General features: G+C 43.5%; 2 protein-coding genes across 2 annotated transcripts; both read left to right on the top strand.

Moving 5' to 3' along the window:
• Window positions 1-36,270: 36,270 nt before the first annotated feature.
• Window positions 36,271-38,893, top strand: LOC123443205 (G-type lectin S-receptor-like serine/threonine-protein kinase At2g19130). The gene has a single exon (XM_045119507.1). The coding sequence runs from the start codon at window positions 36,366-36,368 to the stop codon at window positions 38,706-38,708; it is 2,343 nt and encodes a 780-aa protein (XP_044975442.1). The 5' UTR covers window positions 36,271-36,365; the 3' UTR covers window positions 38,709-38,893.
• Window positions 38,894-38,992: 99 nt separating this feature from the next.
• Window positions 38,993-43,887, top strand: LOC123443206 (G-type lectin S-receptor-like serine/threonine-protein kinase At2g19130). The gene is made up of 3 exons (XM_045119508.1): window positions 38,993-39,082; window positions 40,890-41,249; window positions 41,345-43,887. The coding sequence occupies exon 3, from the start codon at window positions 41,370-41,372 to the stop codon at window positions 43,647-43,649; it is 2,280 nt and encodes a 759-aa protein (XP_044975443.1). The 5' UTR covers window positions 38,993-39,082; window positions 40,890-41,249; window positions 41,345-41,369; the 3' UTR covers window positions 43,650-43,887.
• The last annotated feature ends 28,202 nt before the right edge of the window (window positions 43,888-72,089 follow it).

Genomic DNA, 72,089 nt, shown 5'->3' with positions numbered 1-72,089 from the left:
TTTTTTCCTTTTTGGTGTTTCTATAAGTGGCGCCATGGGCCTCTTGGGCTGACTCCACAAGCCCACTAGGGACTTGTTGTGCCACCCTATGCCCTTGGGCTCACTCTCGGGTGGGTGGGCCCCTCCCGGTGAACTCCGAGAACCCATTCGTCACTCCCGGTACACTGCCGGAATTGCCCAAAAACCTTTCGGTAACCGAATGAAACCATCCTATATATCAATCTTCGTTTCCGGACCATTCTGTAAACCCTCATGACATCCGTGATATCATCCGGGACTCCGAACAACATTCGGTAACCACACATATAACTCAACTATACTAAAACATCATCGAACCTTAAGTGTGCAGACCCCACGGGTTCGAGAACTATGTAGACATGCCCCGAGGTACTCCTTGGTCAATATCCAATAGAGGGACCTGGATGCCCATATTGGATCCTACATATTATCTGAAGATCTTATGGGTTGAACCTCGGTGTCAAGGATTCATATAATCCCGTATGTCATTCCCTTTGTCCTTCGGTATGTTACTTGCGCGAGATTTGATCGTCGGTATCCGCTTACCTATTTCAATCTCGTTACTGGCAAGTCTCTTTACTCGTTCCGTAATACAAGATCCCGTGACTTACACTTAGTCACATTGCTTGCAAGGCTTGTGTGTGATGTTGTATTACCGAGTGGGCCCCGAGATACCTCTCCGTCACACGGAGTGACAAATCCCAGTCTTGATCCATACTAACTCGACGAACACCTTCGGAGATACCTGTAGAGCACCTTTATAGTCACCCAGTTACGTTGCGACATTTGATCCACACAAGGTATTCCTCCGGTTCCAGTGAGTTATATGATCTCATGGTCATAGGAACAAATACTTGACACGCAGAAAACCATAGCAATAAAATGACACAATCAATATGCTATGTTCATAGTTTGGTTTAGTCCATCACATGATTCTCCTAATGATGTGATCCAGTTATGAAGTCACAACACTTGCACATAGTCAGAAAACCTTGACTATCATTGATCAACTGGCTAGCCAACTAGAGGCTTGCTAGGGACATTGTTTTGTCTATGTATCCACACATGTATTTATGTTTTCATTCAATACAATTATAGCATGGATAATAAACGATTATCACAAACAGATAAATATAATAATAACTAATTTATTATTGCCTCTAGGGCATATTTCCAACAACAATTCCACATTGTCTTAAGTGAGCACCAAACTCAAAACTTAGATATTCACCCCCAGGATCAGACCGTAGGAACTTGATCTTCTTGTTACGATGATTTTCAACTTCACTCTGAAACTGCTTGAACTTCTCAAATGTTTCAGACTTGTGCTTCATCAAGTAGACATAACCCTATCTACTCAAATCGTTAGTGAAGGTGAGGAAATAACGATATACTCCGCGTGCCTTGATACGTCTCCAATGTATGTATAATTTTTGATGGTTCCATGCTATTATCTTGTCAAACTTTGGATGTTTTGTATGCCTTTTATATCTTTTTTGGGACTAACTTATTAACTCAGTGCCAAGTGCCAGTTCCTGTTTTTTCCGTGTTTTTGACCCTTTTCAGAGGAAAATATTACACGGGGTCCAAACGGAATAAAACTTCTGAAAAGATTTTTTTCTGGAACAGAAGATATGCAGGGGGCGTGAGAACCAAGGCAGAGGCCACCAAGGGAGGCCACAAGCCCCCTAGGTGAAGCCAGGGGGCCCGCGCCTAGCAGGCTTGTGGGCCCCCTGTGGCTCGTCTGCCCTACTTCTTCCGCCTATAAATCCCCGAAAAATCCAAAACCACGGGAGAGATCCACGAAAATACTTTTCCGCCGCCGCAAGCTTCTGTCTCCACAAGATCCCATCTAGGGCACGTTTTGGTGCCCTGCCGGAGGGGGGGTTCGGATACGGAGGGCTTCTTCATCAACACCATTGCCTCTCCGATGATGCGTGAGTAGTTCACCATAGACCTTCGGGTCCATGGCTAGTAGCTAGATGGCTTCTTCTCTCTCTTGGATCTTCAATACAAAGTTATCCATGATCTTCATGGAGATCTACCCGATGTAATCTTCTTTTGCGGTGTGTTTGTCGAGATCCGATGAATTGTGGATTTATGATCAGATTATCTATGAATCTTATTTGAGTTTCTTCTGATCTCTTATATGCATGATTTCATATCCTTGTAATTCTCTTCGAGTTGTGGGTTTTGTTTGGCTAACTTGATCTATGATTCTTGCAATGGGAGAAGTGCTTGGTTTTGGTTTCATACCATGCGGTGACCTCACCCAGTGACAGAAGGGGTAGCAAGGCACGCATCATGTTGTTGCCATGAAGGGTACAAAGATGGGGTTTATGTTTATTGCATGAATTTATCCCTCTACATCATGTCATCTTGCTTAAGGCGTTACTCTGTTCGTCATGAACTCAATACACTAGATGCATGCTAGATAGTGGTTGATGTCTGGAGTAATAGTAGTAGATGTAGAAAGTATCGGTCTACTTGTCTCGGACGTGATGCCTATATGTATGATCATTGCCTTAGATATCGTCATGACTCTGCGCGGTTCTATCAATTGCTCGACAGTAATTCGTTCACCCACCGTAACATTTGCTATCTTGAGAGAAGCCTCTAGTGAACACTATGGCCCCCGGGTCTACTTCACGTCATACTTTCAGCCTTACACTTTTACTTTGTTGCACTTTCCGCCTTCAGATCTCACTTTGCAATCAATCTTGAAGGGATTGACAACCCCTTTATAGCGTTGGGTGCAAGCTCCTTTGTGTTTGCGCAGGTACTCTGGACACTTGGCTTGATTCTCCTACTGGATTGATACCTTGGTTCTCAAACTGAGGGAAATACTTACTGCTACTGTGCTGCATCACCCTTTCCTCTTCAAGGGAAAAACCAACGCAAGCTCAAGAGGTAGCAAGAAGAATTTCTGGCACCATTGTCGGGGAGGATCAAGTCAAGAAGTACTCCCGTCAACGTGCCAATTTCTGGCGCCGTTGCCGGGGAGGATCAAGTCAATAATAGTGTCCCGTCAATGTGTCAATCTCTGGCACCGGGGATTATTCTAAGTGAAGCTTATCCAAGTAAGTGTCACAAACTCATCTCTTGCATTTACCTTTTTGCCTCTCGTTTTCCTCTCCCCCACTTTTGAAAAACAAAAAATTACAAAAAAAATTGCCTTTTTTGTTCGCCCTTTTCTTTCGCTTGCTTTCTGTTCGCTTGTGTGCTTGTCTGCTTGATGATGTCACCATGACTGAAAACACCAAACTTTGTGACTTCTCGAGTACTAATAATAATGATTTTATTAGTACTCCGATTGCTCCTGCCACTAGTGCGGAATCATACAAAATCAATGCTGCTTTGCTGAATCTTGTTATGAAAGAGAAATTCTCCGACCTTCTTAGTGAAGATGTCGCATCCCATCTTAATACCTTCATTGAGCTTTTTGATATGCAAAAGAAGAAAGATGTGGATAATGATGTGACCAAATTGAAGCTATTTCCGTTCTCGTTGTGAGATCGAGCAAGAACTTGGTTTTCATCTTTGCCCAAAAATAGTATTGATTCTTGGAAGAAGTGCAAAGATGCCTATATATCCAAGTATTTTCCGCCAGCTAAGATTATCTCTCTCCGTATTGATATCATGAATTTTAAGCAACTTGATCATGAACATGTTGCACAATCTTGGGAGAGAATGAAATTGATGATTAGAAATTGTCCAGCTCATGGCTTGAGTCTCTGGATGATTATACAAATCTTCTACGCTGGTTTGAATTTCGCTTCTAGAAATATCTTGGGCTCCGCCTCTGGTGGAACGTTCATGGAAATCACATTAGGAGAAGCGACAAAACTCCTAGACAATATCATGACAAATTATTCTCAGTGGCACACTGAAAGGTCACCTACTAGTAAGAAGGTACACGCTATAGAAGAAATTAACTCGTTGAGTGCTAAGATGGATGAGTTAATGAGATTGGTTGCTAGTAAAGGTGCTTATTTAGATCCAAATTATTTGCCCTTGTCTTCCTTGATTGAGAGTAGCAATGAGAGCTTGGACGTTAATTTTTTTGGTAGGAATAATTTTGGCAACAACAATGCTTTTAGAGGAAACTATATTCCTAGGCCTTTTCCTAGTAATCCCTCTAATAACTTTGGCAACTCCTACAACAATGCTCATGGAAATTACAATAAATTACACTCTGATCTAGAGAGTAATATCAAAGAGTTTATCAACTCGCAAAACATTTTCAATGCGTCCATAGAGGAAAAACTACTCAAAATTGATGATTTGGCTAGGAGCGTTGATAGAATGTCTATTGATATTGATGCTTTGAAAGTTAGATGTGCTCCTCCCAAAATCAGCATGGATGAAACTTTGAAGTCTATGCGTGTTTCTATGAATGAGAGTAGAGAAAGAACCACCCAAATTCGTGCTAGACATGAACGGCTTAAAAAGGCGTGTTCTCGTGATGAGAATCACGAAGATCTTAAAGTGCTTGGTGTGACTCCCATTGAATCCTTGTTTTATAGTGTCAAACCTAATGATGATGGGGCTGGATATGAACCCACTTTGGTTGAAAAATGGCCCAATGATTCGGAGTCTATCTATCTTGATGCTAAAAGCATTGAAAGTGGAGTAGAGGATATCAAAACTTTGAGTAGTAATGAAACTACTACTTTGGATTTCAAGGAATTCAATTATGATAGTTTCTCCTTGATTGAATGCATTTCCGTGATGCAATCCATGCTAAACTCTCCACACGCTTATATCCAAAACAAGGCCTTTACCGATCATATCGTCGATGCTATGATGAAATATCTTGAAGAGAAACTTGAGTTGGAAGTTTCTATTCCTAGAAAACTTCATGATTTGTGGGAACCTACTATCAAAATCAAAATCAAAAACTATGAATGCAATGCTTTGTGTGATTTGGGTGCTAATGTTTCCGTGATTCCAAAGTCTTTATGTGACGTTCTAGGCTTTAATGAGATTGAGGAATGCTCTCTTAATTTGCATCTTGCAGATTCTACTCTCAAGAAACCCATGGGAAGGATCAATGATGTTCGTATTATTGCAAATAGGAACTATGTACCCGTGGATTTCATTGTGCTTTATATTGATTGCAATCCTACATGCCCTATCATTCTTGGTAGACCTTTCCTAAGGACTATTGGTGCTATCATTGATATGAAGGAAGGGAATATTAGATTTCAATTTCCTTTAAAGAAGGGCATCGAGCATTTTCCTAGAAAGAAAATAAGATTGCCTTATGAATCCATGATGAGGGCTACTTATGGTTTGCGCACCAAAGACGACGATACGTGATTCTATCACCTTATGCCTACTAGCTAAGGGCGTTAAACAATAGCGCTTGTTGGGAGGCAACCCAATGAATTTATCTTTGCTTTTTTCTTTCTGTTTTGTTGCGTCCACACCATCATAATTCTGTTATGATTGTGTTTTTTGTGTTTCTTTTTGTGATTGAGCCAAGTAAAACCTTTATGACTAGTTTGCTGATGGTTGTTTGATCCTGCTGGAAAAAGACAGAAACTTTTTGCTCACGAAATTATTTTTAGTTTTTATGCAGAAAGAGCTTTTGAGTTGATTATTTTTGGTGCTGGTTGATATGCCTTTGCCCAAACTATCGTAAGTTTTTAGATTTTTTTGAGATACCAGAAGTATACGAAGTATACAGATTGCTATAGACTGGTCTGTTTTTGACAAATTCTATTTTTGTTGTGTTGGTTGCTTGTTTTGATGAAACTATGGATAGTATCGGGGGGTAATAGTCATGGAAAAGTGAGAATACAGTAATCTAACAACAATATAAATAGAAATCACGTTTGCTACAGTACCTCAAGAGGTGGTAGTTTGTTTTCTTGTGCTAATGATATCACGAGTTTTTGTTTAAGTTTTGTGTTGTGAAGTTTTCAAGTTTTGGGTGATGTTCTCATGGACAAAGGGATACAGAGTGGAAAGAGCTCAAGCTTGGGGATTCCCAAGGCACCCCAAGCCAAATTCAAGGACACCAAAAAGCCTAAGCTTGGGGATGCCCCGGGAAGGCATCCCCTCTTTCATCTTCAATCCATTGGTAACATTACTTGGAGCTATATTTTTATTAACCACATGATATGTGTTTTGCTTGGAGCGTCTTGTATCGTGGTAGTCTTTTCTTTTTGTTGTGTCACAATCATACTTGCTGCACACCTTTTGAGAGAGACATGCACTCATCGTGAATTTGCTAGAATACTCTTTGAGCTTCGCTTATATCTTTTGAGTTAGGCAATTTAGCTCATATGTGCTTCACTTATATCTTCTGAGCTAGATAACTCTCCTCTATGTGCTTCACTTAGATCTTTTAGAGCACGGCGGTGAGTAACTTGGTAGTTGGCTTGTGCTATAAAAGTAGTCCCAAAGGTGATAGGCACCCAAAGAGGATACAATAAAAATTCCATCTTCATGTGCATGGATTAGAAAGAGAAGTTTGATTCCTCTCAATTAGTTTTGAGACGTGGATTTGGTAATATTAAGAGTTATGTTAGTAGGGTGTTGTGAATCTAGAAATACTTGTGTTCAAGTTAGTGATTCCCATAACATGCACATATGGTGAACCGCTATGTTTGGAAGTCGGAGCATAATTGATCTATTGGTTGTCATCCTTTGTGTTGCGGTCGGGGTCGCGCGATGGTTAACACCTACCAACCCTTCCCCTAGGAGTATGCGTTTAGCACTTTGTTTCGATTACTAATAAAAACTTTCGCAATAAGTATGTGAGTTCTTCATGACTAATGTGAGTCCATGGTATAGATTTACTTTCACCTTCCACCATTGCTAGCCTGTCTAGTGCCGCGCAATTTTTGCCGGTGCACAAACCCACCATATGCCTTCCTCAAAACAGCCACCATACCTACCTACTATGGCATTTTCATAGCCATTCCGAGATATATTGCCATGCAACTCCCACCATTCCGTCTCATGACTTGTGCCGTCACTCTCATATTTCCATTGCATGATCGTAAGATAGCTAGCGAGTCATACACCAAGCTAGATCGTTTCACATCCCGGTACACTGCCGGAGGCATTTCCTATAGAGTCATCATCGTTCTAAGCTTTGAGCTGTGAGTAAATAAAAGTGTGATGATCATCATTATTAGAGCATCGTCCCATGTGAGGAAATAAAAAAAGGGAAAGAGGCCAAAGTTGCCCACACACACAAAATATGGAAAGAGGCCAAAGAGCCCAAACAAAAAAAGAGAGAAAAAGAGAGAAGGGACAATGCTACTATCTTTTCCACACTTGTGCTTCATGATAGCACCATGTTCTTCATGATTGAGAGTCTCTTGTTTTGTCACCACCATATGCTAGTGGGAATCTTCATTATATAACTTGGCTTGTATATTCGAATGATGGGCTTCCTCAAAATTGCCCTAGGTCTTCGTGAGCAAGCAAGTTGGATGCACACCCACTAGTTCTCCTTTTGAGCTTTCATACACTTATAGCTCTAGTGCATCCGTTGTATGGCAATCCATACTCATTCACATTGATATCTATTAATGGGCATCTCCATAGCCCTTTGATACGCCGAGTCGATGTGACCATCTCCTCCTTTTTGTCTCACAACCTCCACCACACTCTATTCCACCTATAGTGATATATCCATGGCTCACGCTCATATATTGCGTGAGAGTTGAAAAAGGTTTGAGAAAAGTAAGAGTGCGAAAACAATTACTTGGCCAATACCGGGGTTGTGCATGATTTAAATTAGTTGTGTGGGGATTATGGAGCATAGCCAGACTATATGATTTTGTAGGGATAACTTTCTTTGGCCTTGTTATTTCGAAAGTTCATGATTACCTTGCTAGTTTGCTTGAAGTATTATTGTTTTCATGTCAATAGAAACTATTGTTTTGAATCTTACGGATCTGAACATTCATGTCACATGAAAGAAGTTACAAAGGACAACTATGCTAGGTAGCATTCGACATCAAAAATTCATTCTTTACCACTTCCCTACTCGAGGACGAGCAGGAGTTAAGCTTGGGGATGCTTGATACGTCTCCAACGTATCTATAATTTTTTATGGTTCCATGCTATTATCTTGTCAAACTTTGGATGTTTTGTATGCATTTTATATCTTTTTTGGGACTAACTTATTAACTCAGTGCCAAGTGTCAGTTCCTGTTTTTTTCGTGTTTTTGACCCTTTTCACAGGAGAATATTAAACGAAGTCCAAACGGAATAAAACTTCCGAAAAGATTTTTTTTCGGAACAGAAGATACATAGGGGGCGTGAGAACCAAGGCACGGGCCACCAGGGGAGGCCACAAGCCCCCTAGGCGCGGCCAGGGGGGCGCCTAGCCGGCTTGTGAGCCCCCTAGACACGGCCAGGGGGGGCCGCGCCTAGCAGGTTTGTGGTCCCCCTGTGGCTCGTTTGCCCTACTTATTCCGCCTATAAATCCCTGAAAAATCCAAAACCACGGGAGAGATCCACGAAAATACTTTTCCGCCATCGCAAGCTTCTGTCTCCGCAAGATCCCATCAAAAAGTATATCTCTCTAGTCATTTGAGTGGTACATGATCCAAATTCACTAACTCAAGTTCAATCATCACGTGAGTTGAGAATAGTTTCAGTGGTAAGCATCTCTATGCTAATCATATCAACTATACGATTCATGCTCGACCTTTAGGTCTGATGTGTTCCGAGGACATGTCTGCACATGCTAGGCTCGTCAAGCTTAACCTGAGTGTTCCGCGTGTGCAACTGTTTTGCACCCGTTGTATGTGAACGTTGAGTCTATCACACCCGATCATCACGAGGTGTCTCGAAACAACGAACTGTAGCAACGGTGCACAGTCGGGGAGAACACAATTTCGTCTTGAAATTTTAGTGAGAGATCGCCTTATAATGCTATCGTCGTTCTAAGAAAAATAAGGTGCATAAAAGGATTAACATCACATGCAATTCATAAGTGACATGATATGGCCATCATCATGTGCTTCTTGATCTCCATCAATCAAGCACCGGCATGATCTTCTTGTCACCGGCGCCACACCATGATCTCCATCAACGTGTCGTCATCGAGGTTGTCGTGCTATCTATGCTATTACTACTAAAGCTACGACCTAGCTATATAGTAAACGCATCTGCAAGCAGAAACGTTAGTTTAAAGACAACCCTATGGCTCCTGTCGGTTGCCGTAGCATCGACGTACAAGTCGATATAAACTATTACAACATGATCATCTCATACATCCAATATATCACATTACGTCATTGGCCATATCATATCACAAGCATACCCTGCAAAAACAAGTTAGACGTCCTCTAATTTGTTGTTGCATGTTTTACGTGGCTGCTATGGGTATCTAGTATGATCGCATCTTACTTACGCAAAAACCACAACGGAGATGTGCAAATTGCTATTTAACCTCTCCAAGGACCGCCTCGGTCAAAACCAATTCAACTAAAGTTGAATAAACAGGCACCCGCCATTCATCTTTATGCAACGAGGTTGCATGTTAATCGATGAAACCAGTCTCTCATAAGCGTACGAGTTATGTCGGTCCGGGCCGCTTCAATCCAACAATATCGCTGAATCGTGAAAATACTAAGGAGGGCAGCAAATCGAACATCACCATCCACAAAACCTTTTGTGTTCTACTCCGGATAACATCTATGCATGAACCTAGCTCATGATGCCACTTTTGGGGAACGTTGCATGGGAAACAAAAAATTTCCTACGCACATGAATACCTATCATGGTGATGCCCATCTACGAGTGGAGATTTGGATCTACGTACCCTTGTAGATCGCACAGCAGGAAGCGTTAAGAAACACGGTTGATGTAGTGGAACGTCTTCACGTCCCTCGAACCGTCACGTGATCAGTCCCACGATCCGTTCCGATCTAGCGCCGAACGGACGACACCTCCACGTTCAGCACACGTACAACTCAACGATGATATCGGCCTTCTTGATCCAGCAAGCAAGATGGAGAAGTAGATTAGTCCTCCGGCAGCGTGACGGCGCTCCGGTGGTGGTGATGATCTACTCCTATAGGGCTCCGCCCGAGCTCCTTAGAAATCCGATCTAGAGGTGAAACTCTGTGGTTTAGGCTAGAGTTGCACATGGCAAAGTTGTGTCTCAAAAAGCCTAAACCACCACTAAATATAGGAGGGAGAGGAAGGGGCTAGCCTTGAGGCACAAGGCCTCAAGGGTGCGCTGGCTGCCAGGGAGGAGGAGGACTCCTCCTCCAATTCGGTTTGGGAAGGAGGAGTCCTCCTCTTCCTTCCCACCTCCCTCTTTCCTTTTTCTTTTTCTTTTCTTTTGGTATTTTCTTTATGTGGCGCCATGGGCTCCTTGGGCTGACCCCCACCAGCCCACTAAGGACTTGTGGTGCCACCCTAGGGCCTTGGGCTCACTCCCGGGTAGGTGGGCCCCTCCCGGTGAACTCCCGGAACCCATTCGTCACTCCCGGTACACTGTCGGAATTGCCCGAAACTTTCCGGTAACAAAATGAAACCACCCTATATATCAATCTTTGTTTCCGGACCATTCTGTAAACCCTTGTGACATCAGTGATCTCATCCAGGACTCCGAACAACATTCGGTAACCGCACATATAACTCAAATATACTAAAACATCGCCAAACCTTAAGTGTGCAGACCCTGCGGGTTCGGGAACTATGTAGACATGACCCGAGGCACTCCTCGGTCAATATCCAATAGCGGGACCTGGATTCCCATATTGGATCCTACATATTCTCCGAAAATCTTACCGGTTGAATCTCAGTGTCAAGGATTCATATAATCCCGTATGTCATTCCCTTTGTCCTTCGATATGTTACTTGCCCGAGATTTGATCGTCGGTATCCGCATACCTATTTCAATCTTGTTACCGGCAATTCTCTTTACTCGTTCCGTAAGACAAGATCCCGTGACTTACACTTAGTCACATTGCTTACAAGGCTTGTGTGTGATGTTGTATTACCGAGTGGGCCACGAGATACCTCTCCGTCACACGGAGTGACAAATCCCAGTCTTGATCCATACTAACTCAACGGACACCTTCGGAGATACCTGTAGAACACCTTTATAGTCACCCAATTACATTGTGACGTTTGATGCACACAAGGTATTCCTCCGGTTCCAGTGAGTTATATGATCTCATGGTCATAGGAATAAATACTTGACACGCAGAAAACAATAGCAATAAAATGACATGATCAATATGCTACGTTCATAGTTTGGGTCTAGTGCATCACATGATTCTTCTAATGATGTGATCCAGTTATCAAGTGACAATACTTGCACATAGCCAGAAAATCTTCACTATCATTGATCAACTGTCTAGCCAACTAGAGGCTTGCTAGGGACATTGTTTTGTCTATGTATCCACACATGTATCTATGTTTTCATTCAATACAATTATAGCATGGATAATAAACGATTATCTTTAAATAGGAAATATAATAATAACTATTTATCATTGCCTATAGGGCATTGCTACTGCGACAACAGACCTTCCCTGGTACGGCGCCAGGAATCCTGCTGCTGCGGCTACGCCTTTAGGGACTTCCTAGGCAAATATGCAAAGGATTCCCCCATGGCCTTGGAGCCTTGCGTTGGTGTTCCCTTGAAGCGGAAAGGGTGTTGTAGCACAGCGGCGGTAAGTATTTCCCTCAGTTTTGAGAACCAAGGTATCTATCCAGTGAAGGAGTATCACAAGTGCCTGCACAAACGCAAAGAGCTTGCTCCCAACGCTATGAAGGGGTTGTCAATCCCTTATAGATTGTTTGCCAAGTGAGAACTGAAAGCAACAAAGTTACAAAGCAAAGTAAAAGCAAAAGTGTAAACGATAGGTGTGAATAGACCCGGGGGCCGTAGTGTTTACTAGTGGCTTCTCTCATGAAAGCAAGTAGACGGTGGGTGAACGAATTACTGTCGCGCAATCGATAGAACCGCGCAAAGTCGTGACGATATCTATGGCAATGATTATATCTATAGGCATCACATCCAAAACAAGTAGACCGATACTTTCTGCATCTACTACTATTACTCCACACGTCGATCGCTATCCAGCATGCATCTAGTGTATTAAGTCCAAAAGAACAGAGTAACGCCTTAAGCAAGATGACATGATGTAGATGGACAATCTCATATCTACGACAAAGCCCACCCTGTTACCCTTGATGGCAACTACACGATGTGTGCCTTGCTGCCCCTACTATCACTGGGAAAGGTCACCACACGGTAAGAACCCAAAACCAAGCACATCAAGATCTAGTTGGCCATTGCAAGAATCATAGATCTAGTTGGCCAAACAAAACCCAAGACTCAGAGAGACTTACAAGGATATCAAATCATGCATATAAGAAATCAGCAAAGACTCAAATATATATCATAGATAATCTGATCACAAATCCACAATTCATCGGATCTCGACAAACACACCGCCAAAGAAGATTACATCGGATATATCTCCATGCAGATCATGGAGAACTTTGTATTTAAGATCGAAGAGAGAGAAGAAGCCATCTAGCTACTAACTACGGACCCGTAGGTCTGAAGTGAACTACTCACGAGTCATTGGAGGAGCGATGATGTTGATGAAGAAGCCCTCCAACTCCAAAGTCCCCTCCGGCACGGCACCGGGAAGGGTCTCCAGATGAGATCTCGCGGAAACGGAAGCTTGCGGCGGCGGAAAAGTGTTTTCGTGGACGCCCCGATTTTTTCTGGATTTTTAGGGAATATATAGGCCAAAGACCTAGGGCAGGGGGTGCCAGGGAGGCCACAAGCTTGGTTGCCGCGGCATCCCCCCTGGCCGCGGCAACAGGGCTTGTGGGCTCCCTGTGGGCCCACTTGCTTGGCCCTCAAGCCTCCTGATCTTCTTCCATTCTGGAAAAAATCATTTTGGGGATTTTATTCCGTTTGGACTCCGTTCCAAAATCAGATCTGAAAAGAGTCAAAAACACAGAAAAAACAAGAACTGGCGCTTGGCACTAAGTTAATAAGTTAGTCCCAAAAAAGATATAAAAGGTAAACAAAACATCCAAAGTTGACAAGATAACAGCTTGAAACCATCAAAAATTATAGATACGTTTGAGACGTATCAAGCATCCCCAAGCTTAATTCCTGCTCGTCCTCGAGTAGGGAAGTGATAAAGAATGAATTTTTGATGCTTTCATGCTATCTAGCATAGATGTCCTTTGTAACTCCTCTTATGTGACATGAATGTTCAGATCCATTAGATTCAAAACAATAGTTTGCTATTGACGTGGAAACAATAATACTTCAAGCAAACTAGCAAAGTAATCATGAACTTTCAAAATAACAAGGCCAAAAGAAAGTTATCCCTACAAAATCATATAGTTTGTCTATGCTCTATCATCATTACACAACGAATTTAAATCATGCACAACCCCGGTATTGGCCAAGTAATTGTTTTCACACCTTTACTTTCTCAAACTTTTTTCAACTCTCACGCAATACATGAGCGTGAGCCATGGTTTTAGCACTATAAGTGGTGTGAAGTGTGGTGGAGGTTGCAAGACAAACAAGGAGAAGATGATCACATTAACTAGGCATATCAATAAGCTGTGGAGATGCTCATCAATAGATATCAATGTGAATGAGTAGGGATTGCCATACAAATGATGTACTAGAGCTAAGAGTATGTGAAAGCTCTTAAAGAAAACTAGTGGGTGTGCATCCAACTTGCTTGCTCACGAAGACCTAAGGCAATTTTGAGGAAGCCTATCATTGGAATATACAAGCCAAGTTATATAATGAAAATTTCCCACTAGCTATATGGTGGTGACAAAACGAGAGACTCTCAATCATGAAGATCATGGTGCTTAATATGCACAAGTGTGGAAAGGTGGTAGCATTGTCCCTTCTCTCTTTTTCTCTCATTTTTTTGGATGGGCTCTTTGGCCTCTTTTTTTTGGTGGGCATCTTTGGCCTCTTTTATTTCCTCACATGGGACAATGCTCCATCAATGATGATCATAACACTTACAACTCAAAACTTAGAGCAACGACGACTCTATATGCAATGCCTTCGGTAGTGTACCGTGACAATGATCTAGCATGGCATAGACATAAATGGAAACATCATGCTAGCTATCTTACGATCATGCAATGGCAATGTAGACATGGTGGCACATGTCATGGTGGTGGTTGCATGGCAATATATCTCGGAATGACTTTGAAAAAGCCATAGTAGGTAGGTATGGTGGCTGTTTTGAGGGAGGCTAATGGTGGGTTTGGTGCACCGGCGAAAGTTGCACGGCACTAAAGAAGATAGTGATGGTGGAAGGTGAAAGTGCATCTAAACCATGGTCTCAACATTAGTCATGAAGAACTCATATACTTGTTGCAAAAGTTTTATTAGTAATCGAAACAAAGCATTCAACGCATACTCCTAGGGGAAGGGTTGGTAGGTATAAACCATCGCGATCCCGACCGCCACACAAAGGATGACAATCAATAGACTAATCATGCTCAGACTTCATCACATAGAGGTTCACCATACGTGCATGCTACGGGAATCACTAACTTCAACACAAGTATTTCTAGATCCACAACACCTTACTAGCATAACTTCAATATTACCATAACCACAACTCAAAACTAACTGAGATGAATCAAACTTCTCTAACTATTCAATGCACATGAAGGTGGAAGTTTTCGTATCCCTTTGGATAACTACCCCTTTTGAGACTACTTTCAAAGCATAGATCAACTACCAAGCCACACACCACTGCGCTCTAAAAGAAATAAGTGAAGCACACAGGGCAAAATCAACTAGCTCAAAAGATATAAGTGAAGCACATGTGAGCTGAATTGTCTACCAAAGGATATAAGTGAAGCTCGACAAAATCACGGTGGGCGCATGTATCTCTCTCTAGGTGTGCAGCAAGGATGATTGTGACACAACAAAAATAAAAGACTCCTACGATACAAGACGCTCCAAGCAAAACACATAACATGTGGTGAATAAAAATATAGCCCCAAGTAACGTTACCGATGGATTGAAGACGAGAGAGGGGATGCCTTCCCGGGGCATCCCCAAGCTTAGGCTTTTACAGCATCCTTGAATATATTGGGGTAACTTGGGCATCCCCAAGCTTGAGCTCTTGCCACTCTTTATCTTTTTGTCCATAAGAACTTCACCCAAAACTTGAAAACTTCACAACACGAAACTTAAAGAGAAACTCGTGATAACATTAGTATAAGAAAGCAAACCACCACTTCCTTAGGTACTGTAGAAAACTTAAATTCTACTTATGCTGATGTTGGGTTACTGTATTTTCAATCTTCCATGGCTAATACCCCCCGATACTATCCATAGTTTCATCAAAATAAGCAACCAACACAACAAAAACAGAATCTTTTAACAACAGACCAGTCCGTAGCAATCTGTATACTTTGTATACTTCTGGTACTTCAAAAATTCTCAGAACTTACGACAGTCTGAAGAATTTGCGTAGAAATCAGCATCAAAAAGAATAAACTCAAAAGATCTTATAGAAAAAAAATGAAAAATCTTTTCGTGAGCAGAAAGTTTCTGTCTTTTCCAGCATGACCAAACGATCATCCCCAAGACTAATCATAACGGTTTTTCTTGGCACAAACGCAAAAAGAAACACAAAAAAACACAATCATAACAGAATTATGAAAGTGTGGAAAACACAAAACAGAAAGAAAAAGGATAGATTCGTTGGGTTGCCTTCCAACAAGCGCTATTGTTTAACGCCCTTAGTTAGGCAAAAAGGTGATGGAATCACGTATAGTCATCTTTTGTGCTCAAACCATAAGTAGCCCTCATCATAGATTCATAAGGAAATCTTATTTTCTTTCTTGGAAAGTGCTCCATGCCCTTCTTTAAGGGAAATTGAAACCTAATATTCCCTTCCTTCATATCGATGATAGCACCAATAGTCCTTTGGAAAGGTCTACCAAGAATAATGGGACATGAAGGATTGCAATATATGTCAAGTACAATGAAATCCACGGGTACATAGTTCTTATTTGCAACAATAAGAACATCATCGATCCTTCCCATGGGTTTCTTGACAGTAGAATCCGCAAGATGCAAATTAAGAGAACACTCTTCAATCTCATGAAAACCAAGAATATCACATGAAGATTTTGGAATCGCGGAAACACTAGCACCCAAATCACACAAAGCATTGCACTCATAGTTTTTGATCTTGATTTTGATAGTAGGTTCCCACTCATCATGAAGTTTTCTAGGTATAGAGACTTCTAGTTCGAGCTTCTCTTGAAGAGATTTCATCATAGCATCTATGATATGCGCGGTAAAGGCTTTGCTTTGGCTATAAGCATGTGGAGAGTTTGCAATGGATTGCATCAAAGAAATGCATTCAAACAAGGAGCAATTATCATAATTGAATTCCTTGAAATCCAAAGTGGGAGTTTCATTACTACCCAAAATTTTGATTTCTTCTACTCCACTCTCCACACCTTTATCATCAAGATAGGTGGACTTCGAATCATTGGGGCGTTTTTCAACCAAAGTGGATTCATATCCAGCCCCTTCATCAATAGGCTTGACACACGAAAACAAAGATTCAAGAGGAGACACACCAATCACTTTAAGATCTTCGTGATTTGCATCACTAGAACGCACCCTTTTAAACCATTCATGCCTAGCGTGAATTTGGGCGGTTCTTTCTTTGCTCTCATTCATGGATACACGCATAGCTTTCAAAGTTTCATCCAAGTTGACCTTGGGAGGAGCACATCTAACTTTCAAAGCATCAATATCACAAGACATCCTATCAACGCTCTTAGCCAAATCGTCAATTTTGAGTAGTTTTTCCTCTATGGACGCATTGAAAATCTTTTGAGAGTTGATGAACTCTTTGATATTACTCTCTAAATCAGAGGGTAATTTGTTGTGATTTCCATAAGTGTTGTTGTAGGAATTGCCATAATTGTTAGAGGACTTACTAGGAAAAGGCCTAGGAACATAGTTTCCTCTAAAAGCATTGTTGTTGCCAAAATTGTTCCTACCAACAAAATTAACGTCCAGACTAGCGTTGCTACTCTCAATGAAGGAATATAGTGGCATGTCATTAGGATCTAAAGGAGCGTTTATACTAGCAACCAAATTCATCAACTCGTCCATCTTAGCACTAAGCGAGTTAATTTCTTCTATAGCATGTACCTTTTTGCTAGCAGGTGACCTTTCAGTATGCCACTGAGAGTAGTTGGTCGTGATATTGTCTAGGAGTTTTTTAGCGTCTCCTAACGTGATTTCCATGAACGTTCCACCTGAGGCGGAGTCCAAGATATTGCGAGAAGTGAAATTCAAGTCAGCGTAAAATATTTGTATAATCATCCACAAACTCAAGCCATGAGCGGGACAATTTCTAATCATAAGCTTCATCCTCTTCCAAGATTGTGCAACGTGTTCATGATCAAGTTGCTTGAAATTCATGATATCGTTACGTAAGGAGATGATCTTAGCCGGCGAAAAATACTTGGATATGTAAGCATCTTTGCACTTATCCCAAGAATCGATACTATTTTTGGGCAAAGAAGAAAACCAAGTTTTTGCGCGATCTCGCAACGAGAAAGGAAAAAAGCTTCAACTTAATCACGTCATTATCCACATCTCTTTTCTTTTGCATATCGCAAAGCTCAATGAAGGTATTGAGATGGGATGCGGCATCTTCACTAGGAAGGCCAGAGAATTTCTCTTTCATAACAAGATTCAGCAAAGCTGCGTTGATTTCATACGATTCCGCACTAGTGGCGGGAGCAATCGGAGTACTAATAAAATCATTATTATTGGTACTCGAGAAGTCGCAAAGTTTGTTGTTTTCAGCCATGATTACTTCAACAAACAAACAAGCACACAAGCAAGCAAGAAAACTGGCAAGGTAAAACGGCAAAGCCAAAAGAAAACGGCAAAGGAGAAAGGCAAATGAAAACAGCAAATGTGAAGTGGGGGAGAGGAAAACGAGAGGCAACTGGCAAAAAAGTAAATGCAAGAGATGATTTTGTGAGACCTACTTGGATAGATCTCTCCTTCCCCGGCAACGGTGCCAGAAATTCTTCTTGCTACTGCGACAACAGACCTTCCCTGGTACGGTGCCAGGAATCCTGCTGCTGCGGCTACGCCTTTAGGGACATCCTAGGAAAATATGCAAAGGATTCCCCCGTGGCCTTGGAGCCTTGCGTTGGTGTTCCCTCGAAGCGGAAAGGGTGATGTAGCACAGCGGCGGTAAGTATTTCCCTCAGTTTTGAGAACCAAGGTATCGATCCAGTGAAGGAGTATCACAAGTGCCTGCACAAACACAAAGAGCTTGCTCCCAACGCTGTGAAGGGGTTGTCAATCCCTTATAGATTGTTTTCCAAGTGAGAACTGAAAGCAACAAAGTAACAAAGCAAAGTAAAAGCGAAAGTGTAAACGATAGGTGTGAATAGACCCGGGGGCCGTAGTGTTTACTAGTGGCTTCTCTCATGAAAGCAAGTAGACGGTGGGTGAACGAATTACTGTCGAGCAATTGATAGGACCGTGCAAAGTCGTGACGATATCTATGGCAATGATTATATCTATAGGCATCACATCCAAAACAAGTAGACCGATACTTTCTGCATCTACTACTATTACTCCACACGTCGACCGCTATCCAGCATGCATCTAGTGTATTAAGTCCAAAAGAACAGAGTAACGCCTTAAGCAAGATGACATGATGTAGATGGACAATCTCATATCTACGACAAAGCCCACCTTGTTACCCTTGATGGCAACTACACGATGTGTGCCTTGCTGCCCCTACTGTCACTGGGAAAGGTCACCACACGGTAAGAACCCAAAACCAAACAGTTCTCCCATTGCAATAATCATAGATCTAGTTGGCCAAACAAAACCCCAAGACTCGGAGAGACTTACAAGGATATCAAATCATGCATATAAGAAATCAGCAAAGACTCAAATATATATCATAGATAATCTGATCACAAATCCACAATTCATCGGATCTCGACAAACACACCGCCAAAGAAGATTACATCAGATAGATCTCCATGAAGATCATGGAGAACTTTGCATTGAAGATCCAAGAGAGAGAAGAAGCCATCTAGCTACTAACTACGGACCCGTAGGTCTCAAGTGAACTACTCACGAGTCATTGGAGGGGCGATGATGTTGATGAAGAAGCCCTCCAACTCCAAAGTCCCCTCCGGCAGGGCACCGGGAGGGTCTCCAGATGAGAACTCGCGGAAACGGAAACTTGCAGCGGCGGAAAAGTGTTTTCGTGGACGCCCTGATTTTTTCTGGATTTTTAGGAAATATATAGGCCAAAGACCTAGGGCAGGGGGGCGCTAGGGAGGCCACAAGCTTGGTTGCCGCGGCCTCCCCCTGGTCGCGGCAACAGGGCTTGTGGGCTCCTTGTGGGCCCACTTGCTTGGCCCTCAAGCCTCCTGATCTTCTTCCGTTCTGGAAAAAAACATTTTGGGGATTTTATTCCGTTTGGACTCCGTTCCAAAGTCATATCTGAAAAGAGTCAAAAACACACAAAAAATAGGAACTGGCGCTTGGCACTGAGTTAATAAGTTAGTCCCAAAAAAGATATAAAAGGTAAACAAAACATCCAAAGTTGACAAGATAGCAGCGTGAAACCATCAAAAATTATAGATACGTTTGAGACGTATCAGGCATATTTCCAACAACTGTGAGCTATGACCCACAACATGAGATGTTAAATGAGTGATACTATGAAGGCTACAATGACAAGCCATGGCGGGTGTGCATGTGATTTCATTTCGGGGAAGAAATAGATCGAGACAGGGAGGCTGGGGGTTTGATCCAATGGTGGAGGGGTCAATCGGATGGCCCCGCCTCGACCTGCTCAGATTACGCCAATGAAAAAGGCTAAAACTACGCAACAAACTGATGGCACAAACAAAGTAGTGAACCTAAATCGTGAAAGGAAAAGGGGCATGCTATGCGCCGGCGGGCGGGTCTTTCTAGAAGATCCGCCGCCTCCGCGGCTGTTGGATGAGGTGTCATCCGATGGCTCAACACCGTTCTCATCAATGCAACAAACTTTGTGTTGCAAAAACATTTGGAACAAAGATTGCTTTGCAGTTTTTTTCCGTCTTTTATATGCAACATAGATGATGTTGCGGGAGGACTTCTGCAACATGAATAATGTTGCAGGATTTCGTAACGGAAAAGATGACATGTATGCGGTGTGAATCAACAAATTTCTGGAACAGAGATAATGTGCGAGTGTAATTTTTCAACAAGGTTGTTGTTGCGGAAAAGTATAAAAACAATTGCTGCAATGACGTAGGCGAGAGCAGAGACCGGAGGTGTGCTTGGGCGTGCGCTTCGAGCGGTGGTCATGGCAGCGAGGCAGTGATGATGGCAATTCCATGGCAGACGGGGGTCGTGCTGTAGAAGCTGGCCCCTCCAACACCAATGGCGCTGAGGACGGATCCATGGCGAGCTCGGGGTATTCAGAGCAGCTCGTGGAGGTGGAGGACTTGACGGGACATCAGGAGGAGCACGAGAAGTGATTTCTTGCAAGGATCCAGATCTTGCAACAAATCCCTTGTTGCGATGGAAGAGATTGCAACAATGGGCTAGTTAAAATAACTTGTCGTTATGTGGATTTTATTCCTGATTTGGCCGAGGCATGTATGTGGGGCGTTTCTACAGGTTTCAGTATGAGGTGGAGGTGGCGCTGCTTGAAACCCTCCTACTGAGATGAACAAGGCGTTAGTGGGGGGTGCACAAGAGAGTTTCAGCAAAACTCCTAACCAGAAAAATCAGTATGTTGGGGAGAAAGAAACCAAAAAGAATGCTAGTGGAGATGAGGTTAGTACATCTACTTATAGGGGTGGGAAAGCATGTTGCTTACCATTGCCTGGCAGGGATAGCTCTGTGTCTTATGAAAGTGAAAATGACAGCTCTCTATTCATTGACAAACTTGCTCGTAAGCATGAGAAGGTGGGTGGAAATCCTGATAATTGCCAGTCCCAATTAATAAAGTCTAGGTGTAAGCTTATGACAAAATCTCCGAGGACATAAACAATATGTAGTTGAATTCTCAAACACTCAATTTTGGTTCTAAAACTTATGCTCACGCAGTTACTAACTCAGATCATGTCGAGGAGATGGAAGGTCATGTTGACCCAAACCTGAAGGTCGATAGAAATTATGTGGTACAATGCCCTCTATCCGATTGTGCCGAGGACATAATTCATACTCGTCCTTTGGCCCATGAGACTACCCTTCGCTTCATCCAACGCAACAATACGGATCGAGCTGTTTACATGGAAGGCAAAGCCATGAATCTGGCCAAGAAAAAACATGGGAGGTACATATCAGGCCTCTGATGTAAACTCTTTTGCTGCTCTTTCTAATTTTGAACGCATGTGCAAAACTTTTAAAATGGGTCTTATTATTCCTGAAAATGAATTCACTCTTATTGATGCTTTGAGAGAGATGGAAATTGTTGGGTGGAATCTGTATGAAAAAAATAAAATAAAAGATGTTGAACCAGATCCTGAAGATTTGGTCATCATTAATGGTCTGGGTAAAGCCTCTCCAGTTAACCTCACTTGGTTGGCCCAAGATGAAGAGGTTATTGAAAAAACTAGATCTATTAAAATATCAAGGCCTGCTACTAGGAGTCAAAAAGATAAAATCCTCACTCATCAGTTTGTTGGTAACTCTTCGCAGCCTCCTGGTAGCGTTACCAGGGCACGATAAACAAAACAATGTTCCAAATGAAAGGACTCATTTGGAACTGCACACGGGTGGGCAAGAAAGGTTTGGCCACCAGCCTCTCTGACTTCATCAATGATCGTACCCTAGACTTCCTTGGGCTTTAGGAAACTATGAAGAAAGATCTTCCTCCCAAATTCTTCGGTGTGATTGACCCATTTGACCATTTTAAGTGGGAATGGACTCCTTATAATGGTAGATCCGGGGGGATACTGTGTGGTCTTAAGAAAGATAGCCTAGAGGTAGTTTCTAGTAAAAAAGGGAAATACATCCTGCAGATTTCTGTCCATGATGCTAAAAATAAAATTGATTGGGACCTCTTGGTTGCTTATGGTTCTCCTCACGAGGAGTTCAAGGAGTAATTCCTCATTGAGATGGCCTCCTTTTGCGGTAACATGAATGGTCTCCGAGTACATGATTTGGGGCGGGGGCTTTAATATCCTCAGACATAGTGGAGATAAAAATAAAAAGGTTCGTTTTCATAAATATTCTGAGCTGTTTAATTCTATCATTAACTATTTGGGACTCAGAGATGTGCATATCAATGGAGGCAAGTTCGCATGGACTAATAATCAGGCCCACCCCACTCTTGAAAAACCGGACCGTGTCCTTACTAGTGATGACTGGGAAAACTTATCCCCCTTAGTGTGGGTTAGAAAATTAGTGAGAGAGATTTCTGATCAAAATCCATTGATCATCTCCTCGGGAGATGATAAGAGAACAATCCCTAAGTCTCGTGAGTTTTGTTTTGAACTCTCCTCGCTTAAAAATGAGGAATTCCTGGGGCTGGTTAAGCGTATCTCATCTATAAAGGTGAATGTGAAAGATCCTATAGATGTTCTCAACATCAAATTGAAAAGATTCAAGTCATATTTCAAAGGGTGGGGGTCGAACAAATATGGCCATAAAAAAGGAGAAGGGAAGATCTCCGTTTGGAGCTATCCATGCTAGAAGAGCTTGAAGAAGAAGCCCCCAGTCCCCGGAGCTTTATAGCCGTAGGATAGGTGTTGACCTTGAGTTACATGAACTGTTGGTGAATGAAGAGGTGTACTGGCTACAACAATCCCACGAGAGGTGGCTGCTGACAGGCGGCCGTAACACAGATTACTTTCATAAAATTGCAAATTGTCGCAAGAGGAGAACAATATTCATGCCCTAAGACGCAGGGATGTGGAGATAGAGGGTACTGATAATATTCTAACTCACGCTACTGAGTTTTACAAAGAACCTGTTGGTCCTGCACCTGGTAGCATGTTCCACTTAGATCCAAATACCTGGGGGGTAGTGAATAACTAGACACTGTTGATAATGCAGACTTAACTAGGGAATTCTCCGAGGAGGAGGTCAAGGCTGCTCTTATTGATATGGAAGCAAATAGAGCCCGTGGACAAGATAACATTCCGGCTGAGTTTTTTCAGGCCTGCTGGGACATAGTTAAAAATGATATTATGAATCTATTCTGAGAGTCCATAGAGTGATGCTGGATGTCCAACATCTCAACAATGGGGTTGTTACTCTGTTGCCTAAGGTCTCGGAAGCAGAGCGCATCCAACAATTTTGTCCCATTTGTCTTCTCCGATGCCCATATAAACTTCTGACCAAAGTCTTAGATCATAGGGTAAAAAATATGTTGATAAATTGATCAGCCCCACCCAAAATGCTTTCATCAAAGGCAGGAACATCATGGATGGTATTATGGCCTTGCATGAGTTGCTGAACTATACACATGTTAAGAAAAAGGTGGGGGTAGTGCTTAAACTCGACTTTGAGAAGTCCTATGACAAAGTTAACTGGGATTTCTTGCTTGAATACCACAGGATGAGAGGTTTTAATGATACTTGGTGTGGTTTGGTTAAACAAGTGCTTTTTAATGGCATGACCAACATTAAATTGAACAATACGGTGGGACCGTATTTTCAAAGTGCTAAAAAGGCCTTGCTCCTGACATGATTCCGGGGAGAGTAGTTGTGCTGCAATATGCAAACGATACGACTGTTTGCCTAGATCATGATGTGGAAAAGGCCAAAAATCTTAAAATGCTTTTGGATATCTTTGCAATGATGTTGGGCCTCAAAGTTAACTTCCTGAAAATTGACATTCTAACGGCTGGGGGAGATTCCAGTAACCTTGCTTATGCCGAGTCGTTCAACTGCGACATTGGAACCTTCCCCATTAAATATCTAGGGATGCAAGTGTGTTTTACCTCGCTGAAAATCAATGACTAGAGCTTAATTGAAGATAAATATGTGAAGAGATTTGATGCATGGGTAGGTAATACGACATCTATGGGGGGAAGACTGATACGTCTCCATCGTATCTACTTTTCCAAACTCTTTTGCCCTTGTTTTGGACTCTAATTTGCATGATTTGAATGGAACTAACCTGGACTGACGTTGTTTTCAGCAGAATTGCCATGGTGTTGTTTTTGTGCTGAAATGAAAGTTCTCGGAACGTCCTGAAAATTTACGGAGAATATTTCTGGAAAATATGAAAAATACCTGCGCAAAGATCCACCGGAGGGGATGGGCCAGTGGGCCACAAGCCATGTAGCCGCCGCCCCCTGGTGGCGGCTACCAAGCTTGTGGGGCCCACGTGGATCTGTCGCCCCCAAACTCAGCTCTATAAATTCACTTTTGTCCCAGAAAAAATCAGGAGAGAAGATTTCGTCGCGTTTGAGATACGGAGGCGCCGCCACATCCTGTTCTTCATCTGGAGGGCAGATCTGGAGTCCGTTTTGGGCTCCGGAGAGGGGAAATCGTCGCCATCGTCATCATCAACCTTCTTCCCTCTCCAATTCCATGAAGCTCTTCATCGTTCGTGAGTAATCTATTTGTAGGCTCGCTGGACGGTGATGAGTAGGATGAGATCTATCATGTAATCGAGTTAGTTTTGACGGGGATTGATCCCTAGTATCCACTATGTTCTGAGATTGATGTTGCTATTACTTTGCCATGCTTAATGCTTGTCACTAGGGCCCGAGTGCCATGATTTCAGATCTGAAATTATTATGTTGTCACCAATATATGTGTGTTTTAGATCCGATCTTGCAAGTTGTAGTTAATATCACGTAGTTTCCTTTTGGACCCCGCTGCCACGGGAGGGGTGGACAATAGATGTCATGCAAGTTCTTTTCCCTAAGCACGTATGACGACACACGGAATGCATGCCTACATCACATTGACGAACGGGAGCTAGCCACATATCTCTCCGTGTTATAACTGTTGCATGATGAATGTCATCCAAACAAATCACCGACCCATTGCCTACGAGTTTGTCCCACTGCTGCTGTTACTTGCTTTGCTCTGCTGCTACTTCCTACTGCTGTTACTTGCTACTATTGCTACTTGCTACTGCTATCACCACTGCTATTCCTTGCCACTGCTGTCACTCGTTACACTGCTGCTACCTGCTACAGTACTTTTTCGCTCGCCGTTGCCGGGAAAGAATATTTCCCGTCCACGGGCAACTTCTGGCACCATTGATACAACCGTTAGGAATAGTCTGTCGTCAATAGATCGTTTCTGGAACCGTTGCTATCATACTACTTTGCTACTGATACTTTGCTTGCAGATACTAATCTTTCAGGTGTGGTTGAATCGGACACATTCAGCTGCTAATACTTGAGAGTATCCTTTCACTTCCTGTCGGGCGAACCAACAAATTTGGGTTGAATACTCTACCCTCGAAAACTGCCGCGAACCCACGCGCTGGTGGGCCATTGCAAGAAAATTGCTAATTGTTGAGCAACTGGGAGCAGTTTTGGCTCCGTTGCCGGGGAGGCATCAAGTCAGGAACACGTCAACAACATTTCTCTAGTGTCGTTGCCGGGGACTGCTAGCAGCATTTTTCTGGCGCCGTTGCCGGGGAAGCGATTGCTATATTCTCTGAGTCACTTGGAATCTATATCTGCTGATCACTATGAAGAATCTGAAAGATCCAAAAACCAAAGTTTTGCCCTCAAGTACGAGGGGAGGTAAGGAACTGCCATCTAGCTCTGCACTTGATTCACCTTCAGTTATGAGTAAGTTTGCGACACCACCTCCTGCTAGAAATCTTGATATGTCGCTTGTGCTTGATGATGCTTATGATGCTACTATGTGTGATACTGCTAGAGATGCTATGCCTGATACTGCTAGAGATGCTATGCCTGATGATGCTAGAGATGCTATTTTGCCTGATGATGCTATGCTTGATACTGCTTTGCCTGATGATGCTAGAGATGATATTTTGCCTGATGATGTTATGCTTGATACTGCTAGAGATACTACTTTGCCTGATATTCCACTAGGGGTATTCCTTGATGCTCATATTGCTAGAGTTACTGCCAATGCTCGTGATGCTTTTGAAACTGCCGATACTATTGAGATAGAACCTGCTTTTGCTCCTCCTAGATCTAGCTCTCCTAGATATGAATTGCCCGATATACCTGAGGGTTATGTTATGGAGGGAGAGATAGCTGAGGATTTTCTTGCGTGTAAGGATGCCTATGACGCTGAGAAATTACTTCTCAAGTGGAAGGAAAAATCTCTGAAAGCTAGGATGAAATACGACCCGAAGTTTGCCACTTCACCTATCTTTATCACCGATAAGAATTATGAATTCTCTGTCGACTCTGAGATAATCTCTCTAGTCGAATCTGATCCTTTCCACGGTTATGAGTCTGAGACGGTCATAGCCCATCTTATCAAACTACACGATATAGCCACCCTTTTCACTCTTGAGGAGAAGATCCCCTACTACTATATCCTTAAGTTGTTTCCTTTCTCTCTAAAGGATGACGCTAAAGTCTGGTTCACTTCTCTTGCTCCTGGATGTGTGAGTAGTCCCCAGGATATGGTCTATTACTTCTGTGAGAAATATTTCCCTGCTCATAAGAAGCAAGCTGCCTTGCAGGAAATATACAACTTTGCTCAACTCAAAGAAGAGAGTCTCCCACAAGCTTGGGGGAGGCTCATCCAGCTACAGAATGCTTTGCCTGATCACCCTCTTAAGAAGAATCAGATACTTGATATCTTCTATAACGGACTTACCGATGCCTCTAGAGACCACCTAGATAGTTGTGCCGGTTGTGTTTTTAGGGAACGAACTATCGAACAAGTTGAGATCCTTCTGAATAACATCTTGATCAACGATAATGCTAGGACTATTCCCGAACCACCTCCTAAGCCAACTCCTAAGAAAAGAGGTATTCTATTCCTCAGTCCCGAAGATATGCAAGAAGCCAAGAAATCTATGCAAGAGAAAGGCATTAGATCTGAAGATGTCAAAAATCTACCACCTATCGAAGATATCCATGGTCTCGATAATCCGATACAAGTAGTAGAAGTGAATTCTCTGCGTAGGTTTGATGAGAGTGATATTCCTTTTGATAAACCTGCTAGCCTATGCTTTGATGAATTTGACAACTTTGTTGCCAAACAACAGAGTTTCAATGATTATGTTAGCAGACATTTGGAACAAAGCACTCGTATGCTTAGTCATTTAAGTGCTTGTGTAGACAGAAATGTCAATGATCTGAAGCTTCTGAGTAAACATGCCTCTATGATTACTACTCGGGTAGAACAAGTACTTAAAGCTCAGGATGACTTTCTCAATGAATTAAATGACAACTCTGTCAAAGTCATTACTAGAGGAGGCAAAATGACTCAGGAACCTTTGTATCCTGAAGGCCATCCTAAGAGAATTGATCAAGATTATCAAGGAATTAATGCTGATACACCCAGTCATCCTAAGGAGAAGAAGAAGGATGATAGAAACCTACATGTCAGTTCACCAAATACTGTCACACCTGAAGAACCAAATGATATTTCTGCGTCTGATGCAGAAACACAATCTGGTGATGAACATGAATCTGGTGACAATATGGACAGCGATGTTCATGATAATGCTCAACCTAGCAATGATAAGGATGTGGAGATTGAACCTACGGTTAATCCTGATAACCCACAACCTAAGAGATACGATAAGAATGACTTCACTGCTAGGAAGCATGGTAAAGAAAGGGAGCCATGGGTTCAGAGACCCATGCCCTTTCCTCCTAAGATATCCAAGAAAAAGGATGATGAGGATTTTGAGCGCTTCGTTGAGATGATAAGACCCGTCTTTCTGCAGATGCGGTTAATTGATATGCTCAAAATGTCTCCATATGCCAAGTACATGAAAGATATCGTGACTAATAAACGGAAGATACCAGATCTTGAGATCTCCACCATGCTCGCCAATTACACTTTCAAGGGTGGAACTCCTAAGAAACTTGGTGATCCCGGAGTGCCCACTATACCCTGCTCCATTAAAGGAAACTACGTAAGAACTGCCTTATGTGACCTTGGAGCTGGTGTTAGTATTATGCCGCTCTCTCTTTATCGTAGACTTGAACTGGATAAGTTGACACCCACTGAAATTTCTCTGCAAATGGCCGACAAATCAACTGCTTTCCCTATCGGCATTTGCGAGGATGTGCCTGTTGTGGTTGCTAACACCATTATCTTAACAGACTTTGTTATCTTGGATATTCCCGAGGACGATGACATGGCCGTCATCCTCGGAAGACCCTTTTTAAACATTGCAGGGGCTGTTATAGATTGCAACAAAGGCAATGTCACTTTCCATGTCAACGGTAATGAGCATACAGTGCACTTTCCGAAGAAACGATATCAAGTACATTGCATTAATGCTATCGAAAAAACTTCATCGATTCTTATTGGGAGCTTTGAATGCCCTATTCCTCGTGTCAAGATGAAGTATGATTTGCTTGTTGGGGAGATACATATCTCCATTGAGGTGACTTAGTGGCTATTCGCCAATTCTCCGTTTCCTCTTGCGATTTGAAAAGGTTTTTGTCATGAGGATTTGATCAACCCCATTGACGGATTTCTTTCGATGACCATGAAATGGATGAATCAAGGAGTCACATACCTCTGTTTTAAGCTTTCACTTTCTGTTGCTTAGAAGAAAAATGATAGATTTAGTTTAGTTTTTCCTGTTTTCTGTTTTAGCGTCCTGGAGAAAAATACCCCAAAAATAAAAGTTCTCCGATGGTCCTGAAAATCAAGTATGATTTTTTCTGGAATATTTGAAAAATACTGGGACTGAGAGCTGGCCTGGGAGCCACCCAGTGGGCCACAAGCCCTGTAGCCGCCCCCCCCCCCTTGGTGGAGGCTACCAAGCTTGTGGGGCCCACAGGGACCCCCTCCACTCATTCCAGCTCACATCCTCTTCTTCTACCTCCAGAAAAAATCGTTTCGCAGCTCAAACCCGTGTTCTTGCTCATTTGGCTGAGATTTTCGATCTCCTTGCTCAAAGCACCATTCTCCGAACCGTTTTGGGGAAATTACTCCTTGGTAAGTGACTCCTCCATTGGTCCAATTAGTTTTTGCTCTAGTGCTTTATCCTTCGTATACTCTTGCTACCTTGGTGACCTTGTTCTTGAGCTTGAAAAGTTGATTTTAGCTGGTCCCAAGTAGTTTTAGCGCGTGATATGATCTCTAGGCACTAGTAGGAGTAGTTGCAACGAGTTGGGTTAATCCTCACTCACTTTTCTTTCGAAGTCTCTAAAATTTCAGAATTTTTCAGAGCTAGAAAAGGAAAAAGATGAGGAGGTTCTTGAGAGGCTCTTCAAGCCGTAACCCCAAGGAGGATGAGAAGAACCACCCCAAGTACGTGGTTCCTCAAGTCACAGAAGTTTGAGCGTGCGAGTGGCCAAGTAATGAATTTTTGCGTGCCGCTGGGCTTTATGAAGACTTCTATTACTTGGTGGAGAACGCAGGTCTTACCGCGTTCGTTGAAGATAAGTGCTCACAATACCTCCTCCTCACCAATATTTTCGTTCAAAGCTTCAACTTTTATCCCAGGAAGAATCCTCCCATGGTTGAGTTCATGTTATACGACATCCCCCAGTGTATGACACTATAGAATTTTTGCAACTAATGCAAATTACCTTATGTTGGGGATATCCGTTACCCTCGTCCACGGGACTTGGAGGATTTCATAGGTACTATTGCTGTTGGAGAGGAGAGAGGAGTGTCTCGCGCTAGAATTGCTAGCATACATTTTCCTGTGCTTCGGTACTTCTCATTATTTGTGGGAAAATGTTTGATTGGCCGTGGGAAGGCTGGATCACTTAGCTCTCCAGACCTTGCGGTTTTGCGTGAAGGCCTTTATAACGATAAGACTTATAGCCTAGGTGTTATAGTAGCTCAGCGGTTGAACACAAACCGTTCCAAGGGTGTCGTCTATGGAGGTATCTATGCTACCCGTCTTGCCAGACACTTTGAGATACCCGTTAGACTTGGGGAGGAAGGAGAGATGCTTCTTCCTGAGAAATATCTGGATTATGACAGCATGGTTCACCATGATTTTCTGGATAGAGATGCTAGTAGACGGATGATTTATAACCTGGTATTTAGTCAGGGTACTCGAGAGACTATTACTTTGCCTGCTCCTTCTTTGTTCGATCTTCATACAGGCAGGTACACTATTATGCCCTCGGACATCTACGCATATTGGGGCTTGGCCCAACCACAGGTGCACGTGCCCGAGCCGCCAATCGAGTATCAGACGCCAGTTTATCAGTGGGAGCCAGAGGAGCTCACACAGCAGTGACATCCACAGTCCGCTCCGGAGTATCCCGAAGCTTGTTATTTCCCTCCTTGGGAGTAGATCAAGCTAGGCCAAAAGCCTAAGCTTGGGGGAGTACGTGTTCTCACCGACCTTACATTCATGCTTATGCTTTCACTTTGTTAGTCGGTGTTTACACTTTGCCACTGTATTATCCATGCTAGTTTATTTTCCTTTTCTTGTTTTCTTGTTTTGTGTCCTTTTCAGAAAACCCAAAAAGATTTTTCTTTCTTCTTTTGCTTGTTGGGAGTTTTCCCATGTAAATAGTTTTCTTTTTCTTTGGGTCAAGGTAGAAGATATTGGTTACAATGTTTAGTAGCTCTTGCATGCATACCTGTTTAGCTTTCAAAGAGCCATATTACTTTGTCTTCTCCTTTGTGTTTGCCCGCAGATTCAGCTTAGTCCAATGCACGAGCACTCTTATTATTGTTCACATCGTTCGATCGTGCAAGTGAAAGGCAATAATGATGATATATGATGAAGTGACTCAGACTGGAAAAGTTGGTATGAACTCTATCTATTTTGTTTTTGTAAATATGACTAGCTTGTCGTCCCAGATTCAGCTTTGTTGTGAGAGAACCATGTTTGCAATGACAACTTAGAGATCATAGTTTCTGATGCCATGCTTAATTAGCTGAGAGTTTATAATGGTTTGTCTTGAATGCCAACATAGATTTTGAGATGACTATGATGTAGTATGATAGGATGGTATTCTCCTTTGAATGATTCAAGTGGCTTGACTTGGCGCATGTTCATGCATGTAGTTGAAACAAAATCAACATAGCCTCTATGATGTTTGTGTTCATGGTGATTTATATCCTGTTCATGCTTGCACTCAATGTTAGTCAAACTCATTGCATCTTGATGACTCTTGTCGCTCTCTAGTTGGTCGCTTCCCAGTCTTTTGCTAGCCTTCACTTGTACTAAGCAGAATACTGCTTGTGCATCCACTTCCATATACCCAAAAGTTTTTCCATGAGAGTCAACCATACCTACCTATTTGCGGTATCTACCTGTCGTTCCAAGTAAATTTGCATGTGGCATTCTCTAAACCTTCAAGAAATAATCTATTTTGCATGCCCGAACCGCTCATGTGGTGATAGGGGGCTATTGGTATCTTCCATGTTAGGCGTGTTATCCTCAGCATGTGTTTATTCACTGTCATTCACGAGAAAGGGGCCGGTAATTGGAATGCCCAGTTCCATGCTTAAATCGAAAACATAACTGTAAAACAAGACTCCCCCCGGATTGATGTTAGTATGGACGGTACCCGAGGATTCGGCTAGCCGTGGAGTGTGATTGATTGGTAGTGGGGGAGTTAAAAATTCACCTTTCTGTTTGGGAACCGCCTATAGCATGAGTAGCATGGAAGATATTGAGAACTCTTGGCCATTGCATTGACAATGAAAGCATGCCACCCAAAATTGTTATCTATGTGTTTCAAAGCTTGAGCTTTGGCACCTTTGCAAATCAATGCTTCCCTCTGCGAAGGGCCTGTCTATTTATTTTCCTGTTGAGTCATCCTCCTCTTGTATAAGCACCAATTAGAGAGCACCTATGTCATTTTTATGATTTGCTTTTGATTGATATTGAGTATGACTATGACTGGATCTTAGTTGCTATGAATTACAATGTTTAGTCAGCCCTTGATCTTTGAAAGTGATCTGCATTTATGTTTTGCAGTCTCAGAAAGAGCTAGCGATATACCACCTATTCATATTGCTTCATGCTTGTTTTGATTGAATTGTTGGTATCTGAAACTTATTATTATTTGCTCGCTAGCTGATTATGCCATTGATATTAGTTTACCGTGAGACCTTTGTGTCACTTGCTTATGTGGTTAACTTGTGATCTTGCTAAAATTCTGGGTATGAGTTAGACATAGTTGCAACAACAAGATCAAACAGAGTTTGTCAAAGTTTTTCTTTCTCTTTCAGTTTGTCAACTGAGTTGCTTGAGGACAAGCAAGGTTTTAAGCTTGGGGGAGTTGATACGTCTCCATCGTATCTACTTTTCCAAACTCTTTTGCCCTTGTTTTGGACTCTAATTTGCATGATTTGAATGGAACTAACCTGGACTGGCGTTGTTTTCAGCAGAATTGCCATGGTGTTGTTTTTGTGCAGAAATGAAAGTTCTCGGAACGTCCTGAAAATTTACGGAGAATATTTCTGGAAAATATGAAAAATACCTGCGCAAAGATCCACCGGAGGGGATGGGCCAGTGGGCCACAAGCCCTGTAGCAGCCGCCCCCTGGTGGCGGCTACCAAGCTTGTGGGGCCCACGTGGATCTGCCGCCCCCAAACTCAGCTCTATAAATTCACTTTTGTCCCAGAAAAAATCAGGAGAGAAGATTTCGTCGCGTTTGAGATACGGAGGCGCCGCCACATCCTGTTCTTCATCTGGAGGGCAGATCTGGAGTCCGTTTTGGGCTCCGGAGAGGGGAAATCGTCGCCATCGTCATCATCAACCTTCTTCCCTCTCCAATTCCATGAAGCTCTTCATCGTTCGTGAGTAATCTATTCGTAGGCTCGCTGGGCGGTGATGAGTAGGATGAGATCTATCATGTAATCGAGTTAGTTTTGACGGGGATTGATCCCTAGTATCCACTATGTTCTGAGATTGATGTTGCTACTACTTTGCCATGCTTAATGCTTGTCACTAGGGCCCGAGTGCCATGATTTCAGATCTGAAATTATTATGTTGTCACCAATATATGTGTGTTTTAGATCCGATCTTGCAAGTTGTAGTTACCTACTATGTGTTATGACCCGGCAACCCCGGAGAGACAATAACCGAAACCACTCCCGGTGATGACCATAGTTTGAGGAGTTCATGTGTTCACCAAGTGCTAATGCGTTGGTCCGGTTCTTTATTAAAAGGAGAACCTTAATATCCTGTAGTTTCCTTTTGGACCCTGCTACCACGGGAGGGGTGGACAATAGATGTCATGCAAGTTCTTTTCCCTAAGCACGTATGACGACACACGGAATGCATGCCTACATCACATTGACGAACGGGAGCTAGCCACATATCTCTCCGTGTTATAACTGTTGCATGATGAATGTCATCCAAACAAATCACCGACCCATTGCCTACGAGTTTGTCCCACTGCTGTTGTTACTTGCTTTGCTCTGTTGCTACTTGCTACTGATGTTACTTGCTACTGTTGCTACTTGCTACTGCTATCACCACTGCTATTCCTTGCCACTGTTGTCACTCGTTACACTACTGCTACCTGCTACAATACTTTTTTGCTCGCCGTTGCCGGGAAAGAATATTTCCCGTCCACGGGCAACTTCTGGCACCATTGATACAACCGTTAGGAATAGTCTGCCGTCAACAGATCGTTTCTGGCACCGTTGCTATCATACTACTTTGCTACTGATACTTTGCTTGCAGATACTAATCTTTCAGGTGTGGTTGAATCGGACACATTCAGCTGCTAATACTTGAGAGTATCCTTTCACTTCCTGTCGGGCGAACCAACAAATTTGGGTTGAATACTCTATCCTCGAAAACTGCCGCGAACGCACGCGCTGGTAGGCCATTGCAAGACAATTGCTAATTGTTGAGCAACTGGGAGCAGTTCTGGCTCCGTTGCGGGGGAGGCATCAAGTCAGGAACATGTCAACAACATTTCTCTAGTGTCGTTGCCGGGGACTGTTAGCAAAGACACACCCTGCCAAATGCGTTGGTTATGCAACTTTCCTTGTATCACATGTCTATGTGGTTGGTGAGTAAGAAACTTATCGAGAGACTCGATAAACAAAGGAGACGTTTTTTGTGGCAGGGGTGTAATAAGAAGAAAAGATATCATTTGGTTAGATGGGGGAGGATTTGTAGATCTAAGAACATTGGAGCCTTAGGGGTGAAAGACCTAAGGAAGCAAAATATCAGTCTTATGTTGAAATGAAGATGGAAACTTGACACCCAGAAAGGAATTTGACTAGACATTATCAAGGATATATATCTTAATAATAAGACAGTTGCCACGCCGGGGCCCGGATTCGCACACTCTCCCTATCTGAAAGCTCTATTAAAAATCAAAGACCTATACATGATGGGAAGAGTGGTCAAAATCGGTTCGGGTGATCTGATCCGTGTGTGGAAAGATTCTATTAACGGGATGCCTCCATTGTGTGAAAAATTCCCTGATATTTTTGATATTTGCACTCATCAAGACTGAACTGTTACTAAGTTTAGCGGGAAGGATGTCCCAACCTTCTTTCGGAGGAGGCTTGACGCTTCTAACGCTGAACAATGGGGATAAATGTGCAAAGTGATCTCTACATTATGACATTCTGATGAGAATGACTCTATGTACCAGGGGCTAAATAAATCTGCAAGATATACTACTAAATCCATGTACAAAACCCTGGAAAAAACTATTAGTGGGTGTAACTTTAAGTGGGTCTCAAAAGCAAAGTTTCCCCTCAAGATCCAAATTTTCCTGTGGCAAATGTTTCAAGATGCAATATTGACTAGGCAAGTCATGAAACGAAGACACTGGCCTCGGAACCCTCGGTGCTCCTTCTGCAAAGATACTGAATCGTTACAATACTTGTTCTTTACTTGCCCTGTGGCGCGCGGTTGTTTGGCGTTCTATTAGTGTCTCTTTGTGGACATATCTGGGGCCTAACAATCACTGGCAATATTTTGTCTGGTGTCATTCTTTTTTGTCTGGAGGAGGTAAATAATATACTGTGGGCTTAGCCGCGATAACTTGGGCTATCTGGCTAGCTCGAAAAATCGAGCTACCTTTGAGAAAAAGTTGATTAAAACTCCTTTTAAGAATGTGGTTACCACTTGTTCTTTTCTTCTTTATTGGGCAGACTTGGAGACGGAGGGCGACACGAAAAGGATGTGAACCGGGATTGAAGCTGTTCGGGCACGGACTATGTCGTTGATGAACCTCCGAATGTTGTTCGTGGATGATCATTGGGGATTTTTTTGACAGTTCCTCAATAATTCTGTTCTATGTAGCCTTTTAGTCCGATGACTCTGTAGTTCCTATTATGCATGGGTTGTATAGGAAGTACTCTTCTTCCTAGATTAGTGTTGCTAGGTTTTTCCATCACAATGACCGTTTCGATGGCGGGCCGTCATAGTGGTTTTTCTAGTAATATTTGGACCCACTTTCTCTCCTTTCTGTCCTCCTGTTAAATCTGGATTCTGACATATTTTCTTTATTCAAATAATGAAAAAAGGGGTTAGCCCGGTTTAAAGAAAACAATATTTTGTGCTGTTTTTTTAGGGACCCTGAACTTCATTAAAAATGAACAACATTCAACGAGATACAAAAAGGGTCATGGAAGGATATAAGCCACATATGCAGACCCTGAGGAAGCGATACAACAAATTTTGCAAAATTGTGCGCTTCCTGATTCAAAGCTCGGCCTTCAAACATAAAATCAAGCTAGCAAAATAGGCTCCTCTCCTGTTTATCTCTTTCATAATAGCTATATAGGGCCTCCCAACCCTCTTTTCATGTCCTTCATAATTGGTTTGCAGTCGCTCACAATTACCTAATGGTTTAAAGATAGATCGATCACAATTGCCAAGGCCTCGCCACATGCTATGGCCTCGAGAACTATAACACCAGGGAGAACAATATCTGAAGACCCGAGATATTGATCGTGTTCATCTCTACAAACTGCACCAGCAGCTCCAGTAGTCCCATCACAAGACAATTCATCGTCTACATGAATTTTAAGGTGACGGATCGGAGGCGATTCCTAAGATCTTTGTATATTAACAGCATAAGTTTTTCTCGGATTGGTCAAACCTGTCATTGTGTTCAAACCATCCAACTCATAGATGAATTTTCCGATGAATAGATGAGTTGACAATAGGCTCTGAAAAATTGACTCATGAATAGCTTTTCTACTCGCAGTCCAGATTGTCCAAAGTGTGGCCGCCACTGATTGTGGGACAAGGTGCTGCGCTCGCTCCTCTGGAAGTTATGCCCACCCATGGCGGCGGTGCAGCGCGTTCGCTCGGCCCTGGCAACTCCCCACCCATACCGGCGGCGCTGTTATTCCTGCTCCTCCACGGTTCCCTGTTGGCCGCGTCCGCCACCACGGACACCATCCGGGGCGGCAAGGGCATCTCCGGGAACGAGACCCTGGTCTCCAAGAGCGGCGGCTTCGAGCTGGGCTTCTTTCCGCCGGGCCCCGGCATCCACTACTTCCTGGGTGTCCGGTTCAGGAACATGGCGGGGAACAGTCCCGCCTTCTGGCTCGGGGACAGGGTCGTCATCACCGACCTGCCCGGCGCATCGCTGGAGATCTTCGGCGACAGCCTCTACATCAACGAGAATGGGGCCAGCCTCTGGTGGTCGCCGTCGCCCGGCGGCAATGTGTCGTCCGCCGCCGTGGCGGTCCTTCTCGACAACGGAAACCTGGTCGTGAGGGACCAGGGGAACTCCTCTCTGGTCCTGTGGCAGAGCTTCGACTACCCCGGCGACGCGATGCTCCCCGGCGCGAGGCTCGGGCTCGACAAGGACACCGGGAAGAACGTCTCCCTGACGTTCAAGAGCTTCTCGCACAATGGCAGCCTCGGCCTCGACGCAACCCGGACGAACGGGTTCGTGCTCACCACCGACGGGCACGCCAACCGCGGTACCTTCCCGGAGTGGATGGTGTCCTCCGAAGACAACGGCAGCTCGCTGCTGCTGAATCGCCCGGAAACCGCGAATGGTACCGAGTTCTTGCAGTTCAATCTGGGGCAAATCAGCCTGATGAGGTGGTCGGAGCCGGATCCCGCCGCAAACAGCACCGGTGGCTGGGTCGCTCGCTGGTCCTTCCCTTCCGATTGCAAATCCGGCGGGTTCTTCTGCGGTGACTTCGGCGCCTGCACGGACAGCGGGAAGTGCAGCTGCGTGGACGGGTTCACGCCGTCGTACCCGATTGAGTGGGGGCTTGGGTACTTCGTCACCGGCTGCTCGAGGTCTCTCCCGCTGAGTTGCGGTTCCGGCGGCCTGACGGAGCACGAAGACTCGTTCGCCCCGTTGGACAAGCTGCAAGGGCTTCCTTACAACGGCCAGGACGAGGTGGCCGGAACCGACGAAGACTGCAGAGCGGCTTGCCGGAGCAAATGCTACTGCGTCGCCTACTCGTATGGCCATGGATGCAAGCTCTGGTACCACAACCTGTACAATCTGAGCTCGGCTGCTAGGCCTCCCTACACCAAGATCTACCTACGTATGGGCTCCAAGCTCAGGAACAAGAAAGGTTTGCAAACAAGAGGAATAGTGTTGTTGGTAACTGGATTCATAGGCATTGTTTCTTTGGTACTGATATCGGTACTGCTATGGAGATTCAGGAGGAATTCATTTGGTGCCGGGAAGTTTGAAGTAGAAGGCCCTCTTGCGGTCTACTCTTATGCACAGATCAAGAAAGCCACGATGAATTTCTCTGATAAAATAGGCGAGGGAGGATTCGGAAGTGTTTTCAGGGGAACAATGCCAGGATCAACTGCCATCGCTGTGAAGAATCTCAAAGTCCTCGGGCAGGCAGAGAAGCAATTCAGGACAGAAGTTCAGACACTTGGGATGATCCAGCACAGCAATCTTGTTCATCTCTTGGGATTTTGCGTCAAAGGGAAAAGAAGGTTGCTGGTGTATGAGTGCATGCCAAATGGCTCTTTGGATGCTCATCTCTTTGCAGAGAAGTCTGGTCCGTTGAGTTGGGATGTTCGGTACCAAATTGCACTAGGCATCGCCAAGGGTCTCGCCTATCTACATGAAGAATGCGAGGACTGCATCATACACTGCGACATCAAACCTGAGAACATATTGCTTGATGCGGAATTCTGGCCCAAGATTGCTGATTTCGGCATGGCGAAGCTGCTTGGACGAGAATTCAACTCCGCGCTGACCACTGTGCGAGGAACAATGGGATATCTCGCCCCAGAGTGGATATCCGGGCTGCCGATCACTAAGAAGGCAGATGTGTACAGTTTCGGCATTGTGCTATTCGAGATTATCTCGGGAAGAAGGAGCACTGAGGTGGTGAGATTTGGGAACCATCGATATTTTCCGGTCTATGCCGCTACTCATGTGAGTGAAGGGGAGGTTTTGTGCCTGCTGGATGCTAGGCTGGAAGGAGATGCCAATGTTAAGGAGCTGGATGTCACCTGTAGGGTCGCCTGCTGGTGCATTCAGGACGAGGAGAATGACAGGCCGTCAATGGGACAAGTTGTTCGCATGTTGGAAGGTGTCCTATACACTGAGATGCCCCCTATTCCAGCTTCGTTTCAGAACCTTATGGAGGGTGATAACAGTGTTATATACTCTGATTTCTGAAGTAGGATGCTAGGGAATTAGTCACTTGTTGCTGAGTTGTGGTCAGTATCTGTGTTCTGATTTGTTTCCAGTTCCAAAGTATAACTCTGTACTGAATAACTAGTTTTGTACACCGTACATATCCCCTCTGCGGATTGTTGTAGGGATTCAGCGAAGTTGGAAAAAGAAGGTATAGTTTTCTTCCAGATTCTTCAATGCATTCATCTCCTACCGACTTATGAAGATGGCGTACAGTTACACCTTTCAGCAGGTGGTGAATCTATACAGGAATGTCGTGGTGAAGAAGTTGGTAAACGGAGGCAGCACACGCCTCCGTTTTACAACGCGCGTCTTTTCAGTAAGTCGGAAGGCTTGTTATTACCCATGAATGAAAGGTAATAACCTACTACAGATATGGTATGGATGATTGAATTTTTATGGTAGAGAAAAAATGGTTGAATTTTACGCATGTATCCTATTCATTCTGATTGCTTTACCATGAGTGGACATGCTATCGGCCAGCTCATGCATTAATAGTTGGAGTGACGTTGAACATATCACTAAGCTCTCATCTTAAGAGGGAAAATAATGACTGATGAATGGACCGAATAAAGGCCATTTTGATCTTCTGTTCATTTCCGTTGGTTGATTTAAAATCCAAAAACCATATGCATCCTGGATAGTGGAATTAATACACTTCTATGATGTGTTATGCAGTCATAAAATGTGGTGGGAAAAAAACCAATGTAAACCCTATTGGATTCCTATGTTAGGCTGTGTGGTCTGAAACAACACATTGTAAAATCAATTGAACAATCCAATTTGACTGCAATTGCAATTCGGTTCTTGTTTAAGAGACCCCAGGTCTGTTTCTGAAACTTAAGTGCTGCTGGCACTCTTGTTAATGAATTTGTCTATTTACAGTATAAGCATTTTCAGTAGGTCATTGTTCAGTGATGCTGGTCTGTACCTGAGAGTTATCCTTGTACAGATCATGTAATGTTGCTAGTATATCTACTAGATCATCACGTTTGCGGGGATGCTTGCTTTTTCATGCAATATTAATTATCTCTAAATTAAATCTAACTTTGTCACTGGTCAATCCTTGCATGAAAGGAGATTGTATTTGACCAGGACAGTGATATGATTTGGTGAATAATACCATGTTTATGCACTGAGGGGACAATTTTTATTTCATTCTGAGGCTCCGACTTCCTGCACATCAACTATATTAACTCATGAAAAGAAAAGAAAATAACGGAAAAAGAAAAAAGAACAATAGACCACAGGGGCAGACCATGCATGGAGCAGACTGGAGGCCTGGAGCAAGGCACAAATCTGAAAGCCTTGTTGAGTGGAATGTTTGGCAAAAACCATCAGCGAAAACACTTTGTTACCGTTTGTCAAAATATGTTGCTTGACCGTGCTTGGACCTGTCCACTTAGACAGCTAAATGTCCTTATGAACCAACATGTTGCTCTCCTGTATATAAGTTAATCACCTGCTATAGTATATATGGTATGGATGGTTGAATTTACGGCAGAAAAAAAATGATTGAATTTTACCATGAGTGGACATGCTGTTGGCCAGCTCATGCATATTGGAGTGGCGTTGAATATATTACTAGGCTCTCATCTTAAGAGGGAAAATGATGACTGGTGAAGGGACCAAATGAAGTCCATTTTGATCTTCTGTTCATTTCCATGGGTTGATGCAAATTTCTAGAACCTCAGGCACCCGAGATAGTGGAATTAATGCACTTCTACGATAGGTGGCGCAGTCATAAAATGTGGTGAAAAAACCTAATGCAAACCCTTTTGGATTCCTATGTTAGGCTGTGCAGTCTGAGAACATGCACTATGAAATCAATTTTAGAATAATCCAATTTGTTTGCAATTGCAATTTGGTTCTGTTTCTGAAACTTAAGTGCAGCTGTAACTCTTCTTAATAAGTTATTTACAGTAAGAAATGTTTTCAGTTTGTCAGTGTTAGTGATGCTGGTCTATAACTGGAGTACTCCTTGTACAGGTCATATAATGTTGCTAGTATATCTACTAGATTACCACATTTGCAGGGATGCTTGCTTTTTCATGCAATATTAGTGATCTGAATTAATTCTAACTTTGTCACTGTTCTTGTCCTATCATGCAATATCAGAGGCTCTGACTTTCTTTTTTCTTTCTCCTATCATGAAATGAAAAGCCGCACTGCCAGCGTTTCATAAAAAAAATGTATGGAGCAGACTGGAGGTCTGGAGCAAGCCACATATCTGAAAGCCTTGTTGAGTGGAATGTTTGGCAAACATCATTAGCGAAAACACTTTGTTACCACCCGCAAAAAAGAACACTTCGTTACCATTTTCATTGTTTATCAGTCAAAATAGGCTGCTTGACCCTACTTGGACTTGTCCACTTAGACAGATAACTGTCATAATCAACTAACAGGTGGCTCTCCTGTTTCTAAACAAAACCAAGTATATCTGCCCTTGTCCACTACTGGAGAACTGCAGGAACAACGAGTATAGCATGGAGATGAGAGCAATGTGAAGCTTCTTTGCTTGAGGTATGTATTATAATATCTGCCCTTGTTTCAGTTTTCCTTCATAACCCTGTATATATTGATCATTTCTTTGCTTTTGTCTTCTTCTGGCTTCACAGATAGATTGTGCTTATAAGTGAAGAAATGAACTGCAAGTTTTCTATCTCTGTCCTATTTGCTGCACTGATCCCCTACATGTTCCTAGTATTTGATGCAAGTCAAGCTGCAGTTCCAATGGATACCCTTCTTCCTGGCCAATCTATCACGGGCAGCGAAATTTTGGTCTCCGAAAATGGTGTTTTTGAGTTGGGGTTCTTCTCCCCATCCCCAGGTGCCATGAAGCACTACTTGGGCATACAGTACAAGAACCTGATTGGCAGCCACCGAGCTATGTTCTGGCTGGGGAACAGAATTCCTATCACCAGCTTCCTGAACACAACCTTGTACCTTGCCGCGGGTGAATTATATATTGAGGAGCTTGATTCTGTTCTCTGGACCTCGGGTTCCGCAACAAATGAATCAGCCAGTTCTGGGGCGGTTCTCCTTAACACTGGGAATTTTGTTGTGAAAGATCAGACCAACCATTCTAAGGTCATATGGCAGAGCTTTGATCATCCAGCTGATGCTTTGCTACCTGGAGCATGGCTAGGATCGGACATGGCCACCGGAGCACACATCTCGCTTACTTTATCCAAGCCTCCTTACCATTGTACCCTCGTGATTGACCAAAGTAGGAAGATGGGATTTGTCATGTCCATTGACGGGCATGATCATCATTTTGGTACCTTTCCGGACTGGATGGTAACATATGTAGAAGAAGGCAGTTTGGTCAGGCTAAATTATCCAGAGAACCCAAATGATCTCCAATTCATGAGACTGCATATGGGGCAAGTCAGTTTGCTTAGGTGGGTAAGTAATGCCACGATTACTGGTTGGCAACCTCTATGGAGCTATCCCTCCAGCTGCAAAATCAGTGCTTTCTATTGTGGCGCATTCAGTACTTGCACAAGCGCAGGAACATGCGCATGCATTGATGGTTTCAGACCAAGTGATCCAGATGAATGGAGGCTTGGGCAATTTGTTAGTGGCTGCTCTAGAATAATACCCTCAGATTGCGAAGATGGGATCTCCACCGACTCGTTTATTTTGTTAGACAACCTGAAGGGCCTTCCTGACAACCCTCAAGATACAAGCGAAGAAACTAGTGAAGACTGTGAAGCAACCTGTCTGAGCCAATGCTATTGTGTTGCATATTCCTATGATCACTCTGGATGCAAGATATGGTATAATGTGTTACTTAATTTTACTTCTGGAAATAGCATTCTTCACAGTAAGATTTACATGCGTATAGGTTCTCATGGTAAAAGGCGGCAAGGACACATACAGCATGTCATGTTGGTTATTGGTCCAATAGTTGTTGGTCTTCTTATCATGCTGGTGTTTTTTTGGCTGTACAGCATATCTTCCAGACAGACTAAAGTGGAAGGTTTTCTTGCTGTTTACTCTTATGCGCAGCTCAAGAGAGCTACAAGAAATTTCTCCGACAAACTCGGGGAAGGAGGCTTTGGAAGTGTTTACAAGGGAACCATTGCAGGGACAACTGATGTGGGTGTGAAGAAGCTTAAAGGGTTCATGCACAGAGATAAGCAATTCCGAGCAGAAGTACAGACTCTTGGGATGATTCAACACACAAATCTTGTGCGCCTTTTCGGATTCTGCAGTGAAGGGGACAGAAAGCTGCTGGTCTACGAGTATATGCCAAATGGTTCTCTGGACTTTCATCTCTTTTCGGAGGGAACAAGCGTATTGAGTTGGAATCTTCGCCGTTGCATTGCCATTGGTATTGCTAAAGGTCTTTCCTATCTGCACGAGGAATGCAGGGATTGCATCATACACTGTGACATCAAGCCCGAGAACATACTGCTGGATGCTGAATTCTGCCCCAAAATCGCAGATTTTGGCATGGCCAAGCTTCTTGGACGGGACATGAGCACGGCGCTGACCACTCTCCGTGGAACCATCGGCTATCTCGCACCGGAGTGGGTGTATGGTCAGCCTATTACTCACAAGGCAGATGTCTACAGCTTTGGTGTTGTGCTCCTCGAATTGATCTGCGGGAGGAGGGCTACCGGGAATGGAAATCATCGGTACTTCCCCCTTTATGCTGCAGCTAAAGTGAACGAAGGAGATGTCTTGTGCTTGCTCGATGGTCGGCTACGAGGAGAAGGCAATGCAAAGGAGCTGGATGTTGCCTGTAGGGTTGCTTGCTGGTGCATCCAGGATGATGAGATCCACAGGCCATCAATGGGGCAAGTTGTACGCATGCTGGAAGGTGCCAGTGACATTGAATTGCCTCCAATTCCGACTTCATTTCAGGACATTATGGACGGGGGCGACAGTGGTACATATTCTGCAGAAGTGTGATCTGAGCTCTCCTCGTCGTATGGGTAGATGTCGCCGTATATACGACTACCCTGAGAATTGAACTTGCATTTGCATCCGGCTATAGTATTTATGATCAGAAGCATTACTTGTACTTGTCATACAATCGTGATGTGGATTTTTGTTGTATTGTACTATACCCAATTTATCGTTCTAGTTATAATCTGGACAAACAGTGTTACCATATTTTATAAATCGGATATAGATTCAGTTTGAGATATTTTGGATTCGGATAGATGGGCTTAGAGACGCCGAGGTTTTTTCCTTATTTTCACAGAAATGATTGGTTTGGAGAGGGGTTTTTTTTAATCCTGAAACGTAGAACAAATAGTTCTACGGTGTATTTTCTATTAAAATTTAAAATATGTACAGATATTTCCATCTCCTTGCATCCTAATGTTCCAGCAGCTCATGATGATGATGTCTCAGGCTATATGTTTGGAAAAAGGTACTTATGATGTAATAGCAGCAATTCATATCAAAGAATGAAATTCCTTTGTGCCTATTTAGAGAGATTGAGTGCCAGCAAGATTGACGCAAAGCTACACATCAATTAAACCTATGAAGTTCATTTCAAAATCGCGACAGTTGGCCGGGTTAGGCCGATGATCACATCCACATACCAGTTCATGCGTCGGTCCCGTTTCAAAACGACTACTGTAATGTTGAGATGGATAAGAGTGCTAAAATGAGTCACACACATAAAATAAGCTTGGTTCTTTTTCGAAAACATTTCCTTGCATGCCCAACCAAAATTAATATAGGAAGTCAGGGTCAGGGGCACTAATCGTTATAATTCGTTTGAAGAGAACCGGAAAACCGGATTACCGGAGTCATTGACTCGAGGTATAGTAGCGGTGCTCAACCTAGTTTTTCTATCGCTTACGAAGGCTTAGCTGCCTTCTTCTCGGCCTATTCTAGTGGTTGCTTTAAAAAAATCGAGGCGACTTATTTTGGCAGCCAGCGATGACGCGTTTGATAGTCTGCAGCATTTTCCGTCTCTGGTTTGATAGACTCGATCCTTCTCAGTCGAGCTGAGAAGAAATACACACGATTGTTTGGTTACAACCATTTTCTCTTCGGATGTAACATGTGATTGTTTGGTTACGTACGCACATATGATTAATCTCACCTCTTATCCACGTAGTGAACATACCCCGCATGGAAACGAAACGGGGTCCTGGAGGAAGACAAGGGCCTGTTGAAGGCAGAAGATGATGTGGTAGTCCTCGCATGCTCATCCAACGGTCACGAAATGGACTGGGTGTGAATGAATGTGCTCGTCTCGCGTTTCTTCCTCGCGTAGGTATTGTGACGGCCCATTTATTTTTCTCCCTCACTCGTTGGTTTTGCTCCGGTTTTCTTCTCATGTCTTTTCTTTTGGTTTTCTTTGTTTCGTCATGGTTTTTCTTGGTTTTTGTTTTTCTTTCTTTTCTCATCGTGTCCTTCATTTCTTTCATGTTTCATACCGTTTTTTTTTCTGGGTTTTCATTAGTTTCTTTTTTTTTTGCTTTTCTCGTTCTTTCATCATTTTTCTTTGTTTTTTTGTTTTTGTTTTTTGGTTTGGATTGATTTTCTTTTTTTAACCTTTTTTTGTACATCACACACACACACACACACACACACACACACACACACACACACACACACACACACACACACACACACATATATATATATATATATATATATATATATATATATATATATATAATTAACATTTATTAAATACATGATTAACATTTTAAAAACTTATTTTTTTCATACACATTACGAGCAAGATGGCAGGAAGGTGATGGAGAAGAACATTTTCAGGGAGTTCCTTTCAGCTGTAGGTTGGATTAAAGAGAACGTACTTCTGATCACATTCAAGGAACAAAATGATCATTCATTGTCCGCTGTGTTTCAGCGCATTGTCTAGGTGATGGTGTTATGCTAGTGACTGAAATGCAAGTGATAGTACTGTTAGGGAAATGACTATTGGCGGTTTTAGGTGATCTTTTGGCTACAACTTATTTATGTGTAATTATCTGAACTTCCCATGGATTTTAGGTTCTCTATGGTTGGATACTAAGTTATGTATGGATGGATGTTAAGTTATGTATGGATGGATGCTAAGTTATGTTGGATGGATGCTAAGTTTATGTATGTCTTTATATACGTGTGGTGATTATTTGGTAGATGAATCAGTTTCTCATGAATGCATTCTTATCTGCCCCTGCAATGGATTCTTTTGGTCTTAATTATACGCAAGGAGATCTTACATATAGACCCATGATTAGGTAACTACTTCTTCTTTTATTCGGAGTATCCAATGAAAAGTTGTTTAGAACGGTTTTGGGGGTGCTCGGCTATTTTGATTGATTTTTATCATATATAATATCAATAGTTGATTAGTGGTTGAAGTCTACTATGCAACTTTATTATTGTAGACGTTGTTGGGTCTTCAAGTGCAGAGTTTTGTAGGACAGCAACAAATTTTCCTCAAAAAGATGACCCAAGGTTTATCAATCTGTGGGAGGTGTAGGATGAAGATGGTCTCTTTCAAACAACCCCGCAATCAAATACAAGAAATCTCTTGTGTCCCCAACACACCCATACAATGGCAGATTGTATAGGTGCAATAGTTCGATGAAGAGATGGTGATACAAGTGTTATATGGATAGTTGATATAGGTTTTTATAAACTGAATAAATAAAAACAACAAAGTAGCAAGTAGTAAATAGCGAGGAAAATGTTATATAAATGCTTGGAAATAAGGCCTAGGATTCATACTTTCACTAGTGCAATATCTCAACAATGCTAACATAATAGAATCATATGATCATCCCTCAACGTGTGGCAAAGAATCACTCCAAAGTTCATATCTAGCGGAGAATATAAGATGAAATTGTTGTAGGTAGTAGAACCACCTCAAAGTTATCTTTTCCGATAAATCTATTGGGCTATTCCTATAGGTGTCACAAACAGCCCTAGAGTTCATACCAAAATAATACCTCACGGGGATATAGACCTAGGATAGGGTCATAGGTCTGACCAATACGTCCTACCCAAGGGCACCTCATTATTAGTTTAAGGACTACAAGGGAAATTCCTACTGGATCGTGACAACATCTAATCCACTCGGTACGGATCCACTCACACAAATACATTCCATCCACTCGGATGACAGTCAACCACTCGGACGTATGACTCACTCGGTCATGCAAATTGTAGCGACCCGACTCAAAACGAGTCAAGCCTCTGTGTATCTGTGCCATCCCTGGATCAGTATGCTAGCACACACAGTACATCAATGTATATATCAAAGTGCAATCACATGGAAATAGCGTAAAACTGATATATACCTTAAATATCTCAGCGGAAGCAGTCAAGGGAGTGGAGTCCCAATAAACACCAACGGCAAGTTGAGTGTAGACCGTAACCCTGAATCGTACTCTTACTCGTCGAAGAAAAATATCTGCAACATAAGACGTTGCAGCCGTGTAGGTCAGCATATCGAATATGCCGGCAAGTCACATAAGAGAGGGGTGAAAAGTAATCATCTATACTATATGCATATATGGCAGGTGGGGCTATAAGTTTTTTTTAGCGAAAAGCAAGTTTTCTCCTACATCAAGAGAGGGCTAAAAGCAAAATGTTACTACATTGTTGGTTGTTAACGAGATGGTTCCACCAACCAATTCTCGTACCCATGTTGTCAATAATACCCACATCAATATTATTATTTGTGTTGAGAATTTCAGATAACTTCAGTTCCTTTGGCTCAAGTTGTCCATGACCGTGGACATGGCTAATCGATTAGGTTTGAGTACTCTGCAGAGTTTTGCACACGTTCCCCACAAGATTTGATCGCCTCCGTGTATGTCCTCACACTTCATGGTGTTTGAAGACCGGATGATCAAAACATGGTATTTCAACGGGTCCCTCTGAATCCCTGTCGGTGCCCATCCAAATCCTACCGTTCTTCTACATCTGTTGGCATCGCCTGTCCAGAGTCGCCGCGTTGTTCAACCAAGCCAGAGCCCATAATGACTTGTGGTTGTGCAGGTAAGCCTTGGGTCTTGAAAATATCCGTCCGTCTCTTTGAGCCTGGGTGAAGCTCCCCGCAAGATGTCATGGCCATCTCCAGCATCCCGGGTCATCCACTGGTTTCTCCAGGGAGCCGATCAACCGTCCTTCACCCAGAGTTGCATTGCATCACGAGGTCTTGAAAAGTCTTGACTTAACCGGTCTTGGTTATTAAATTATTCTCGCATCACTCGTGGTAAACTCTCAACCAGAATCCCGTCTACTCAAGCATAGCAATATCAAATTTGTCGTCCCGGGCCAAGTAACGGGGTTGTTGGGTGCCTACCACATGATACTACAATATGTAACCATAATTTCCAAGTACCTACTCAGCATGCAATTGGGCATAGGATGGTAGAACTACGATGCATAAAACATAGGTGATACATGATCAAATGACTTGCCTGGTGATGTTGACGAAGAAGAATTTCTCGAGAAATAACTTGATAGACTACTCGTCACTCTCCGTTGATATCTATATAACAAACATATCATTCAAATAAGCACTCATACTAGCAATCATTCTAGCAATCAAAACAAAAGAGAGAGTGAATAAGAATCCAAAGGAAACTTCAAATAAGACTAGGGAGTCCTCTACTACATCAAACACTAAATAGTTTTTGTCCAACAGAAAATAACAACAGGGAACTAAGATATAAATTTAACTAAGATAAAATAAATTATTTTTCACAAAACTATTTGAAAGTATTTACAAACGGGATTTGAAACAGTGGAGAAACCAATTGCAAGTTATTAGAGAAATAGAATTGATTTCATGATAACATATAAAAATAAAAATCAAAACTTGTTGCAAACGTACTGTTAACTAACAGAAACAAAACATAATCTTTCTGAAATATAAAAGAAAATAATTTAAAAACAATTATAGAAAAGGAAATAGGCATAATCCTAAAAGAGGTGAAACAGAAATTGTTTCACAAGAAACAATGAGCTAAAATACTCAAATAGTTCTCAAATTTTTACCACTGATAACTAAGATCACTAGTGATCAGTATCAAAAAGAATCAAATTAAAATCTATTTTTAAACTCCTGGAATAAGCAAAACAAGGTTTAAACTAAATCTGATCTAATTCAAATTTGAAAATTCCAAACATAGACAAATTATATATTTTTAAAAACTACAGAAAAATTGTGATCTACTGGAAAAATAATCAACCTCATTGGATCTCTAGATAAAAAGTTATGATCATAACAAGATTGAAACTTTCTCTGTTTTGGAATTAATACAGAAAAGAAAAACTGAATTCTATCGGATAGGGGTACATGTGGCAGTCTCTGGTTGGTTGCGGGGGTGTTTGCTGCGAGAGTTACTAGCAAATGGCCGATATCTAGTGAAAACGTGTCGGCTCAGTTTAAGTGGATAGAAAACCGGGCTGGTCTTATGTAAAAACCCGAAGGGGTACACCACATCTAATCTGCACCGCATGCTTTAGATCTAACGGCTACCAGGGGGTGGGGGTGCTCACCGTGGGGAGTTGCTGGTGCTCCTTCTCCGGCGAGGCAGAGAAGGTGGCGGTCGACGGGGAGGGTCCTCCCACGGTCTCCGGCGGCGGCTGAGGGGTCGGGGGCGTTGCGGGGAAACTCCTCCGTCGATTGGTGGCGGCGGAGGGGCAGTTCGGTGATGCGGCAGGGTGGCGGAGGTGGCTCCCGTAGCTTTGGCCGGCTCCAACTCCGGCGAGGTGGCGAGGGGTGGTGAGGAGGCGGCGAGGTCTCGGGCTAGGGGCAAAAATGGGTTGCGGGGGCAGTGGGGAATCTCGTGGCGGCGTCGGTTGGGGCGGGGAGGCGCGGTGGTGGTCGGGGCGAAGTGGAGTTGTTCCTCTGGTGCCTGGCTCCGGCGAGGCAGCAGGGGGCTGGGGCGAGGCCTGGCGGCGTGGGGAGGAGGGGCCAAGGGGGGGGGGCGTGGAGGCGCGGTTTATATAGGGGGCAGGGGGCGAGGGAAGGAAGGGGGGCGAGGGGAGGAAGGTATCCCGTCGGATCAGGAAGTCTCGCCATGGGAGGGGCTGGTCGCTGGGGAAGGAAGGGGCACGGGAGAAAAAAGGTAAGAGGAAGAAGAAGGAAGGAAAGAAAAGAAAGGGAAAAAAAGAAAAAGAAGTGGGGGGTGCGCTGGGGGGCTGGTGGCGGTTTGCCACGGATTCTCTCCCAGCGATGGGGAATCTGGCCCCCGATTTGTTTTTGTTGTTTTTTTTAAAACAGCAAGGGAAAATGATAAAAGGAAACAAAATAAAAAGATTTATATGGGGTATTATATACCAAATCGATCAGAAAAATATTTCCTAATTGATTATCATTTTTCCAAAACCAAAATAAAAACTTTTTAAAAAATGTTTTTTCAGAAAAAACCCTAAGGCTTTATTTTCTTTTTGGCAATTAATTTCTCCATAAAACTTGGGTCTTCTTGGCTCAAAATATTTCAGAAATGCCTCACATTTTGGAGGGTCATTTTCCTCCGCTCTTTCTTGCGTGCAAGAATTTTGTCGGGGCATTTTCTCGGGGAAGAAAAAATATAGAAGAGCAAAAGATTTTTTTTTGAAAGAATTCAAATGCAAACTCCATTCAAATTCTTTATAGTTGAAGAAGTCATGTCATCTTCTCTCATTGCTTTTGAATTTAAATTTACCGGAGAAGGGGAAAGTCATTTTATTCCCTCTCATTCAAAAGTTTTTGAAAAGTTTCAAATTTCACTCAAGTTTCAATCACTCAAGCATACGAACAAACAATATAATAATTATATTAACATTCCAAAATTTGGGATGTTACACAAATACCAACAGTCGGCAAGACATCTGTAGTGGGCTGACATTATGGCATCAATGCCCCATCTTGTAACATAAGAGGTGAGGAGGTGGCGCACTCTATATAAGCCACCCCTCTCCACATAGCTAGGGACATCTTCTTCTTCTTCTCCCCCTGCAGGCTCATTCCTTCCCTGGAGCTTCGGCTCTCTCTATACCATGTAACTCATGTCCATGACAGATAAAACAAAGCCTCTCCGGAGCACGAGACGTAGGGTTGTTATCTCCACTGTGAGAGGCCTGAACTCGCTAAAACCATCGTGTCACCCATGTGCATCTTGATAGATCATGCTCCGTTATCTTACCCCCTTTCTACTGTCAAACTTATACCCACGACAGTTGGCGCCCACCGTGGGGCATGACGTCTATCAAGCCATGATGCAAATGGTTTTATTTCTTCAATCTTTGTCTCCAGATCAACAATCATCAATGGAGAATTCGATCCAAAGTGTTCCGGACACCACCCCGTTCACAGGAGAGACATGATACTCTTCGTATACAGGAATCAGGAAGTATTATTCCATCCCATATATTTCTGTACAATCGGTCCTTAATCTAACAATGGTTGTTTTTATTCTGTATGTACACACACTCACACACAAGTGCTATCAATTGAAAAGAAAAGAAGATACAAGCGATGAGGACGACCGCGTCATCTTCTTCACATCAACCAGAGACCGCAAACAACACCGGCATCGCTGCTGCGTCATCGCGCACCGGTCGGACGAGCGCCATGGAAATACGACACAATGGCGACCACCGAAACAAATTCCTCCCTCGGCCGATGGCGCAGCTCCGCGAGCGATGGAGCCAGATAGCCGACGACACGGTGCTTCACCCTATAACGGGTGAGCTGGCTGCTCGGGGCCGGCTTCCGCAATTGAGGCACCTAAAAACCTCAAGGGCGTGAACCTCCTCTCAACCATGGAGGTATATGCCATCGTCTTGCTGTTCAGCACCCATGCCGGTGCGCAGCCGCCGACCGCTTCGGCTGCCAGAATCCAATCTGGAACCCTGTGGTTGGATTCACCATGTCCGCGAGCACCGCCAGGTCCGTCCACGTGCTGCTCCACACCGGACCGCGCCCTCGGCGATAGCAACGCCGGCGGGGTGCACATCATGCTCTACGGGCTGCACTGTCGTTCCGATGCCTCCGACTGCCTCGTTCTCGTCGAGTTCATCGCTGCAAAAAGAAGCCGGCAAGCCCAACGGCATGACAATCAAACTGCATGCGACCCACCTCATGCAGCCGGTTTAAGTATTGCTTGTTTAGTGCTAATGCCTCATGCATGCAGATTCGGACGTGGTCAACCATCAATACGTAATAATGTATTCTTCAATTTTCATACACTTTGTGGCCCCGAGAGATGGTTTGGCTTCTCCGGTGTCCATGCGCGACGACTTGCAGGCCTGACCTGGCTGTCGCTGCTGCACGAGAGAAACTGAAGGAACGTGGGATGACCGTTTTCCTCAGGACGTGGGATAACTCCTTCAATGCCATAAGACGTGGTGGCAACCGCTTCAATGTGTTGGACGTGGACAACTCGTTCGGTGAGCCACACTATCATGCCTAGTTATAAGGGAGGTCTGATGCCCCATCACCATTTCGCTGAGGTAATTACCCCATTAAGCATCTCATAAGGTGAGCATTACGTGCGCCCAATTAATTGTGCATGCATGCAAGCTTAACCGCGCGTCATCAAGTGTCCTATCAAGTGAGCATTTCCTGTGGTCAATTAATTATGCCTGCATGCATGCATAATAGCTCATCATCATGGAATGTCATCAGGATAATCCTTGTAAAATAGCATCTATTCTGGCACATTTTGATCCAGCAAAAAATATATTCGTAGCTATACTTGCTACTAACAGGTAGGGTCACTCGTTCATCATCGTCCCCGAACAACGGTTTATTCGAACGGACTGTCTATTCGAGTCAGACGCGTCATCATCACTCGGTCGCCTTGCATGCCGTCGCTCAGTCGAAAGCATCGTCATCACTCGGCCACTCTGCGCGTCGTTGCTTGGTCGGACGCGCGTCGTCATCACTCGGCCGCCCTGCACATCGTCGCTGAGTTAGACGTGCGCCGTCATCACTCGGGAGCTCCGCGCATCGCCACTCGTCCGGACGCTCCATCGCCACTCGTCCAGATGCTCCATCGTCACTCGGCCACTCCGTGTGCCATCACTCTACTGGACGCGTCGTCATCACTCGGCAGCTCCGCGCGTCGCCACTCAGTCGAACGCTCCATCCTCACTCGGCCGCTCCGCGCGCCGTCACTCTACTCGACGCGTCATCATCACTCGACCGCTCTGCGCGTCGGCGCTCGGTCGAACACGCGTCATCATCACTCGGCCGCCCTGCATGCTGTCACTCAGTCGGACGCGTCGTCAGCGCTCGGCCGCCCTGCGCGCCGTCCCTCACTCGGATCCGTCGTCAGCACTCGGTAGCTTCGCGCATCGCCAGTCAGCAAGACAAGCCATCCTCACTCGGCTGGAGACTCCTTCGTCACTCGGCAGCTTCGCGTGTCGTCACTCGGCTGGAGGCTCCTTCGTCACCTGGTTGCTCTGCGCATCGTCACTCGGCCTCCCCGCGTGTCGCTACTCAGCTAGACGCGTCTTCATCGCTTGACCGCCCAACACGTCGCCACTCAGCCGGACGTGTCTACTTCGCTCGACCGCCCTGCGCGTCGTCAGGCAGCTAAGTCATTTTTTCACAGACTTCATTCTATTAAATAATCGTTTCTACATTACCGAGTGTCGAGGAAGTCGCACATGACGTTCACTCGGAGGCCACGCCACTGAGTGTACCTCTACACTCGGTTGTTTATTTTTATGTGGGAACACTTCACTTCCGCTTCGTTTGGGTCCAGTACTCAAACGAGTTCAGCCGGATCCTTCCCTCTTTTAGACTCTTGCTAGTTCCGAACCAGCAATCACGTGGCACACCCAATGGGTGTCTATGGGTGCAAATTACACGAACTATTTCAGAAAAGATCATATTACTTTGATAATTTTTTATGCTGGCTTGTGCTATTTTTCATACACAGGTTACTCGACGCATCCGTGCACCATCCTCGTCGCTGCTCAGGCTTAGTCGCCGCAACGATCATTCATGCGTTTTCACGTGTTCGGAAGCCCCCGCAATGACGTAGTGGACACGGTCGCCCCGCGTGCCGTCAGTGGGTCGGACGCCTCCTCGACGTACATCACTTGGCCGCCCCGCGCGTTGCCACTCAGCCAGACGCGTCGTCAGCGCTCGGATGCCATGCGCATCGCCACTCTGTGTGGCACGTCTTCATCATTCGGCTGCCCCGCGCGCCACCACTCAGCTTAGCTGCGACTCCGTGTCGCCTAAGTTAAAACTACTCCGAGTACGAACACGCTCCACACTCGGGAACTTAGCTGCGACTCTGTATCGCCTAAGTTAAAAACAACTCTGAGTGCGGACCTGCTCCACACTCGGGGGCTTACCTGCGACTCCGTATCGCCTAAGTTCAAAACTACTCTGAGTGCGGACATGCTCCACACTCGGGGGCTTAGCTGCGACTCCGTATCGCCTAAGTTCAAAACTACTCCGAGTGCGGACATGCTCCACACTCGGGGACTTAGCTGCGACTCCGTGTCGCCTAAGTTAAAACTACTTCGAGTACGGACACGCTCCACACTCGGGAACTTAGCTGCGACTCTGTATCGCCTAAGTTAAAAACAATTCTGAGTGCGGACATGCTCCACACTCGGGGGCTTAGCTGCGACTCCGTATCGCCTAAGTTAAAAACAACTCCGAGTGTGGACATGCTCCACGCTCGGGGACTTAGCTGCGACTCCGTATCGCCTAAGTTAAAAACAACTCCGAGTGCGAACATGTTCCACGCTCGGGGGCTTAGCTGCGACTCCGTATCGCCTAAGTTAAAAACAACTCCGAGTGCGGACATGTTCCACCCTCGGGGACTTAGCTCCGACTCCGTATCGCCTAAGTTCAAAACTACTCCGAGTGCGGACATGCTCCACACTCGGGGACATAGCTACGACTCCGTGTCGCCTAAGTTAAAACTACTTCGAGTACGGACACGCTCCACACTCGGGAACTTAGTTGCGACTCTGTATCGCCTAAGTTAAATACAATTATGAGTGCGGACATGCTCCACACTCGGGGGCTTAGCTGCGACTCCGTATCGCCTAAGTTAAAAACAACTCCGAGTGCGGACATGCTCCACGCTCGGGGGCTTAGCTGCGACTCCGTATCGCCTAAGTTAAAAACAACTCCGAGTGCGGACATGTTCCACGCTCGGGGGCTTAGCTGCGACTCTGTATCGCCTAAGTTAAAAACAATTATGAGTGCGGACATGCTCCACACTCGGGGGCTTAGCTACGACTCCGTATCGCCTAAGTTAAAAACAACTCCGAGTGCGGACATGCTCCACGCTCGGGGGCTTAGTTGCGACTCCGTATCGCCTAAGTTAAAAACAACTCTGAGTGCGAACATGTCCCACACTCGGGGACTTAGCTGTGACTCCGTATCGCCTAAGTTAAAAACAACTCCGAGTGCGGACATGCTCCACACTTGGGGACTTAGCTGCGACTCCATATCGCCTAAGTTAAAAACAACTCCGAGAGCGGACATGCTCCACACTCGGGGGCTTAGCTGCGACTCCGTATCGCTTACGTTAAAAACAACTCCGAGTGCGGACATGCTCCACACGCGGGGACTTAGCTGCGACTCCGTATCACCTAAGTTAAAAACAACTCTGAGTGCGGACATGCTCCGCACTCGGAGGCTTAGTTGCGACTCTGTATCGCCTAAGTTAAAACTACTCCGAGTACAGACACGCTGCACACTCGGGAACTTAGCTGCGACCCCGTATCGCCTAAGTTAAAAAATACACTCGGAGACTTGACTTTGATCCAGAAATCATATAATGCAGATTCAACAACATTCAACATGACAAGCACTGGAAGTCTTAAACCCTCTGCCAGACTCATCTAGTCCGACAGAGGCTCGGGGACTACACCCAGTGGGTGCACTGAGCGTGCCCCCACAGGAAGAGAAATACAAAAAAGAAACATTCTGCTTGGTCAGGTCCACCAACAACATCCAAGTTCAACAGATTCAACAGATTCCAACCGACTACCAGCAGTCAGTCAGAGTCTCAAGATCCTGTTGGTCACTCGGATCTACTTCAATTCTTAAGTTCACTCGGACGTACTACTCAGCGGAATTGATCAGGACGAATGATGAAGACTTCCATCAATGCATAATTTTGCAAGGCCCTGAAGCACGTTCAAGTTCGGTCTGCTGCTACAAGATTTACATCGACACCTTCACCACTCGGACCCTGATCCATTCGGGGGCTAATGACGGGGATATAGCCCTAGGGTAGAGTCATAGGTCTGACCAATACGTCCTACCCAAGGGCACCTCATTATTAGTTTAAGGACTACAAGGGAAATTCCTACTGGATCGTGACAACATCTAATCCACTCGGTACAGATCCACTCAGACAAATACATTCCATCCACTCGGATGACAGTCAACCACTCGTCCGTATGACTCACTCGGTCATGCAAATACCAACAGTCAGCAAGACATCTGTAGTGGGCTGACATTATGGCATCAATGCCCCATCTTGTAACATAAGAGGTGAGGAGGTGGCGCACTCTATATAAGCCACCCCCTCCACATAGCTAGGGACATCTTCTTCTTCTTCTCCCCCTGCGGGCTCATTCCTTCCCTGGAGCTTTGGCTCTCTCTATACCATGTAACTCATGTCCATGACAGATAAAACAAAGCCTCTCCGGAGCACGAGACGTAGGGTTGTTATCTCCACTGTGAGAGGCCTGAACTCGCTAAAACCACCGTGTCACCCATGTGCATCTTGATAGATCATGCTCCGTTATCTTACCCCCTTTCTACTGTCAGACTTATACCCACGACAACACCAATGATACATATAAATCAACCCTAATGTCACCTAGATACTCCAATGTCACCACGAGTATCCGTGGGTTAATTATTCGACATGCATCAAACAATTTCAGATTCATCATATTCAATCCAACACAAAGAACTTCAAAGAGTACCCCAATATTTCTGTCGAAGAAAGTAGGACAAGAACGTGTATCAACCCATATGCATAGAATACCCCATTGTCACCACGTAAATCCGCAAGTTGAGTACCAAGACATACATCAAGTGTTCTCAAATCCAATAATCCATCCAACATAAGGAGATCTCAAAGGAAATGATTCAATTCATCACAACAATATAGCAAGGGACAAACACCATATGATCCAACTATATTATCATAGCCCGTGATACATCAAGATCGATGCATCTCAAGAACACGAGAGAGAGAGAGAGAGATAAAACACATAGCTACCAATACATACCCTCAGCCCCGAGGATGAACTACTCCCTCATCATCATGGACATCGCCGGGATGATGGAGATGGCCACTGATAATGATTTCCCCTCTCCGACACGGTACAGAAAAAGCCCCAGATGGGGTTTTTCTTCAATACAGAGATTTACGGCGGCAGAGGGGAAGTTTTAGGTTAACTTCTGGGGTTTTTGGGATTTACAGGAATTTTTTGCGTTGGAATCACGTCAATCGGAGCCACGTGGGCCCACAAGCTATCAAGGCATACCTAGGGGGTGGGCGTGCCCTGGTGCCTTGTGGTCCACAGGTGGCTCCCCTCCGGTGGTTCTTCGCTCTGGTATTTCTATTTGACCTAGAAAAAATCATAAAAAAGTTTTGGGTGACTCCGAGGACTTTTATTCTCTGCACAAAAAACACCACAATAATTCTACTAAAACAACGTTAGTCTAGGTTAGTTCTAAATAATTCAAATAAAGTGCATCAAAACCATATAAAAGTATTGTAAACATAGGCAAATATGGCATGAATACTTCTTAAATTAACGATACGCTGGAGACGTATGAGTGCCACCCTACAGTTTGGTGTTAATTTTCTCCCTTTGATTTCAAATAAATACTTTTTAAAATTTTCAAAATGCTTGATTTCCTTTCTTTAGGTTTTTAATATTCCAATATAAAAGTTTGAAAACTTTTTATTATGGCATTAGGTTATATTTACTTTAATTTTTTGTTTCTTCTAATGTATTTTCTTTGTAAAAGCTATAACAAATTATCACTTTTGTTTGTGTTTTTAGTGACCCGTATAGTTTTGCTTTAATATTTGTGCTATTTATTAAGTCCTGTCAAGTCCTCTTGGCTAGATGTGGGCGCATGGCTTCTCCCTGACCAATGTGAATCGACTTCGAATTGTTTCCCCATTCTCATTATGTTTTGAAGAATTAGGAGAGGGGTACCTTCAGACTGTGCATCCACCTTCTCTCTAGTTTCCCACATGGGTGTGGGTGTTCTCACATGTGGCGGCTTGCACATGACAAGGGAAGAGAGGCTCCTCTTCTAGGTCAGCCCCTCTCATGGGCTTAGGCCCAAGAGACAGATCTTGATGGGCTAGGGCCCATACATGTTCAATACTCACCCTCAAGATGGGTTGTAGATATCTATCATCCCCATCTTGTCAAACGCCAAGTTACACTTCTTTGTTCTGAGTCCTTTTCTCAAGAATCTGCAAACTACTTCCCAGAGCTGACATGAGTAAGGTTGATAACCCCAACATCAAGCTTCTCTTTAATGAAGAAACGACCAATTTCACATGCTTCGTCCTATCATGTTGAACTGGGTTATTAGCAATGGCTATAGCTGACCGATTGTCACACCACACCTTCAGGGTTCCCTTCCTCGGAAGTTTCAACTTGCACAGTAGGTGCTTCACCCATAGCATATCACACAACCCTAGAGATAATGCTCTATACTCTCCTTCTGTTGTTGATCTAGACACAACAGTCTGTTTCTTGCTGCTCGATGACACCAAATTTCCTGCCACAAAAACATTAGCCTGAAGTTGATCTTCTATCATCTTGCCAGCTAGCCCAATCAGGGTCACTATAGCCATCCACCTCGAGATGTCCACTCTTCACAAACCACAACTCTTTGCCCGGAGTCCCCTTCAAGTATCTCAGAATTCTGTGAACAATATCAAGATGCACACTCCTTGGTTCATGCATGTATCTTCTCACGACCCCCACATCATACGTAAGAATGTCAGGCCTGGTATGGCACAAGTACAATAACATCCCAACCAGCTTCTGATAATCTTCCTTATTCACTAGCTCACCTGATTGTGTTGTCACTTGATCATTTTGTTCAATCGAAGTAGGGGTTGCACGACATCCCATCATTCCCATGTCATTCAAGAGATCCAAGGTGTATTTTCGTTGGACCAAAGATATTCCTTTCTCTAACCGAGAAACTTCTATGACAAGGAACTACTTTAGATTGTCCAAGTCTTTTACCTCAAATTCCTTGTTCAGGCACACCTTCACTCTCTTTATTTCCTCTTCCTCATCTCCAGCGACGATGATATCATCAACATACACTACAATAATGGTGATCTTCTTATCACTGTGTCTATAGAACATTGTGTGTTTATCATTACATTGGTCATACCCCATATTCTAAAGAGCTCATGTGAACCTATCAAACCATGCCCTCGGTGATTGCTTCAGACCATACAAGGATTCCTTCAGCCTGCATACCTTCCCCGTAGTTTGTTTTGTGCCAAAACCTCATGGTATCTCCATGTATACCTCTTCTTTCAAGTCACATTGTAAGAAGGTGTTCTTGACATCTAACTAGTGCAATTTCCACCCAAAGTTCGCAACACATGAGACTAATACCCTTACTGTATTCATCTTTGAAGCTCGAGCAAATGTATCATCATAGTCAATTCCATAAGTTTGACTATATCCTTTGGCTACCAATCTAGCCTTATATCATTTCACCTTGCCCTCAGGATTCTGCTTCATGGTAAAAAATCATACCAGAAGAATAATGCCAAGGGGGGACAATGCCTCGTGGCAACCATTAGTCCATAGGAATTGTCATCAATTACCAAAACCACATATGGAGATATATGCTCTAACAATCTCCCCCATTTTGGTAATTGAAGACAACCACTTCAAGAGATTTTATGTAAAGAAATAAGCATAACCAAGCGCACACATACAAGGTAATAATGCATGTGTGCAAGATGTAAATGCTTACGCAATAAAAGCAAAACCCTCTAAACATATCCAAAGTAAACTCTCTAAACTTCTCCCCCATTGGCATCGATTGCCAAAATGGACGACAAGTTTAGAAAGCCAAAATAGTAGGTGGTCGTCCAAAAAGTGTGTACTTCTCAGCAAATGAGTGCAGAAAAATACACAAATACAATGATAAGTAGTTGGAGGAAAACAAACTATATTGAGGACCCAAAGATTGCAAATAAAATGATCGTATGCCACAAAGACATACAAAGATGAAGGCAAGCAATCAAAGAATTCCAGATGGAACAAACAATCATATGGTCCTTCGAACCACATGAATAAAAGATATTATGATAGAAGCAAGCAATCAAAGAATTCCAGATGGAACAAACAATCATATGGTCCTTCGAATCACATGAATAAAAGATATTATGATAGAGGCAACATAGTGCTTTACCAAAAGCTAGAGAAGCTCCCCATGATTTGTGCACTAATATGAGATTTTTGTATTTGACACAGGTGCACAAAATAGGATCGTTGCTCCCCCAGAATTAATAGAAACACACAACGAGTGCAAGAAGATAGATGAGACAATAGGCATATCAATTGCACAAAACTAATGGTTGAGCAACATGTAAAGGAAGCAACTTAAGAATAAGCTCAACCAAAGTAATGTGTGTGAGTCATGGCAAAGCACTTGAGAAGACTTAAGATAAGGATGAGCATTGCTCATCAACATAGTCTTGATGAAAATGAGATACAAAGTGCAAGACATATCATTCCCACACACACGTACTAGAAAATGGGTTCACAAGCTTACTAATAAACAAAATAAGAACCAACGCTTGTGACAACCCATTGTGAAGATAGGAAGTAAGAATCTTGTCAAGAGGAGGGATACTAATTGAAAATGGCAAAACCCTCATCAAGGCAAGCATGAGGAAAAATAATCTTCACGGCCAAAGAGTGCACCACGATGTAGGAAAATACGATACGCACTCAAAACAAATCCTTTCACGTTGCCACCAAAACCGAAAAAGGAAATGCAGCGATGGACGTGAAAGAAAAGAGGATATTAATTAGAGATGTAACTTCTCTCATGTGACCAAGATTCTAAGTAGAAGACAATCATGATGATATATATATCCACAAAGAAGGATGTATACACGAAATGGTTACAAGAAGGAAGAACACTAGATATCCAAAAAGGGAAGTCATAAATATATCAATGAGATCTTTTGCTTGGAAGCATAGCACATGGCCTAATATTTTCTTATTGTATAATATGAACTTCCAACATACGAACATCAAAGGCATCCCAACTAGCAGTAAGACATCATCGTTCGGATGCTTTGAGAAAGCAAACAAGTACTACGAGAACAAATCAAGAGATTCATGCCATGATGCAACCTGGAAAAGAAAAGACAGGTTGGGTCCTTTGCAAGAAAAGAATGCATGAAGTGAATACTTGTTACCGAGACAACATTGGATTGATGTAGTAGATAGTTGTTCTTTGATCATCCTAACTTGGCTCCAATAATCACATGGTCTCAACATCTTCCTTATAGGTGAGCCGAGCATCCAATGCATCTCCAGTTGTTCCTGGAACAACAAAAACAAACAAAATGGTGCCCAAACTCATTGGGACCAAAGAGTTAGAAAACCAGCAATACATAGGACAAACTCCACATACATATGTGCATATAGATATGAATTTGAATTTCATGCACACTTTTAGCCAATTCATGAGAAGGTGGAGTTTCCCCTATATATTGGGTCAAAGAAGGAAAGCAAGCAAAAGAAGTTGTATATAGTAGCTAGATACGCATGCTCAAGACTCTTAAGAATCAACTCAACACAAAGTGGATAAGTCACCAAAATACAAGATATCAAGTGATAATAAGATCCTAAAACAAAAGAGCTATCACTTGAAGGATATCAATTAAAAGATACCTCAAGGAATGAGATATCCATTGACACATGCCAAATAGAAGGCAACAAGAAACCAATTGAAGGAAAACAAACACGAGGTTTCTAGTTTCCAAAAGAGAGCTAGGTTCCAACAAACCAAGCCCTCGGCAAATTTTCATGATGGCACAAAGCATCATAAAGAGCAAAACTTGCCTCCCATCAACACACACTTGATGGTGATCAAAAGATTTTATGATGGGTGAATAAAGAGAGTGTTCTAAAGAAAATAGGATAGCTCCCCCAAGGGACGTGCATTATATAGAATTTGCATTTAAATACAAAACGCACACGATGGGATCATCACTTTCTCTATATCTATAAAAGCACTAGACATGTTAGAATAGATCCATAAGAGGCAAGGAAGACAAACGAAACACAAAATCCAATGTAAAGATGATTAGCAATTCCAATCACATGATGGGAATACCAATTGTCAAGGACAAGAAGTATTTTTGAAATGATACTCATTGATAGATCACAAATATATCCAAGATCATCTTTACCCATAAAACGCAAGCAAATGACACTTGTAGAGATAACATGCCACCTAGGAACAGGATAATTTACAATATCAACACTAAGTGGCAACACCTCAAATGTACACATTTTCTAGGTTTGTAATATGCACATAGCATATTACTCCCCCATAATGTGATAAACCAACAATATTAACAAGTGGCAAATTGAAACCAACAAGAGATAATTAATGGACCATATAGAATTTGAATTTCTCATGAGTAAGACATACCACATAGAAACTAGATAATCTTGAAATATCAAAACTAAGTGGTATTCCCCATGTATACACATTTATAGGATTGAGAGGTGTGCAAAGCACATCACTCCCCCATAATGGGATAATCCATTAATCTCTCACAAGAGCCAGCAAAAATACAAGCAAGACACAAAAGGCTCAATACAAGACTCACATGTACATGATATGCAAACCAACATACCCCTACTTGATTACTCAAGATAAGCAAGTTGGAAGCACAACATATACAAACGCATGCAAGGTACAAAACCACAACATGCAAAGGGGCAAGCACCTAACAATGTAAATAGTTTAAGTATAAGTTACCGTAAGGAGGCACATTGGATATAAGATAGAAACTCAACAATCCAAATGACTTGGCTTGAGATAATATGAATGATGAAGACCCCTCAATTCTTCATTATGTATCCAAGTCTCTAATGTCCTCCATAGTCACCTATTGATCAAGTTTGAGCTTGTTGGTCCCCAACTACGTTGGGTCCTAAGAGGTTAATCACAATAGGCTTGGCAACCCAAATGGTTCTTTTCTTTACACCATTTTGAGTACCAACAAACTTGGCAAACACATTGCCAACCTTATCCTTCCCAAGGGAATAGGTATCATCAATAGTGATTGGGTTGGATAAGTTACCTCTCATGCAAGACGAAGCGACGTGACCCTTCTCACGACATAAGTAGCAACATCTACCCTTTGTTTTCTTCCCAGTTGATTTCTCACCTTGGGGAGTGTTGGTTTGGGTCTTATTGGGAAGAGGCCTTACTTCAACTTGTAGTTGAATATGTGATTGAGCTTGTGGCCGCTTCCCTTGTTGCTTGTGACTTTGAGACTTCGTCTTCAGAGGGCAAGATCTAACATGGTGCCCTTTAACTTTGCACTTGAAGCAAATGATTTTGGCCGAATTCTTGACTTGTTCTAGGCCCCTCTTGTTCTTGTTTGAGTTTACTCCAAACTCATTTTTGTCATTCAGAGATGTTTGCTCACACAGGACGTTGTTGAGTGTGGGCATCCCTTCATGACACTGTTCCAAGTCTTTCTTCAAAGAAGTGACTTGGGCCTTGAGCTCTTTGATTTCCTCTACACGGTTAGTATCAATGCAAGTACTAGAGGAAGTGTAAGCTTCAATGTTAGAGAAACAAGGCAAGGAAAGTAATTCATCACACGAGGTAGCAACATTATGAGTAGACGAATTACGAGGACTAGCACATGGAAATATGGTACTTTGACTAGAAGTAGTGCCATTGTCCACATGAGGCTCGCTTGATGTTACCTTGGTGATGATAGCCTCATGAGCTAACTTTTGCACATTATGGGATGTTAGAAGATCGGCATGAGAGCTTGTGAGCATTACATTGTTTTCTTCCAACTTCCCATAATTGCTAGTTAGTAAATCAAGTTGAGCACGTAGCTCAACATTCTCCTTCAATGTTGATACTTCAAGAGAGGTAGAGTTAGATGTACAATTATCATCAACAATATTGAAGCTCGAGCGGATTGAAGCTCTTCATAGATCTTAGAGGTTTTGATGAGCTCTCCCTTGACATTATTGCATTCAAGGAGAAGGACCTCAAAATCCCTTTTAAGTTTATCATGAGCAACTTCAATCTCTCCATTTGAAGATCTTAAGTCTCTACATGCTTGATGACTCTTCTCAAGTTCATGTTCAAGTTGTTCACTTTTAGCTTGTTCATGATTAAGTGAATCATTACAGTTTTCAAAGTAAGCAAGAACATCTTGGAACCTTTGAAGAGAGTTATTTTAAGCTTTATGAAGAATTTTACTGATCACATAGATATTTTCAGTCAAGTCATCATCATCATCCTCATCGCAAATATCATCGTTATTGCACAGGGAAGATGATACCTCATTATTACCTCTTGCCATGAGGCACATGTGAACTGGAGGAGTTGATGATGATTCTTTTGGTGAATCAGATTCTTCATTAGTCAAACGTACTTCATATTTCTTGATTTCCCCTAAATGGTTAGTCATAGAGCAACTAGGGAGAAACAAGATATTTTGATCAAGAGGACACGAGGAAGCTGGCATATCACCACAAACATTTGTCAAGGAATCTTTAGGTGAAATGCATGACCTATCAGCACAATAATTTACACTATGTGTGGTGCTAGATATGCTCATGTCCATAGAGGCTATGCCATTTTCATCAACATATATTTCTTCACTCACCATGTCATTACCTTGTGAGATTGAAGATGCTGAGATGTGCAAGCAATCGGATATGGGAGTAGTGGTGGACTCTTTAAGATCGAAAAGAGTGAAGAGCTCATGCACCAACTCCTTCATCATAATACTGTCTTCATCAAGATTGGACCCACCATATATATCTTCAAGTTTAGTCCAAACTTCATGAGCTGACTTGCAAGTCGAGATAGACTTGAACACTTCAGGACTTATGGTTCGATGAATGGCAAGAAAGGCCTCACAATCAAGATACATTTCATTAGTAGATGAAGATGCATCATCCTTTTTGTCGGCAATCCCTACAAGAACAATTCGTAAAGTATTTGGGCCCATGGCCCGAAAGTGATGAAGCATACGAATTCTCCATAGGGTATAATTTGTGCCATCAAAGTCAAAGATGCCATTGTGCACTAATCCAATAGTCGACATCGATACTCTCTAGGTCGTGAAACCTAATTAAAGCGAAACCTCGCTCTGATACCAATTGATAAGACCTCGATGACGCCTAGAGGGTGGGGGTGAATAGGCTATTTAAAAAATTCTTCAGATTTGGCTTGAACCTAATGCGGAAATAAACTAAGAGGGTACTTGTCAAGCATAAATCCTAAATGCACTAGGCACTTCAACGTGTATCAACAACACGATCTACCAAGATGGACACAATGCAGTTACTAACAGACACAAGTAAGTTACACAAACTTACTTGATCTATATCACACGACAAGTAGGTAAATAACACAAGATACTAGATCACACTATATCACACGATATATCAAGGGTTGCAAGTATGTACGTGTGGATATAGAGGGTATGCTTGAATGATTAATCTTGTACAAGAAATAGCCAACACAATATAATGAGCACAAGCAATATGCAATGTATGTATGCTCAAATAACACAAGTAAACCACAAGTAAGGAGTTAGGGTTAAGGATAACCAAGGTCACTGAGACGAAGATGTATCCCGATGTTCACTTCCTTGGAGGGAAGCTAGTCACCGTTAGAGAGGTGGATGTTACCACGAAGGCACACCAACGCCACGAAGGCTCACCCTATTCTCCCTTTGAGATAACACCACGAAGGCGTTTCTCAACCACTAGTGGTAAGCCTTTGAGGTGGCTTCCAAACCCTCACAAACTTTTCTGGGGGAAATCACACGAATTGATTCCTCTCCGAAGAACTCCTACCGCCTAGGAGTCTCCAACCTCCAAGAGTAATAAGATCACGGGGAATGCTCAAAACTTGCTCAAATCACAAATAGCTTGGGTTGAGAGAAGGAGAGGGAGAAGATCTATCTTTTGATTGGAACAACTCTCAAAAGGGCTCACAAATGCTCTTGGGATCTAAGATTTGGAGTGAGCAAATGTGTGTGAGGTGGAAGTGTGTTCTTATGAGGATAAGGCTGTGTTGGGCCACCCTCTCACGAAGTGGGAGGGGGTATTTATAGTGGGGAGAGAAAAAGAGCCATTGGGGACACTTTAAGTCACACAGGGTCCGGATGTCCGACAGTTGTCAGAAGTCCGGGCGACCGCGAGGGGTCGGACGTCCGACAGGGGTCGGTCGTCCGGGGCCTATAGATACGACTAAAACTATTTTGAATTAAACAACGACCGGACGTTCGACAGGGGTCGGCCGTCCGAGGCCTGTAGGTGTGCCTAAACATATTTGAATTCATCAGTATACGGGCGTCCGGAGTGGCCCGGAAGTCCGTGTTATACAGCACAAGTTCTATTGGTGGTGGCTTCCGAATTTCCGATGGATGTCGGACATCCGGTGCTCGGGCATCCGGAGGAAGCCGGATTTCCGAGATATAGTGCACACGTTCTACTCGTGTTGACCTCCGGATTTCCGGAGCTTGACCGGACGTCCGGCCCTCGGACGTCCGGAGGTAGCCGGATTTCCGAGATATAGAACTCAACTTCTACTGGTGCAGGCTTCCGGATTTCCAGGACTTGGCCGGACATCCGGGCCTCGGACGTCCGGAGGGAGCCGGAAGTCCGAGTTAAATGGCTCTGATTTCTCTGGTATAGGATGCCGGATTTCCGAGGTAGTCGGTCGTCCGGCCCTCGGACGTTCGGAGGAAGCCGGATGTCCGAGGCACTGGTTCTGTTCACAGATAACAGCGAAGCAGTGGAGATGTGGTCTGAGCAGAAAGTGAAGTTGTAGTTTGAGAAAGTTCATCGCAAAACCTGTGATCCCCTCTTAATAGTGCGGGATCCCTAAGGACTCAAGAATCATAAAAGAGTACTGATGATCCATACTTGAGTGTATACTTTTATTCGTTGATCATCACTCCGCACCACTAACGTCAAAAGAGCTGATACCTTTGAGTTAGCCCTTTCACCTAAGCTTGATGTTGTTGTTCCTTCTTGGCTCAAGTTGAAAGCAGGACATGATGAAGTCTTCAAGTAACTTTCCCATACATAATGTGGAAAGCCTAGCTTATGTATTTATCTTCATTTGTCCACCATGTGAACATCCACAAGAATCAAGCATGTAGTGCTCAAGAATGCTTATCTTGATCTTGTCATGTCCACCATGTGAACATCCACAAGAATCAAGCATGTAGTGCTCAGTAATGCTTATCTTAATCTTGTCCTTGTTAGCACATGAGGTTGTCCTTATCAACATCCTTGTTAGCTTATGTTTCAATGGTATATTCGTGCTGATCCACTTGAACTTGCACACCACAATCTTGATGACGATCACCACTTGACGTCATCCTTCATGGGTTGTATGAGATCTTCCTTTTGACGCAAGCCCCAATGAAAGCACACCTAACCCCCACACAGGAGTCTCACAAAGACCATGGGTTAGTACACAAACACGTAATGGACAATGCTTACCATACCATGGGATCACTTGATCCCTCTCGGTACATCTTATACGCTTTGTGTGTTGATCATCTTGATTTACTCTTTGTCTGAGATCTTGATCAACTTAGTGTTTCTATGACCATTCTTTGGATAATACCTTGAATAACATCTTGGTCATCATATAAACTCCTTGAACCCAACAGATGGACTTCAAGAAGTGCCTATGGACAAATCCTATAAATATAACTTAAGGCAACCATTAGTCCGTAGGAATTGTCATCAATTACCAAAACCACATATGGAGATAGATGCTCTAACAACTCTACCTAGGATTAATGGGGGGGCTAAAAGTTAGGGACCTTACAACACACAAGAGAGCTATTATTTGCAAGTTCATGGTGAAGATCCTACAACACAGTCACGTCTCGTGCTACAACTGGTTTGCATGCAAATATTGCACCAAGGAAATCTCTTGGATTACACAGAGCGAGGATACTGCTATTTGGAAATGCTTCAAAGCATCCCTACAATTAATTATGGAAGCCATGCAAGCTAGGGCACGGTTTCGGCATATCCTTCTGGTATGACAACTGACTTGATTGTGGCCGACTATGTTCGAAATATGCCATAGAGGCAATAATAAATTGGTTATTATTATATTTCCTTGTTCATAATAATCGTTTATTATCCATGCTAGAATTGTATTGATTGGAAACTCAAATACATGTGTGGATACATAGATAACACACTGTCCCTAGTGAGCCTCTAGTTGACTAGCTCGTTGATCAAAGATGGTCAAGGTTTCCTAGCCATAGACAAGTGTTGTCACTTGATAACGGGATCACATCATTAGGAGAATGATGTGATGGAAAGATCCAAACTATAAACGTAGCATATGATCGTGTCAGGTTATTGCTATTGTTTTCTGCATGTCAATGTAACTGTTCCTATGACCATGAGATCATGCAACTCCCGGGCACCGAAGTAATACCTTGTGTGTATCAAACGTTGCAACGTAGGTGACTATAAAGGTGCTCTACAGGTATCTCCAAAGGTGTCTGTTGGGTTGGCATGGATCAAGACTGGGATTTGTCACTCCGTGTGACGGAGAGGTATCTTGGGGCCCACTCGGTAATACAACATCACAATAAGCCTTGAAAGCAATGTGACTAAGTAGTTAGTCATGGGATCTTGTATTATGGAACGAGTAAAGAGACTTGCCGGTAAGGAGATTGAACTAGGTATGGAGATACCGATGATCGAATCTCGGGCAAGTAATATATCGAAGGACAAAGGGAACACCATACGGGATTAACTGAATCCTTGACATAGAGGTTCAACCGATAGGGATCTTCGTATAATACGTAGGAGCCAATATGGACATCCAGGTCCCGCTATTGGTTATTGAACGGGGAGTCTCTCAGGTCATGTCTGCATAGTTCTTGAACCCACAGGGTCTGCACACTTAAGGTTCGGTGACGTTTTGGTATAGTTGAGTTCTAGGTTTTGGTTACCGAAGCTTGTTTGGAGTCCTGGATGAGATCCAGGACATTACGAGGTGCTCCAGAATGGTCTGGAGGTAAAGATTGATATATAGGAAGTCCTGTTTTGGTCACCGGAAAGGTTTCGGGCTCATCGGTAGTGTACCAGGAGTGCCGGGAGGGTGTCGGGGGGCCATCGGGAGGGGTGTGACAACCCAAGAGGCTCATGGGCTATGAGAGGAGGTGGACCAGCCCCTGGTGGGCTGGCCTAAGTCTCTCTCAAGGGCCCATGCGAAAAGGATAAAGGAAAAAGGCAAAAACGGCCAAATTAGGAAGGAGTCCTAATAGGATTCCACCTCCCTTGTGGGAGGTGGATTCCTCCCTTGTGGCTCGGCTGAACCTCCTTGGAGTGGAGGCCAAGGCTGCCTCCTCTTCCCTCCTCCTCCTATATATACTAGAGGTTTTATAGGTGAGGGCTAACCCTAATTGCTAGGTGCTCCCTCTACTTCATCTAGATCGGTTTCTCCTCTAGTTCACCACCACCACCACGCCGCCGTGCTGGAGAACTCATCTACCTCTGTGCCCCTCTTGCTGGATCAAGAAGTCGGAGATCGTCATCGAGCTGTACGTGTGCTGAACGCGGAGGTGCCGTCCGTTCGACACTAGATCGGGATGGATCGTGATGGGATCGCAAGACGGATCGTGATGAGATCGCGGGACGGGCTGCTATTTGAATCACGAAGATGTTCCACTACATAAACCATGTTATATACGCTTACGCTTAGTGATCTACAAGGGTATGTAGATGCACTCTCCCCTCTCGTAGATGATCATCAACATGGATAGGTATTGCGTGTGCGTAGGAAATTTTATGTTTCCCATGCAACGTTCCCCAACAGTGGCATCATGAGCCAGGTTCATGCGTAGATGATATCTCGAGTAGAACACAAAAGAGTTTGTGGGTGTTGATGTTCACTTTTCTGCCCTCCTTAGTCCTTTCTTGATTCGGCGGTATTGTTGGATTGAAGCGGCCCGGACCAACTTTACTCGTACGCTTACGAGAGACCAGTTTCATTGACAGACATGCAACTTGTTGCATAAAGATGACTGGCGGGTGTCTGTTTATTCAACTTTAGTTGAATCGGATTTGAGCAAGGCGGTTCTTGGAGAAGGTTAAATAGAAATTTGCATATCACCGTTGTGGTTTTGCGTAAGTAAGATGCGATCATACTAGATACCCGTAGCACACACGTAAAACATGCAACAACAAATTAGAGGACGTCTAACTTGTTTTTGCAGGGTATGCATGCGATGTGATATGGCCAAAGACATGATATGATATATTGGATGTATGAGATGATCATGTTGTAATAGTTAAATATCGACTTGCACGTCGATGCTACGGCAACCGGCAGGAGCCATAGGGTTGTCTTTAAACTAACGTTTGAGCTTGTAGATACTTTTACTATATCGCTAGGTGGTAGCTTTAGTAGTAATAGCATAGTTAGCATGACAACCTCGATGGTGGCAGGATGATGGAGATCATGGTGCAGCGTCGGTGATGTTGGAGATCATGCCGGTGCTTTGGTGATGGAGATCAAGAAGCACAAGTTCATGGACATATCATGTCACTTATGATTTGCATGTGATGTTAATCCTTTTATGCACCTTATTTTTCTTAGAACAACGGTAGCATTATAAGGTGATCCCTCACTAAAATTTCAAGATAAAATTGTGTTCTCCCCGACTGTGCACCATTGCGACAGTTCGTCGTTTCGAGACACCACGTGATGATCGGGTGTGATAGACTCAACGTTTACATACAACGGGTGCAAAACAGTTGCACACACGGAACACTCGGGTTAAACTTGACGAGTCTAGAATGTACAGACATGGCCTCGAAACACAAGAGACCGAAAGGCCGAGCATGAATCGTATAGTTGATATGATCAACATGGAGATGTTCACCACTGAAACTATACTCAACTCACGTGATGACCGGACTTGAGTTAACGGATTTGGATCATGCGACACTCGAATGACTAGAGGGATGTCAAATTGAGTGGGAGTTCTTAAGTAATATGATTAATTGAACTCATTATCATGAACATAGTCAAAAGGCCTTTGCAAATTATGTTGTAGCTTGCGATGTAGCTCTGCTGTTTTAGATATGTTCGTAGACAAAATATAGTTGAAAGTTGATAGTAGCAATTATGCGGACTGGGTCCATAAACTGAGGATTGTCCTCATTTCTGTGTAGAAGGCTTATGTCCTTAATGCACCACTCGGTGTGCTGAACCTCGAGCGTCGTCTGTGGATGTTGCGAACATCTAACATACACGTTTTTTATGACTACGTGATAGTTCGGTGCGTAATGCTTAACGGCCTAGAATTGAGGCGCCGACTGGGTGGGTTATAGCCCTAGGATAGGGTCATAGGCCTGACCTATAAGTCCTACCCAAGGACACCTCATTAGTAACTTAAGGATCACAAGATACTTACCGACTGGATTAAGACTACCTCTGGTCCACTCGGTAAAGAACCACTCGAAAGATTACCTAATACTCGACGAATGGATTCCACTCGGTGAAGACCAGAAGCCAGTCGACATAGAAGACCAGAAGCCATTCCAGCGAGGCTAATGGTCAGACGTTAGACTACTGCACTTAATGTCATTTATGGCATACATTACCTGTAACGTATGCATTCAATCTCATTTATTGCACCCTTGAAGGCTGGACACTTATGAGGGGCAGCACACTCTATATAAGCCACCCCTCCCCTCTGGCACAAGGGTTTGCATTCTGTAACATTCATATTCCACTCGACACTAAAGCCCCAGAGCACTGAGACGTAGGGCTGTTACCTCCACCGCAGAGGGGCCTGAACTCATACAACCTTGCCGTAGCTAGGACTCCGCCCTCTACTTCCATACCCTACACATCTACTATCAGGCTTATATCCACGACAATTGGCGCCAACCGTGGGGCAGGCGTCTAGGCGACTTGAGGCAAGTTTGCGTTTTTTCCTCTTCACCATGTCTTCCAGCGGTGATTTGTGCATGGGCCACGAGATCGTGTTCGGCACACTCGTGTTCATCGCCGATGATTCGGCATGGCTTTGGGAGGCGCCTCTCGACGTCGAGGCGCTTCCAGTTCGCGGGGCAACGTTC

The sequence above is a fragment of the Hordeum vulgare genome, chromosome 3H, assembly GCF_904849725.1.
Source record: "Hordeum vulgare subsp. vulgare chromosome 3H, MorexV3_pseudomolecules_assembly, whole genome shotgun sequence".
Lineage (NCBI taxonomy): Eukaryota > Viridiplantae > Streptophyta > Magnoliopsida > Poales > Poaceae > Hordeum > Hordeum vulgare.
The sequence above is the reverse complement of the archived record's forward strand: the minus strand, read 5'-3'. Positions and strand labels throughout refer to the sequence as shown.

What these genes read in the sequence shown, in the direction of transcription:
- LOC123443205 (XM_045119507.1), top strand. Translation starts at nt 36,366, where the DNA reads ATGCCCACCCATGGCGGCGGTGCAGCGCGTTCGCTCGGCCCTGGCAAC.
- LOC123443206 (XM_045119508.1), top strand. Translation starts at nt 41,370, where the DNA reads ATGAACTGCAAGTTTTCTATCTCTGTCCTATTTGCTGCACTGATCCCC.